Below are 71,719 nucleotides of genomic sequence, written 5' to 3'. Positions count from 1 at the left end.
TAGCATGGCCCCAAACAATAGTGGGCAATTTTATTTTCATAAGTAGTGGTCTTGCTATCAATTGCAGCCGTTTAATAAATGACTCTGCAAGGCCATTTTGAGTATGAACATAAGCTACAGGATGTTCAATTTTTATTCCAACTGATAGACAGTAATTATCAAAAGCTTGAAATGAGAATTCTCCAGCATTATCAAGGCGAATAGCCTTTATAGGATAATCTGAGAATTGTGTCCTTAATCGAATTATTTGGGCTAATAACTTTGCAAACGCCAGGTTGCGAGATGATAGTATGCAAACATGAGACCATCTTGAAGATGCATCTATTAGGACCATAAAATATCTAAACAGCCCACTTGGTGGGTGAATAGGTCCACATATATCCCCATGTATAAGTTCTAAAAAGGTACGGGACTCAATGCCAACCTTCATTGGTGATGGTGTAGTGATCATTTTGCCTTGATAACAAGCATCAAAAGAAAATTCACCATTTGTAAGAATCTTCAGGTTCTTTAATGGATGCCCACTCGAATTTTCAGTAATTCGTCTCATCATTATTGATCCAGGATGGCCCAAATGGCTATGCCAAAGCACAAAAGTATTTAAATCAGTAAACTTCTGGTTTACGATAGAGTGTGCTTCAACTGTACTAATCTTTGAATAGTATAAGGTAGAAGATAAAGTTAGTAACTTTTCTACAATGCATTTCTGGCCAGAAATATTCTTTGTAATACAAAGATATTCCACGTTCATTTCATCTATTATCTCAACATGATACCCATTTCGGCGGATATCTATAAAACTCAACAAGTTTCTTCGGGACTTGGAGGAGAATAATGCATTGTCTATAATAAGTTTTGTTCCCTTAGACAGAAATACAATAGCTCTTCCGGAGCCTTCAATCAAACTTATATTACCAGAAATTGTAGAAACATTTGCTTTTTTCTTATGCAAATAAGAAAAGTATTTCTGATCTTTGAATATGGCATGAGTTATTCCACTATCAATTACACAAATATCTTCATGATTGGTCTTTGATCCAAACATAATTTGAGAATTATCCATATTCTTCAAAATGACATAAACAAAATAAATATGATAATAAACAGTATTATGAAAGCATAACTTTTATTTATATACAACAATTACATAACCATACTATCTACTACAAACAACAAAAATTAAAATATTTTTATTTTTACAGATTCGCTACCGATCACATGGCTTGTTTCTCCTTCTGGGAGTGCAAAATAATCAGCTACATCCAAATGCATGAAGTTTAAATTATCTTCAGAAATAAAATTTTCTTCAGCATTTTTCTCTGTCTTCTTCAGGGAGGCTTGATACAGCTCAACCAGGTGCTTTGGCGTACGACATGTACGTGACCAGTGCCCTTTTCTTCCACATCTATAGCATGCATTTTCTGGCTTTACTTCTTGCACCGCTTCATGCTTTTGTTCCTTCCTTTTCCACTGCTGGTGGTGAGGAGGGTTCTTTGGTGCATTATTATTACCACGATTAGAGTTTTCTCCCCGACCACGATCATGACCATGACTGGGGCCACGTCTTCTTCCACGTTTAGCTTGGTGGAAGTTCGTCTCATTCACTTCAGGAAATGGACAAGAACCAGTAGGTCGGCTTTCATGGTTTTTCATTAATAGCCCATTATGTTGCTCGGCTACAAGAAGATATGAGATAAGTTCAGAATACTTTTTGAATCCCATCTCTCGATATTGCTGCTGCAGGAGCATATTCGAGGCATGAAAAGTGGTGAAAGTTTTCTCCAACATATCATGATCAGTAATATTATCACCACATAGTTTCAATTGGGAAATAATTCTGAACATAGCAGAATTATACTCACTGATAGATTTAAAATCTTGTAGCCTTATATGAGTCCAATCATATCGTGCCTGTGGAAGAACGACCATCTTCAGGTGGTCATACCTATCTTTCAAATTATTCCACAGTATGACTGGATCTTTAACAGTAAGATATTCCATTTTCAGGCCCTCATCAAGGTGATTTCGTAGGAATATCATTGCTTTGGAACGGTCTTGGTTTGATGCCTGATTTTTATCTTTGATGGTGTCTGCCAGACCCATCGCATCAAGATGAATTTTGGCATCAAGCACCCAAGACATGTAACTTTTTCCCGTTATATCCAGGGCTACAAACTCAAGTTTAGAAAGATTTGACATTATTTAGAAAAAGAAATTTGTACCTGTGATACTTTCAAAGTATTTGCTCTAGATGGCAGAGTCTCGTGCTGATAACGTGTTATAAAATAAAGACTGTAAAGTAAAGACAAGTATAGAGAGAAACTGATATATTATTCAAACTTCAAATTTCTGTACATAATGAACTGAAGACTCCTCTATTTATAGAAGAAAGGAAGCAGCTGCGAGGTTTTTCAGGAAGCAGCTGCAAGGCTTTTCTTTAGCTGCTTGTAAGCTGTCTGCATGAGCTGCTTGTAACCTGCCTGTTTAATAAGAAGCTGCTGCAAATCATTTCATTGAGCTGCTTGCAACCTGCCTGCATCAGCTGCTTGTAGATAAACTTCAACAAAGTACTAAATGAATAATCTTCTTCAGGAAGATTATCTATAGCGGAGTAATAAATTGACATCCACAATATAATTATTTTCATAACAGACACCTTTTTTTTAATCATGATTTATCTGATACCAACAACGGATATTTCTGCATTCCTTCACAATACTGATTAATTGAGTAATTCCTTAGTATAAAAAAAAGAAAATAAATAATTAAAGAAAACTAAGAGAGATAGTTTTGACAGTATATGCAAGTACGTCACAATAATAAATGTTAATTCACAATCTAAAAAGGTACAATAATATAATTTGTAAAAATGTTCAATAGTGACGCTTTAAGTTTAACTAAACATGATGTACACTGGTTACTCCATAAATTCATTTTTGTAGATTATGAATCTATGATTTTACTTTTCTCTTTAAAAAAATTTCATGCATTATGGAGTACTTTAAACCTTAGAAAAAGTTAATAAAAATTCTAATATAAATTTGAATTTAAATAACAAAAGAAAACTTTGAATTTAAATAAAAAGATAAATTATTTATAAGATATGTGAAAGTGTTTTGCTTTAATTTAAATAACTACTTCTAACAGATTGGATTAGACTGAAGTCTTCTTCTAATCTATATTTGATTGTATTAATTCTATTATGTATAACAAAACTTATCAATTCTAATTCATCCGAGGACATGTTTATATCTTTAAATTCAAATCCCTATCTATAATCTCTATCTTCTATAGCTAAATAATTATTTCATGGTTTGACCAGTTACTATAAGGCGTTTTGATACTAATTACACAAGTGTGAAAATACTGTCATTTTATACCATGTCTGGGTATGAGTCATGAAAATAGAATTCGGGTGCCAATTAAAGTAGTTGGTCCATTAAATACTACAAGGTTTTACACCAAACATTTTATAAAACCATCAAACTTGACTTTCTACTAATTAGTCTCTTTACTGCTTTGATAGGGGTTGGGAACAAGTACTTGAAAATAAGAAAATGAGTACTTTGAAGACCTTTAGAAAGAACTTGGTTTCAGAAGAAGATATAAGCAAAGAAGAATTGGCTTAGACAACTTGAGGTTGAGACCATTAATACTTTTATTTTAGTTTGATTAACATACATCAAAATTTTTATAATTTGACTCATACTTTTTTATTGTTTATACTTTGCACCCTGATACCCGTCTAGACCAGAAAGAAAAGTACATTTCATACACTAAATTTGTTAACCAAAAGCCTATTCTGTTTTCAGTGGCTGATATTCAAAGGTATATTGCATCAATGCTGGACTGGTTTGAAAGGATCAAAGGAAGATTTTGTTTTGTGCCTTTAAGAGGAACTTTGTTAATTTGTACCAACGTATTGTGTAGTAGAAATGGCCTTTTTCAAATGGTACTAATACATTTGTCTAAGAATCAGAATATGGCCAATCAACCAAGATTGCATTTCCTTACGCTATTTTTTAATGGATACATAGGTTTCCTTATGACTTGAATGTATTCCATGCTCATAAAATAATAGCATTTACATGCTCTTCTGTGTCTACCGTATTTTGTAAGTAATATTTTCTTATAAAAAATTATATTTAATATTCTATACAAGTGATCTTTAAAGAAGGAACTTACACATGAATTTGGAGTATAATCCAAACCGACGCAAACAAGGGCCTTCTCGAATGAGCCTTGTAAACCCAAAAATAATATAGTAATATTTTTGTTGAATATAGAAGCAGAGATTCATATACAGTTTCTGCTGAATAAATGCAGTTTCTCAAATACCTTTTTTGTATTACTTCCCTGGAAAGTTGCACATTCTCTGATCTTTCTTGTGAGCAAAAGAGATGGGTGCAAATGGCTAAACTACGATGGCAGTTCATCATAGAACAGTTCTGGGGCTTCCTCCACTTCATAGATTTTGTATGACAGCTTCACAGAAATGATACAACCAGATACAAAATAGATGCAGTTCTCTTCTAAACACATTTCTTACATATTGTACAGCTTAATATCTAACCTATTGATGTAGCTTCATGAATTAAAAGTGAAAAAGAATAATACTCATATCGGGGGGAGGCTTAAGTTTCTCCTAGGAGCTCAAAATCTTCGAAGTAGGCACAATTCAGTGTGTTGGCACTACCAATATAAACTTGGAACTGAGCCTCCCCAAGACAAACAAAGTATATAAAATGACGCAATTCACCTTTATTTTTGGCTGCCCATGGCGAACTGAGACTCAAGACTGTTTCCTTCTCTTTTGTTCACGCTCCCCTAACTGCAAAGAAACATACATCTCTTCATCCGACCCACCAATCACCGAGAGTCTCTTCAATTCCCCGTTGCCATGTTGAATCTTCTGGTATACTAGCGAAGTACCTGAGACACCTGGGATAAACTGATGCTCAACTCTAGGAGTTACTTTATTTCCAGCCCGGACGTGAAACTCTTGATGCCCAAGTAGTGGAGTTATTCCTTGGTCGGACTCATCATCAACAGGATCTTGTCGGATGTTTAAATTAATTGGCTCAAAGATCTCTTCAGTATTATCTTTCAATTGTATCCGCTCAGCTGGTGACGACTCTCCAACAGCAGAACCAAAAATACCCGCAGCTGATGCATTTCTTTGCTCTTGCAGTGCAGCTAATTTAGAGAAAGTGAATAGATAAGCAGAGACTATAGAGAAGAAATAATAAAAATGACACAGAAGGAAATTTGAAGGCAAAAATTTAGAAATCCAAGATTCTGAGAAATACCAACCTCGAAGACTCTCATTGGATGTAATGAGATCGAGTTCAAGAAGATCAAGGAGACGCCCCAAGTCAACCCCACTAGTCCAATTCTCTGGAGGTTGGCCAACTTTCAATTTTAAACGACCTCGATTAGCAGTCCCACCCCAAATTATTCCAATAGGTCGTGGCTTCTCCCCATTTGGACTAGTCAAGAGAATGAGGCTACCACTGTCACCTTCAAGATCAAAAGTCTGCTGGTTCTCACCAACAACTAGAAAATCTGTAAAGAAACAAATTCCTTTTTCATCATTATACTCCAGGGCATAGGCCATAATGTTCCCAGTAGTTAGACCGGAGCTCCTTCCAACTTTCACCACTTGCCTACCAATGACGCTACAAACAGGAGACTGTAGGTCTATTTTATTGACATCACCTATCTCTCCTATTCCTTTCACAGATGTCGTTACATTCAACATGTCGAAATCTTCTGCAAATGGAATAAATGCTCCATCAGCTCGAACAAATGTTTCTGCAATATTCACAATGAGAACACATGGGTGTCAGGACCCAATTCAAAACACTACTATTATTCTCAAAGTAAACAATACAACAAACTGACATTTTTCACATTACCTGGGTTTGTACCAGCAAATATGTCATACCAAAGATCATCAGTTATGAAGGATGTAGCCCTCTCCACAGCACCTAAATACACCCCAGGCCCCAGGCTAGGTGGCAGGGGATGAAACATTTTCTGACTTGGAAAATCCAAGTCAACTGCAACATGGCGATTTGTAAGGAAACCGACCTGCCTGTTTCCAGTCCGACTTTTAACAATTGCGCCCAAGGTTCCATATGTTTCCTGACTAGCAACCTAGGACAGATGAAAGAGAAAAGGTTGCTTTACTATACAATGTTATGTGAAGCCAAATCAATTAAGACAATAAATCTGCATGATCAAGAAAGGTAACTATTCCATCTATCTTAGTTTCCTTTTTGGGTTGTTCAACGAGGGCTTGGTATCAACATTCTTAAAGAGAATTTTTTTTCCTTAACGACGGGTTAACTTTTAAATATTATAACTAACTTCAGAAGTTACACTGGTCCCACTGTTAAGTTTATGAAATCTCTAAATCAATAAAAGTACCTCTGTTACCAGTTCGAGGGCCCATTCTCTTCAAATTACTTGCAATTTTAACTCACTTAATAAAATTTAGGTCCATTCTAAACAGGGAAAAAATAGGACAAAGAATGTACAAGATTTAGTGCTGTAATACTGAGTCTGACAAAAGAAAGCACAGGCATATTAGTATTTTTGAAGTTAAAAAGTTATTTAAGCGTAAGGGAGGAAATTGCAAACGTCAAGAATATTTTAAAGTCAAATTAATCACTTTCACAGTAGGCTGACATCAAATCCAATTTTTGTCTCTAAATCACAAAAATGACTAGGATTAGATATGCAAGGAAAAGAGGATTAGAAGTACATAAATAGCATACATTGGTGGGGCTAGAAAAGCAATCCATCTTAGATCAATCAACCGGTAAACCATTTAACCATTCGTCCACATTGCATAATTATCTTTTTATTATTATGTCTAAGACTAAAATATAAAAGAACAGATAGAGATCCTACTTTCAAATCCCCCTGCCACCATGAAGAAAATATTTCACATGATAGGTCCAAGAAATAGAAATAGGTTAGCAGCGAAGAGACATGTTATAGAAACAAGTGAATAAGGGGTTGGCCTGGTAGCAATTGACTTGAGCCTTGGGGTTTGCTCCCTTTCAAGGTCTCAAGTTCGAAACCCACTGGGTGCAAACAATTTCTGAGGGCCATCGGATTGGGTAAAACCTGAATTAACCGTGGTGCACTTGCGGGAAACTCCTTGCCGAGGGCCTGTGCACCCCCGGGATTAGTCGGGGCTCAAAGAGACTCGGACACCCGGTGCAAATCAAAAAAAAAAAAAGAAACAAGTGAATAAATAGAAGTGTCTCTTTTAAATATTTCAAACTTTTAAATTAGGTTGTAAACACAATTCACCAATTATGATTAAACCATATGATCCAACGGGCCAATAAATATTTTCAATGTTCCATTAGTTACCCAAAATGAACACAGAAAAGAATACATGCCTAAATGTTTTTTGACTGGGCAATTAAGTTTAAGAAATTTTTAAATTAAAAAAAACCTTTGGCGTGTAAGGCAAATATATGCAAAGTACCAAAATTACCATTTTAAATGAGTGGTGGTGAGAGCTCCACATGTCTTTTTATTTTTTCTTTCCTCGTAAAAGAATGAACTTTTATACTAAGTGGGTCCCAACAAGTCTATTTCATTAAGGGTAAAAAGGATGATAACATTAGATAATTTCCAAAAATAGAAAGATGTCATTCTTTTTGGGACATACTACAATGGAAAGCATGTCACATAAAATGGGACAGGGGAGTAATGAAGATTGAATCTGCAATGACAGTATGTAAGTCCTGAAAGCCTCTTGATAGTTAACAATCTTAATTTGAAGAGCAGTAACTCTTTGTCTCTTAGTCTTAGATGTCCATTATGAAAGCCATGCCAATGAGAAAATTGATTAAAGTCAGATTCAGAGGCGAGAAATGCGGAGTAGAGATGTTTGAATTCAAATATTTTTTTATTTTTTTTGAAATGTTACCATTTTCAAAAAAAAAATATAATTTTTGTCTGGGCTGCACTATTTCTTCCCTACTTCAGCGGAATGGGCTGGCTCATATTCTTTCAAATTTTTCCCCTTTTTCTCCTGGTGTTTGACCATATTTTTTGTTATTAACCCGTTGGAAGGTGGAAAAAAGTCCTCGGAATTGACCCAATTATAGGCCAGCTTGATATATGTGAAAGGTAAGTCAAATTGGTCTTCATCTTTACCACCCTAGGTGAATGAACAGTTGAAGTCAACGTTATCATCGGTGCTATTGTTCTTCATCTATTGCATCGGCCATGGTTTATGTCTCCCACCTTTTTGTTTATTTCTGTGCTCCATCTCTAGGATTTGTTATGAGTTCAATTCCTTTCTGCAGTAAAGTCCCAGTAAGGAATAAGAATAATGCCCAGCTTCAATCAGAAAAGCAGATCAATATCCAAGTAGCCTCTAAAGCATTGCCTATTTGTCAAAACATAGTAAGACACCATGGATGAATTGGCGATCCCACCAGACTCACCACCAATATATTGTATTTCTTCTCATAGTGCAGCAACCAGCTTTAAATGACAATCAGTTAAGCATTGAATAGGTGTTAACTATATAAAACTGACATTCTTGAGCACACGACTAGCTTCCTTTTGACCAAAAAAAAACAGCGCAGAGCATTGCCAAATTAGGCCACCTTCCACCATTACCCTCAAAGCTCTCATAACCAAGTTGGTGATTACTCCCATCGACCTTGTTTGGCAGTTGAAATGTCGCACCAAACAAGTGTTGAGGAACTCCTTCCTCTTTTCCGCTCCTCCACTACCCAGATTGAACATCCTTTAGTTCTCTACTATGCTACTCCAGAAAATCACATATGGCGTGAAGGAGAGCCAAGGTGCTATGTCCTTATACGATTTAAAGCTCTTCATCTTCTAGTCATTTGAAGAGATTTGATTTCTTGAAATCTAGTTGGCATTCTAGAAAGGAGGAGATTCTCACTCTAGAATAGTTCTACGCCTTTAATTCATGTTGCGTCGGGAATTTAAATACACATAATTCTTGATTCAACCACCTTATCAAAAAAAAATCTTGATTCGACAAAGATAACTCTTCTTAATGAAGATAGAATGAAATTATCTCAAAACATTTAGATAATAACCAAATACACATGAATGTCTGAATTCATGAATTAAAAGATCTTCTATCTTGTATCAATGCTGTCCCTTAGAAACAAGGTAACCAGAAGAGTCTTCTAAATATGCTTCCAATTGTATAAGAAAAGGACAAAAAACAAACAAACAAACAAACAAAGAGGTGGAAAAAACAGGGTTCTCGTTCTGATTGACATGGAAAACTCGAAAAAATAGTTCCTCAAAGGTCGAGCATAGAATAAATAATATTTGCCTACTTTACTTAATATCTCAATTTGATAAAACTCATTTGGACAATCTCTCTATTATGTAAATATTTGTATATTGCTCATTAGGAAACCACTTTTTAACGTTTTGAAATTTGATGATTACAGGATAGTCGAGTCCTATACAGATTATAAGTCTGTTAAACCACCGGATGAGGAGATTGTCCCCACCTAAAGAAGGGGGAGATGATGTTGCAGGGGCACTTGACGTTTAAAAAAATTGAGGTGTCAGAGCAGTCTTAAGATAGTGCTGTAAGGTCATGGATACTGGATAGACTATAGAGAAATCTAGAAATTTATGGTAGCTGGTGCTCTCCTATGTAGGTAATGCCCGAAGAAAGAGACGAAAATACGGATCAGATAGCAGTGCTATCAAAGGCGAAAAGCGCAAAAAAGCTCTAAGGTCTGTTAGGGCTTTAAGCGCAAATAAAGCACGGGCTTTAATGAAGAAAGGCACAAATGGAGAAAAACTACAAATATGCATGTGTAGTCCAAGACTAATATCTATAAGCATGAAACCTAAATATATGGACAAAGCAATTGAAGAATATTTACAATAAAGTGAAATATCAATTGTTTAGTGTCTGCTTCTTCAGGATTATGCTCGTTGGCAAGGAAAAGTACGCCTTAGGGCCGTGATAACAACACTGAAGCGCGCGCCAAGCGAGGCGAAGCGCTCAACATGTTTTGAGCCTCGCTTCAGGGCTTAAGTGCGCCTTTGATAACATTGTCATATAGATTGACTCAAAAGTCCAACCGTTGGTGTTGCAGCCATTGATACTCACAGTTCATGAAGGTTTTGGAAGATTCATATTGTATGTGTTATATTGGTAGAGTAATTGTATCGAGCACCAGTTTGTCGATACAAATAGTATATTCCTGAACTATAGACACAAGGATATCCTGTGATTGATGCCCTTGATACGATACTTACACTTTCAGAGATGTGATTTCACTTAGTTATATGTCATTGACGGATTTCACGTTAACAGAATAGATCAATCCCCTCCATTACTTAGTTTCTTCATGTTGATAAATATAGGATCTATTGGAGCTATTACTTGTAACGACATTTTGTGCTACAACACTCCCCATGTGATAGAAAAGGATCCAATGATCCTGAGCCGATCATAAATCCCGAGTTTGTCTAAGATTAGCAAGAAAATTTCCCATGGCTAATGCACAAGTTCACCTTATATTTATAAAACCATGATTGGTTTTTGAGACCAATCATTTACATAAATCATTAAATCAATAAGTTTATTTTCTTTTTGCATCAAAAATATCCAAATGAAAGCCTAGCTTTTCTGAGTTATGCATATACCAACTCTCATAATTTACTTTCTCGTTTTTTTTTCTTCGTCCTTTTTTTGAGAATGAAAAAAAAAAAGACCAATAAGGAATTCTCACTAGATTAGTCATTAGTGATACGACAATATGTCTACCACGTTCTCATTATCAGACTAGCACACCTAGCAATATCATTTTACTCTAATGGGTGTAGCAGGAATCAAGTCCACCACAATGGGACAAAAGACTTAGATAAAAGAAAAAATGCATCATAACCAACAATGAAGGGATGCACAAGGATAGACCACGGACATATCCTTGGAAAAATATCCAAACTCGGGAATGGGAAAAGGTGGAGACCTTCAGAAGGTTTACAATGTTGACATTGTAAAGGGCAGTGACAGGACGTTGTGGAGAGGACCGGCAGTGGAATGTTTTTCCATGAGATCATATTACAAATGTCTGGATACAAGTAAGATAGGAAACTTTATAGGAGTGTATTTGTGGAATAAGGCTCCCAAAAGCAGCTTTCTTGGTAAGGTGTGTCGCACGGGATGTTACCATGCGGCACACGTTACCAAAAAAAAAAAAAAAGGGATGCTACTCTAACAGCACATAACTTGAAGAGAAATGGCTGTCTAAAGGTGAATTGGTGTTGTATGTGCAAAAGGAACAGGAGGGACATGAATCATCTGCTCCTTTGTTGCACATTTGCAGTAGCTATAGAGTTCAGTGTATTCCTTGAGTTCTTACTTCTCGCCAAAATCAGCGGAGGAGACCATAGTAACATGGAGATTGGAAAAAATAGGGAAACAGATGAGGAAGTTCTGGCGACTAGTCTGCTTATGCATTCTTTGGACGAACTAGGCGAATAGGAAACATATGAATATTTGATGAAGTTGAGAAATCAACATAGAGGTTTTTTTTTTTGGATGAAGTAATGGGACTATTCAAAAGCATCAAAAAGATGCATTGTGAAAATTGCATCTGCTCATTTACAACAGTTTACACTACAACAACAACAACAAACAAACCCAGTTTGATCCCAACAGGTGGGGTCTGGGACATCAGTTTACACTACAACTAAGGGAAATCAATATAGAGGATTAAGAGTCTAATATTTCACCTTCACACTTTTAGTGTAAAGAAAACGTCCTCAAGGTAGTTGGGTAGATTTTCTGGAAGCTCAGTGCTTTCTTTTTTTGAAAAAATGAAAACTGGTTTTACATAAGGTATACTCGTACATATAAACAGTTACCTGCTGAACCTGTAGTTGCTAGATTTTTTTCCCTTTTTACTTCCTTAATGAAAGAAAAACCAAAATAAGGATGTATATGAAATCTTATTTAATTAGAAGTTGTCGACAACTTGAATTGTAAGGCTGAATTGCATTTCCCAGGAGTTCAAGACCCTCGGCCCGGCAACTCATAATTTTCCCTTTGTGGGAGATCAGTGCTAGGTTCTGATTGATGAGACGCGAGGCGACATTAACGAGAGGCTGAAGGTTTGGGGACAGGCCTTTGAGTCTAAGGGTTTCAAGTTGAGCACGACTAAGACAGAATACCTGGAGTGCAAGTTTAGCGCCGAGTCGAGGGAAGCAGGCATGGACGTGAGGCTTGAATCACAGGTCATCCCCAAGAGAAGCAGTTCCAAGTACCTTGGGGTCGGTTATCCAGGGGAGATGGGAAAACAACGAGGATGTCGCGCACCGTATAGGGGTGGGGTGGATGAAATGGAGGTTAACATCTAGAGTCCTGTGTGACAAGAAAGTGCCACTGATGCTCAAAGGTAAGTTCTACAGAGTGGTGGTTAGACCAACCATGTTGTTTGGGACTCTTGGCCGGTTAAGAACTCATATATCCAGAAGATGAAAGTAGCAGAAATGAGGATATTGAAGTTGATGTGCGGGCACACTAGGATGGATGAGATTAGGAATGAAGATATTCAGGAGAAGGTGGGCGTGGCTCCGATGGATGACAAGATGCGGCTCAGATGGTTCGAGCACGTGCGAAGGAGAAGCCTGAATGCCCCAGTAAGGAGATGTGAGCGGTTGGCTTTGGCGAACATGAGAAGAGGTAGAGGGCGGCCCAAGAAGTATTGGGGAGAGGTGATCAGGTAGGACATGGGGTGGCTTCAGATTTCCTAGGACATGGCCCTTGATAGGAAGGTGTGGAGGTCGAGCATTAGGGTTGTAGGTTAGGAGGTAATGGAGCACCTTTCTAATTCGTACCGGGTGAGAGGCTAGTCTGATAGGGTTGGGTCCTAGACTGCTAGTGGTTATTGTTGTGTCCATACTATTCTTCCACTTTTCATAGTACCGAGCCTTACTTACGTGTTATTGTTATTGCTTTTCATCTATTTTCTGCTACTTATGATGTTATTATTTCTATGGTTTCTGTTGATGATACTGATATATTGTCTTTTTCGTCTCCTTGAGCCGAGGGTCTATCGGAAACAGCTTTTGCGTACACTATACCCTCCCCAGACCCCACTTGTGGAATTTTACTGGGTTGTTATTGTTGTTATTGTTGGGAGATCAGTGCTAAGCACTTGTAATTTTTTGACACCATCTTGATGCATAGTAATGTAAGGACATTCTCATTTATCAATATATATATATAGTTTTTCATAACCAAGAATAGTCAATTACCTGGGAACCAGAACCAATGCATGGATCACTTCCTCGCAAACCATCAACAAGTTCAGTATATAGCTGTTCCTTTGGAGTTGCTGCCGGTGCACCAAAGTATGAGAACTCCACAACATCAACATCACACCAAACACCACCAGGTCCCTGCCCAATTACAAAAGATTCATCAAGCCCAAAAGTATTGGCAGGACAGTTAGACATCTGAAAAGGTCAATGAATCAAAGTTGGCCCTGACACCATCATTATCAAAAGAACAAAAAAAGTTAATGAATCTGCAGATCTTCTCCACATTGAGGCGCAGGAATTTTAACTGTTAGGTGAAATTCTTTTACTATTTAACCATGTTCTTAATGAAGAACAAGGACAGATAATGAGAAAAAATGATAGGAAACCTTAATTCATGAGTACCACCTAAGCAATATAATTATTACATTAAAACTACCAAATGCAAGTACAGGGGTTCCAACAAGATTAAACCTCGAGAAAAGCTGGCAGACATTGGACAAGGCTGAGCCATTGCCTGTGAACTTTTCTGGCAACAAAGACAAGAATAGCTGGTATGTCAGTCAAAGCACCTCGCCGGATACGAAATCCGATTGCTGTACCAAGACTAAAGCGGCGCAAGTTTTTGCTATGGAATGCCCTAATGGTCATAACTTCAAGCAATGTCGTGGCTTGCTGTCCCGTGGGAAGCCGCCCTAGGGTTTCAGGTAGAACCCCCTTCTGAAGGTTACCAAAGTAATTGGCCCGGTTCTCAGCTGCATCCAAGTGGCTAGGCCATGAGAAGTAGGCAGCATTGCTCTCAGAGAGCTGACAACCTGATGGAAAGGCTTGCAGTGGTGGTGGACTTGACAAAGGCAGGTTTATATGGTTACAACAGTTCCTCTCCAAATCCAGGGCTGACTCCTCTGATTTCTCGGATCCAGAGTGATTGAATCTCAAATCCAGTCTATCCATCTTTTTAACTTTCCTGTCTGATAATTCATTAAAACATCTGCTTAGCTGCAAAAGCTCCCCCTAAGATTCAACCTTGAAAGGAAAAGTTCTATATGAAGTACTAGTTCCATTGATTCGACTAAGCAAAAAACACGATAAAAATAGTAGCATAATAACATAATTAACCTTACCAAATCCATACCGAGGCACCTTATAACATTGTACAAATCAAAGCAATCAATATACTGCACCTGGAATTTACATTAACATGAACAAACATTAGCAAGAACAGAAAGAGAAAAAATGATAAGAATATTCTAAAACCAACTAAAAGAAAAACAACTTGTGCATTTCAAGATAAAAAAATCAGAAACCAAGAAGCAACTTTGCAAGCAATGGGTCAAAATGCACCCTTTATTTGTTCTCACCTCAGTATGTAACACAATAACTAAAGCTAGCACAGAATAATAAATACAGAAAAGAGCATCTCTTGCACACATAAAAGATAAAACAAGTCCACACAGTTCAAGAAAGTCAATATTGAGCAAAGAGGGGTCAAGTTAATTTTAAGTGATAGAATTAAGCAAAATCCATATCAAGAAAACCTATAAAGATTGAAACTTTACAATCAAATTGAAAAGAAACCTAACCTGTCAGCAACAATGGAGTGAGTTCACTGAAAAATCCCCAGAAAAAAAAGATATTTTGATGCCCTAAAGACTTGTAAAACAAGTCCACCCCTCCACCTCCAAACTCAACCAAGAAAATAGTTTGCTCAATTGAATAAGCCCATTATATGCTAAGTCATCTGCAGTAGAATCACAATCCAAATGCTCTATTTGTCCTTGCCTTGTGCTTGTGCGCGCGTGCCTATCAGTCTCTCTCTGACTCTGTGTGTGTGTGTGAGAGAGAGAGAGAAAGAGAGGTGTCAGAAAACGAAAAAGAAAAAGAAGAAACAGTCCAGAAACGAAGAGATTTTATTTTGAGAAGAAACAGTCCAACACCGTGCATAAAAAACTTATATTTGTACTATCAGATCAAAAAAAGATATTTATAGACAATCTTTCATAAAAGAAGTGAGATTTATAATACTATAAATAAAATAGAATACTTGCTAAAAATTGTTAAAAGTCACCTGAAAGTGAAATGTTAGTTAACCTTAACGAAAAAAATATTACCAAGTGTGTCTTAGCATACATTAGTGATGTAAAAAAAAAACTACTAGTATTTGCTAATGTGTTAAAAGGAAAAAGAAAATCGAAAAAAGGAAAACAAAAATAAAAAATGTCCAAAAGCAAAGAGAGGTTATTTTCAAAAAATGAAGGAATATAGATTATCAATCGTATTTATTTCTTTTTTTAGCAAGTGTATCTAGTAATAGTATGTATTGATGCAAAAAGTACTTATTGTTTATGTTTTTTTTAAAAAACTTTTTTTCCTATTTTCTTCTTCCTTTTTGCTGTCACTGTCATTCTTTCTTTTCCTTTTCGTTCTACCCTTTTGATTTTTTGTTGCCACTCATCATTTGAATGATCACTACGCTACATTACACTACACTACATTACATTACACTACACTACACTGCATTCACTGGAAAAGGGCAGAAAATAGTGAAAAATAATTATTATCAAAAGTTAAAATTTTATTCTTCTTCATAGTAGAATGATTCTACTTTTTTTATTACAGGTTAAGCTTCTCTCTTTATGCAGATGATTTTGTTATTAATGTTAGATTTAAGTTCTATTTCCAACGAAAAACTTAATTTTCCAAGCAGTGGATTACCTTGTCGAAAGATTCATATCTATTGTCAGGGGCGGGGCTAGAAGCCGACGCATGCGTTCGTACCAATCCAATAGCTTTAGTCCAAATTCTGTAATAGTATTAACAAATTCAGAATCAGTTATATATATATATATATATAAATTAAATTCAGAATCAGTTACTAAAACTTAATGTCATTGTCCTAAAATTTAGAACTCATAACGCTTAAATCCTGACTCCGCCTGTTTTTCTTGTGAGAGGTTATTACCTATTATAAGCATGTCAACACAAAAAAAAGACAGCTCGGTGCACTAAGCTCTCGTTATGTGCGAAGTTCGGGAAAGGATCGAACCAAAAAAATTTATTGTATGCAACTTACTTTACATTTCAGCAAAAGACTATTTTCATGGGTTAAACACAAAGACTTCCTACAAAATTGCGTGTGGTAGTGAGAAAAGAAGTAAAAGAAAGAATGAAAGAGAATATGATTTCTTGGATACCATAGTATTAATTTTTTCGTGGGGTGAAATTAGGGTCCCATCCTTATTTGCTCCCCAAAAGTTGCACACTCACTCATCTACTAATTCAATTCCCACTTATTAATAAGGGAAGGAATGGGTAGGGGCCTGGTTTTGTACTCTTCCTTGTATTCTAAATTGCTAAAATTAATTTTCTTAAGTATATTGATATGATTCTTTTTTGCTTCTATTTAGTGATAAGGTATTCATCATTAAATATTGCAATTTCTTGGTCTTTTCATGAAAAAGGCCAAAAGATCATGACATTTTGTTTGAGGATCCAAAAGTGTCGTGGCTCACTAATCCTTAAAAAGTAATTATTTTATTTCGCACTACCTTTTTTTGTACTAAATGTAACATATTATAACAAAAAAATACAAACTATTATAAAAATTAATTTATTAAACTGTTACTTCTTCATCTCAAGAATAAGAATCCAGTTTTGGTCCTACTAAATATTTGGATGATCTCAGATATGAATAAATTTGGTCATTTGAAAATTATATTCAAGAATTGAATTTAATTTTTTTGGATTGAGAAAATTAGATGATTTTAATTTCCTTTAATGCTAATTCTCCAAGAATAGTTTTTTTACTATAAGTATGATGGCAATGTAGAAATGCCAAAGCATTTAACAACAAAGATTGTAGTGATTGGTAAGTACTTCATCTCTTAATTTTTACGGGTTAGTATGTAATCTCCTTTGTTAGGGAACATTTTATTTTCTAATATGAAATATTTCGGTACAGAATCGAATTTAGCTAAACCTTAATACGAATATTCAACGCGGAGAATAAAAATGGTAAAACACTATTTTTTTTTTCACCCTCTTCTCCTTCTCTCTAGCACACATGTCCATGATATGATACATCCATTATACCCCTTTACGAAGCCTATTCCCAATTGCTGCTGGTAGACCTACCTTTTTTGAAAAAATATTTCAATTTCTAGAAGTTAATAATAAAATCTCTCTCCCTGTCAAGCAGCTGTCACTATCTTTTCATTATCTGCTCATCTTTTAATCACTTTCACTTCTTTATGTATCTTTCAATTATCAAATCATTATCACTCTACTCCTCCAAAATTAAAATAGTTGTATATAATGCCCCATAAAGTTTTCCAATTTTTTTATGGTTGATTCACCTTTCATCATGATCTCGCAATAGTTGCCCAAGAAAGATCAAAAGCAATGTTTCCACAAATTGAATTGTTTCCATTTATTATAAGCTATCTTTTGGTTTTATAGTCTAAGAATTTTAATTTTTAATTCCATAAAAGGGTCCATCAAATTGTGATATGGTGAGGTAATCCAACGACCATATTATTATATTTGATTTTCTTTCTTTCTTTATCTTTTGTCTGGCGAAAATTCAATGACGACTTTGATCAAAAGGTATAGAAGAAGTCTTTCCCCTAATAATCAATGAGTTATACAAAGAAAATAATATTGCCTTGACCACGCAACCTAGGGCGTGTTTTTTCTTAGATCTTTTTACCTGGGATTCAATTGTTATTAATTAGAAGATAATAAGTAAAATAAAATAAGTCTATTGGTGAAGTCTATAAGATATTTCTTTTCTATTCAATAATATTTATTTCATTGACGAAGGTTGGTTTGGGGTGGAAAATATCCGTTTATACTTAATCAGAAGTCTTGAATTTGGATCATGTAAATGAAGTTATTTTTACTGGACAACACTTTACTCTGAAATTGAAATTTTCTAGTGCAAATCCTAATCAATCGGACCAATTAATATTGCGCACTGGATGGAAAACCAAAGAAAAACTATTACTCCTTTATATCTTAGTGGAACGAGCAAAGTGAATTCTTGCTTGTTAAACTTGAGTTGCAATTGGTGAAGTCGAATTCCTAGCATCATTTGTTATAGAAATTAACTTTAACTATAGCTCTTTTCTAATTTAGTTATGCAACTTCTTCTTCTTCTACTACTTCTACTTCTACTTCATTCACTTCACTGGCCATCTGAAAAAATAAATAAAACAAGCTTTGTACTAATTGCTTGTGAATAGTCGTGAGATTGACACTTGATTTAACATTTTTATTTGTACAACCAATATGCTTGGCTGCTTTCTAGTGTCTCCTAGCTAATCATATTCGGTCCAGTTTGCATATCTCAACTAATTTCACAGATATCTGTTATCTCTCACCAATATAGGTATCGAGTAGCTTTGTCCAGAAATTACCTAATATTTTTACCTCTGTTAAAATTTCAATGCGAGACCTCACGATTTTCAACTCACTAATTAGCCAAAAATTTTGAGTTAGGGGAATTTCTCTAAGCATGGGAATGAGAAAAAATATTAGTGTCTACACTTTCAAAAGTTCTATGACTTCAATCTGGCCTTGCTGGACTATGCCTCGTGATTTTTCTTTATCTTATCATTCTTTTATTGCCATTCCCATATGTAAAACTGTCTTTACCTAAACTTATTAGTTATTACCTTCTCTGTCTATTTTCATTTTTTTTTTTGGTAAGCATTTTGGTTTAGAACATATATCATAAGTATACCACCATATTGAGAGCTTAGGAGATACAAAAACGAAACGATTTAGATGCTAGCAATACAGTAAATTAATAAGGTTTCGGTGATAATGTTCTGTGATGATCTTTTTAGTTACGATCAAAAGTAAGCATCGAGTCGCCATTAAGTCATAGTTTCAGGATCAGATTATATGTGTTGTTTTGAGTAGCGACCTCTATTAAATTTATTTTGTGGCGTATTTATTTACTGCTTGTGCCAAGCTTAGTTCCATAGAAGCTTTATTAGCATTTGTGGCGACTACCAAAACGGGGACCTTCGCAGAATATATTTTGTGGCACATTAATTTACTTTTTGTGGCGATCTTAGTCGCCACAAAAGTTAAAAATAGATTCTGTGGCGACTAAGCTCGTCACAAAAAGTAGTCGCTACTCAAAATAGTCACGAGAAACGGGGTATTATCACTTTTAGCCCGCGCCAGAAACTATTTACGTCTGGTAGCCGAAAAAGTATATAAAATTTATATAATTTTTGTATATAACATACATAATGTATATATATACAAAAAATATACAAAGTTTATATATTTTTTCGGTTATTATTTTTACATCGGCTATACAATGTCATTTTCTCGAGACTTGCTTCTATTGCAACTAGAGAGGTCGCCACAAAATATCGACAAAAATAAGTACTAGTTCGTGATTTTAATGATTTCTAAACAAGTCAAGATTCCTTCGAACCACTCATTTACATTTTAAATTGTTGTATATAAATAGTAAGTAGGAGAAAGTTCAATTTGCTACAGAAGACATCACATCAAATTAACTTTGAATCTAGTCATCATTAAATGAGTTTGAACTAATCAAACTTGAGATATAAAATAGTATTGTTAGTAAATGACATAAAACATTTTCAATATCTAAACATCAAAGGGGATCGTATAAATTGATTTGGAAAGAATATCCTTTTCTCATTTAAAATAGATTCACATACGAAATTTCTTATAATATTGTTCCTTTGTTACCCAATTTGCAAGTTATTGGTCTCTCTTTCAAGGTTTCGACGAGATTTCTCATGAAGCTTCAACGTCATTTTAGCCTTCTTGATATAACAAGTCAGCAACAGGACCGACTATTCTTATGACATAGGATAAAATTTATCATTTTGAAGAAAATAAAACAACTTCGTTTCAAAGCTGTTACAGAATGATCATCTTATAACATGTTTTTTTTCAAGACCTGCGTAGTTGTCAATTTCCTCATGATCTTTAAATTTCAAGATTGATTTCCTTAATTTGGGTGCTTGTGAATGTGTAGAAATTGCAAGTATTTAAATGATTCATCGTTTTGTTTGCCAGGTTAGCTATTTATATCGACTCTAAAGTGAAGGCACAAGACTATCTTATCAACTAGAGAGATCTTCTTGATGCAACGAAGCAAAAACATTGCTACTCTGGAATCTGACAAATTGGAACCAATTGCGCTGGATTATAAAAAAAAACAAGAAATGCAAAAGACTATTATCAGTAAAGGGGATGAATAGCAGTAAATGTAGCAGCAACTGCTGTTTACTCCTCTCTTTTCAGAAAACTAGCACAACTTACATCTCCTGTTATTAGATAATTTACACTGCAGACACATGAGTCATGAGGCAGTATATGTAGTAACTCCACAGAAACACTTCTAGGATGAAGAAACAGTGTAGCAGCAGCTATTGTTTAGCTCCTCGCTTACGAAAAACCAGCACAACTTACATCTCTTATAATTACATAACTTTACACTGTAAAAAACTGAAGATTTATGAGGCACCATCAGTTGTAGACTCCGCAGGAATACTTCTTAACAGGTGAACAAGATGAGCGAACTTTGAAAATGCATGCCAAGACTGTGTACCTTTCCTACTTAGTGAACTTCTTTCGATCATGTGGAGAAGAATAGTCGATATTTGGACCCTGGGGAATGATTCCATAAGGATTGCTGGTCGGATGGCTCCCATAGTAATGCTTTTTGATGTGTTCCATGTTGACGGTACTGCTCATGCCTGGTATTTGGAAAATGTCTTTGGTGTAATTGAACAAATGTGGAAATTCACGTAGTAGCTTCTTGTTGCACTTGAAGTGGACAGCATACACCTGCAATTATCCAAAACCACTTGGATCAACTCCCTGATCTGGAAGGAAAGGGATTGGACACAGCAAAATATCTGTCAAATGCTCATGCAATCATAAAGTTTGATATTCACCAACAAGCTTCTCAACCATATATCGAATATCTTGTTTTCTTTTTTCCAAAATTTGGAAAGGGGTCTGTTTTATTATTCTTTCTTTCGGTGGAAAAGTCATTGATCATACATCAAGATGAGTGAGATGAAAGTCGATAAAAGAAATTCAAGAAAGAGTAAAAAAATAAAAATTGAAGAGAAATTTACTCCATATAATATTGCTAGTCTTCTAATCTCACTTCACTTTCATCATTATTATGAGGTCTTTTATTGCAGTGTATACATTCTATCTTATAGTTACTTATCCTAAAACCTTACTCTCTGGGGTTTTTTTTCTCCTTAGTGAGTTAGTTCTAACTTCTAATTGACTCACATGCTAATATTATCAATTTAACACTATCATCAATAGCATATACCATGGAGCTTTATCCTATATATTATTGATGAGCTTATCCATAATTTGGGTGAACACATACTAGCTTGTAAACTTAGGGCTATGACAAACCTACAGTTATCTCCATATCAAAGATGGAATAATCTGACAGAACCTAATCTAAGGGTTTAAATGTTTTAGTCTAAAGATTAAACCTTTAATTGCAGCTCTCATTTTTTCTTAGTTTATGAGTCGCCCTTTGACTTAGCTAGGTCATTTAAGGTAGTAATTGAGTTATGCTTGGAAATCTTGGGTCCTCTCCCAGTGAATGCTACACGCAATTCCTAGGAAATGGGAGGTCCATTTTTTGACAAATGTGAAGGCCTATTTGTGAATCACCCTAGCAGGGTCGCAGTGTGAGAAGATCCACTGGTTTTAATGATATCAATGCATGAGCGGTTCAGACTGATTGGAGGGCAAGTACTGATGAGACCTGCTCATCATGGAGGGGTTGATTGCCACGCTAGTAAGGTTTTGATGTTGCAGTACATAGGAGGAATTTGAAGCTTTAGCATTCAAAATGAACCCAAGGTTAACTTTGGAATATAAACAAGTCTGGGAGTGTTTCATGAGTGTAAACTCAAAGGACTAATTCCCAATCTCTTAGGGTTTAAATCTTTTATTCTATGTTTTTTTGGTGGAAAGAAATGTCCCATTCGAAGATTAATACTTCAATTGCAGCTACCAATTCTTTTTCTTACTACGAGTCGCCCTGCTACTTAGCTAGGTGAGTCATGCTTGTAAATCTTGGGTACTTTCGCAGTAAATTGTAGAGACAAATCTTAGAAAATGGGAGGTCTATTTTAGACCTATAATACAAGGGCAAGACTATTGAAGGCCTATTTTTCAAACACCTTCCAAGAGTTCAGCACGACTACATGACAAACATAGGCCTAGGCTTTCATAGATAGGTAGCAGTAATGAGAAGATCAACTGGTTCTATTGATATCAATGGACTTCTATGCACAACGGCTCAGACTTTAGGGAGGGTAAGTATTGATGTGATATAGCACCTGAAGGGGAAGATTGCCGCATCAATAAATTTTGAAGTTGCTGTACAAAGAAGTATCCGAAGCTTTAGCATTCAAAACAAACTCAAGGTAAACTTTGTAATGAACCAATAACACTGAGGATAAGAGAGTACAAAAAGCAATCTCCTTTCTAAATATTCACTAGTTCCTTTTATTTTATTTTTTTCCTTTTAGTGATGTTTCTAAGACCAAATAATTCACTTTGGAAGGAACAGTGGTCCATAAGAAAACAGTCACTAACCTCGTCAAACCTAAACAGGGTGACAAACAAGCGAATATCTGCTTCAGTCACTTGATCTCCACATAAGTACCTCTGCTTGCTCAGTATCATCTCACATTTATCCAAAGTTTCGTACAGTTTTTGCACTGCCTGCAAGGACACAAAGATAATAACTTTTTCTCAGATAGAACTGATCGAGGACCTATTAATTTCAAGATGTTTAGCAAATGACTCCTTTGAGTTTTGTAGTCTACTTCAAAAGGTGGTAAAAGGTTACCTCATCGTAAGGCTCTTGCTTCGTTGCAAAACCACATCGATATACTCCGTTGTTTATTCCATCATATATCCACTCATTTATTTCATTGATTTAGGATTGCAAATGAGGAGGATAAAGGTCCAAAGCTGCATTCCCAGCTATGTCATTAAATTCACTATTAAGCATGCGTATTATTTCTGCACTCTCATTGTTCACAATTGTCTTCAGATTCTTATCCCAAAGAACCTATTAGAAAAACCAGACCATCAATCAACAAAAATATGAACAGATTAAGCAAATAAATGTTAATAAAAATTCTATTTATTGATAAAACATACCGGAACTGTGTACTTTCCAGAATAGTTTGTACTTGCAAGCTCATATAGCTCCCTTATGCTTTTCGCTCCATTAAGAGGATCAGGATCGGCTCCTGAATCCTCGGTGCTTGATGAAGCAAAAACCCATCCCATGTGCTCATCGCTATCCTTCGTCCTCTCCCACTTAGGTTTAACAGACTGCAAGCCAAAAACAATGGAATGAGACTGCTAGGAGTCCAAACTTGAGTCCAGGACATAAGTTCATTCAACTGCTTACTGTGAAACTAATGGCTTGGTCAAGTCCTTTGATGTTCAAGTAGGCAAGGCACCTTGATGCCCATGGGCAAGCATATGATATGTAGAGGTGGTACCTTCCAGATTCTGCTGGAAAACGGGAATTGGGGTCCCTTGAGATGATATTACGGAAGGTTGAAGCAGTTCTCTCAAAAGCACCAGTTGCTGACATTTCTTCCAGAGTGGAACGAGCCATTTGTACACTGTGCTGGAATTGACCAGTAATATCAGATATTAGTATAACCTTTCATCCTTTCGAACGAGAAGCATAATTGAGCATGATCCCGAATCTAAAGAAGATGTCATTTGTTCAACAAAGCACACGACACCTTAACTTATAATTTTAGAGAAGTTATAAATGATGCAGTCATTATATCCAATTCAATAACACTAACATATGATCCATGCCCCTGTTAGGACAGAAAATACCAAATACAATCACCGCTTTGTTATATTAATTAAACCACTGCTTATTGTATTTATCTTTTCTGTTTATTCTTCCAACAAATTGGGTAGGGTAACAAAATTCCTTCTCATTCTTGCTCAGAAACGATTCATAGGTCATATCAAGAACTTATAATCTGGAAAAACACTACCAATACCCTTTTCCTACCCTTTTCTCTTTGTGGACCCCTGCCCAATTTGCTGAAAAGTGAACCAAGAAATTCAACAAACTAAACCCTTTCAGACTCCATGACAAAATAAACCATCAGCTAAAACCCTGAATTAGAATCGCAATTTACACAAAAGAATAAAACACAAAAATCTTTTCTTTTTCATTTTTTGTGATCACATTCACCATGCAAACCCACCTGAGACTAGATAATCACAGAGTCCATAATTCCTTTAAGATCATGAATTAACCATCTTGTATAAAGGGTTTCATAATCATAAAACCCTCAACACATAAAAATGATATAAAACTCATCCACCCACTGTGCTGCTCCAAAAAGATTAAGAACTGAAATTAAGTTGATTACGTTGAAGCAGGGGCGGATTCACGCCACCCGCTAGTTTTGCTAAAATGATTACTATGCATATAATATCTCCGATTATATATGGATAGAGTGACACAGGCTAGGCCTCACATTTTTTTTTCTTTTTTCGGTTCTTTCCCTCCTTTTCTTTCTTTTATTGATTGCTAAGTCTCTTTTATTCATTTTTTTTACTTTCAATCTTTATTTTGTTTCTATCATTATACTTTACTTTATGAATAATTATTTTTTATAGGTAATTTAAATTTTTTTTTAATTATCATATAATTTTTTTATTTTTAATAAAACAATATTAATTTATATATTAGAATATAATTTGAGCAATATCTTCTATTGAGTTTTGAAAAAAAAAATTAAATGGCTTGATTGATAGTCGTTTTGAATAAAATATCATAGGTTGAATGTTGAAGGTTTTTCTTTGAAAATAATTGTCATATAACTCAACAATTAAGATGAAAAAATAAACAAAGAACAACACAAGTAAATTAATCTAGTCAAACAAAGAATATATAGTGTAGTTAAGCTACTCTTTAAGCAAATATATATATTGGAAGCGCTCTTTCATGAAATGTTATTTTTCTTTTGCATTTTTATTTAGAATATTTTTAAATTAAGCGTTTAAAATTCGAACTAAAATCGAACTTATTTGCTTGTGAATGAAAGACATATTCAAATTAACCAAAAACTAACTGAACCGATCCATTATTCCTAATCTGTCTTTGTAGCTACTGACATGTATACTGTATGCATAACATGGTAACACCGCAACCTTCGAATCCTGGATTATTTTTATTGCTATTATTGTTGATACTTTGAATCTTGAGAATGGCACCTATAGTCATCTTGTCTCTGTACATAGAGTAAGTGGGCAAAATTTCGGTTGTTTTTCTTCTTTTTCTTTTTGATGGGGGACATAATTCCTTTTTTTTTCTTTTTGGACACAGGATTGGAAATATTAATCTAATCATCTTTCGACCAATTTTGAAGAATTAGTAGACTTTGAATTGAAAATTTTTATTAGGAAATTTTAATATTCGAATGAATTAATTTTCTAGCAAACTCGATATTATAAACTAAATTTCTTAATTTATTGGCTTTGGTCAAATTCGATGGCAAATTGGAATTTAGTTGGTGATAATGATGGTTCGCAAATGTATGATGACAAACCGAGTATTGTGTTAAATTTCTTATCTTTATTATTTAAAAGGAAATAAAAATGTATTATGTTTAACGTTAGACCAAGATTAAGTTATGGCAAAATATATGGGGTACCCAACTGGTGCAGTTGCTTATTGATATTTGGCTTAAAGTGTGTATTATATATATATTGTCTCATATTTTACTCGTATTTTGTGGAACTGAGATGTGGAATGTAATGATTTATTCTAATGTGGGATGAAAGTACACGAGTTGAAGCAAAAAGAGAATAAAAGGAGAAAAGTGGACAGTGTAGTGCCTAGGCTAGCGTGGGGCGCTACCTGTGGCGCAAGTTCCAGATGTAACAAAATTCCCAGCGCCAGGGCTAGCGCCCCACGCTACCCTAGGGGCTGGGTGACGGGAAATTGTCCTACTTCACCCGGGACAAGGTTATTTCGACCCAAGACGCTCCCAACTTGTATAAAAGCAAGTCTAAACCTATTATGGAGGGGGAGACACCACTTTGAGAGAAAATACACAAGCACAAAATAGTCGGGAGCACGAAATTCATTGATTCTTCCATCCTTCATCTGGTATTCATTGCTTTTATGTTTAAAAATAATATTTTGATTATTGTCATGAACATGAGTGGCTAAGAACCCCATTATTCTGGGGTTATGGGTCGTTTTTGACTATTGTAATTTGATGGTTGATTGTGTCGCTTGATTCTATCATATTAATTTATTTATTCAATCTTGCACTTAATTATTCTATTGCGTAGCTAACAATAGAATACTATCTACGAATTTATAGTTGAACTCAAAAGTGGGAACTATAGATTGCATATAAGATTGAGTAGAGTAAGTTCTTGAATCTGGGCATCAGAGAATAGATTCACGATTAGGATAGACATATTCTAGTTGCCTTACTTGGTTATTTTTGCAGGAAATATACATGCGTTCTTGTCACTTTTAATTCTATAGACATATATTCTTAGGTTGATTTGAACAGGCAAGCGAAGCATCAAAAGAAATTCGCGAGCATAATAAACTCTGCTAATCAACATATTAGATAAATCAAGTGATTACATCAATCGGACAAACGCAATAGGAGAGACGTTAATCCCATAACCCTTGAATATCTCCATCTCATTGAATTCTTTCTAAGTGTTTGTTTGCTCTATTTGTGATCGTATTTTCTTGTTTGCTTATTAGTTTCATAGTAATTTAGTTACAAAAATCACAATCATTTTCTTCACACTTATTTGAGCAATAAATTTATAAATAATTTAGATTGGACAATAGTTGATCATAAATCCTCGTGGTAATGATACTTTCTCATCACTTTATGACTTGTCGATCGCGTGTGCGTTTGGACCCAACAAGTTTTTGGTGCCGTTGCCGGGGATTTAGAAATTAGCTAATTGTCTGAAATAAGCTTTTATGTGTTTTTGTTCAGGATTTAAGTTGTCTTGTTGTTTCTGACTCTACAGGTGTTCACACTGAATGCTAAAAAGAAGGAATAGTTTGATCGATCTTCCGCCTTTTGATCCTAAACCCGAAAGATTCTTCCACAGGTTAAGGAGGGAGGCAGAAACAAGAACAAGAATTGCAAAGTTGGCATTGTAGTCCAAACCATATCCAATCGAGATGGAAGAGAATGAAGAGAGACCAGTGATTGAAGCCGCAAGGCCTAGTCTCGTGAACATGATTCATGCTATTGTGAAGCCTGATATAACTGGACACTTCGAGCTGAAGCAGTACATGGTGCAACTAATTCAATCCACAGGGCTATTTGTGAGTTTGTCGAGTGAAGATCCCCAAAGGCATATATATAATTTTTTAGAGATTACGGATACATACAACTATCCGAACGTCTCCAAGGACTATGTCAGACTGACTTTATTTCTTTTTTCTCTAATGAGGCAAGCAAAGGAATGGTTAAACAAAGAGCCCGCAAACTCGATCCACAGTTGGGATGATCTAGCACGAAAATTCTTAGTCAAGTTTTTTCCACAAAGAAAACAAAGTCGCTGAGGAGCCAGATTCTTGGGTTTCAACAATGAGATGGTGAGACTCTTTGTCAAGCTTGGGAAAGATACAAGAAACTACTCAGAGACTGCCCACATCATTGTTAGACTAATAAGGTGTTGGGACATACTTTTGTGGATGGATTGGACGAGACCTCCAAATTAAATCTAGACTCAGCTTGTGGAGGAAGTTGCATGCAAAAGACATACAGTGAGATTCAGACTCTACTGAACAATTTCACTGCAAACGATCATAACTGGCAAAGTGGGGGTGAACCAAGAAGAATGATCAAACAGAACGCAGCAGGTACACTCGAGCTAGATGAGATGTTAGCTATGTGGGCTGAAATTTCTAAACTTACCAACCAAGTAGCTAAGATGGCAATGAGTCATGGGCATTAGATGCAACAAGTTGAAAGTTGTGAAATTATGTGAGCCACCATCAGACTATTTATTATGTGAGCCAGCAGAGTAGAGGTCCAATGAACCAAAGTACACAATATGGGAATACTTACAATCCCAACTGAAGGAACCACCCAAATTTCTCATGGGGTAGAAATCATGCTACTCAAAATCAATACAAACTCAAAGAAAACTACAATCAGCCCCAAAGGCCACCACAACAGGTAGAAGAAAGCACCAATGATATATTGAAAAGGTTGTTAATTGACAACCAACAACTTCGAACAGACAACCAACTACTGAGGATTGATTTTCGAAATTTAGAAAGACAGATTAGGAAACACAATAAAATACCCAACCTATTGGAGCACTCCCAAGTGATACTGAGAAAAATCATATTGAACAGGTACAAGCAATTAATCTAAGAAGTGACAAAGTATTAGAGGAGGTGCCACCTAAAAAGTATGTCCCTATAGAAGTTTTTGAAGGATTAGTACCTCAACCAGAGGTAGAGGCTGAAAAGAAAGATGATGAATAAATGCAGGAGATAGAGTTAAGGCCACCACCGCTTTTTTTCAAAGGTCGCAAAAATCAAAAGATGATTCAAGTACAAAAAGTTCTTAGATATCTTGAGCCAGGTGCGTGTAAATCTACCTCTCGTAGAAGTGCTACAAGAAGTTCCTAAATATGCCAAGTAACCGAGAGACATTTTGGCCAATAAAAGAAGATTGACAGAGTTTGAAACGGTTGCACTTACCGAGGAGTGAAGTGCTAGAGTACAGAGTAAGATCCCGCCTAAGTTGAAGGATTCAGGTTGTTTTACAATTCCCTTGGTGATTGGAAAACACGAGGTTAGTAGATCCTTGTACAATCTGGGAGCGAGCATTAATTTGATGCCACTATCAGTGTTCAAGCATCTCAATCTAGGAGCACCTAGGCCTACTACTATAACTCTACAGCTAGCAGATCGGTCATTAGCAGTGCCAGAAGGAATTATTGAAGATGTGCTGGTATGAGTGGGGAAGTTCATCTTTCCCCACTGATTTCATCATTCTTGACTACCTAGCAGATGAATAAGTGCCTATTATTTTGGGGCGACCACTCCTGGATACTGATGGAGCACTTATTGATGTGAGGGAGGGCAAGCTAAAGATGAGAGTGCATGATGAAGAAATTACATTTAATGTGTACAATGTTCTTAATCTTCCTAAGCATTATGAGGATTTGTGCATAATCTCTATGGTAGAATCGAAGTTAATAGAGTGAGGTCTTTATATGGAGTATACTGGCATGGAAAGACTCTTCAAGTTAGAAGAAGTGGTGTTGAGAGATGAATGTGTAAAGGTAAAAGAGAAAAGGGTCAGAGAGGAAAGAGGAGATCCTCCTAGAGCGCGCAAAAAGGCAAAACTCCATGGAAAGAGAAGGAAGCGAAAGTTCCCAGCCTAAGCAGAGTAGCAGAGTCGTGCCACGACTATTAAAAAGGCACTTGTTGGGAGGCAACCCAACATGTATTTTATTTTTTTTATTTTAAAGATTTTTAGTGTTATGTTTTATTTGTTTTTATTTTGCAGATTAGGGAAAGTCTGAGTACTCGAAGTTGAAGCTGAGGGACAGGTTTGAGCTTAAGTGTGGGGTCGTCATGGCCCTTAATATTGAGGATCATCTTGATAGCTAGGCTCTAGAGGGTCTCAAGGAGTATTTCTCATCCTTGTTTTAATATATTTCTCTGTGATGCATGCATCGAGGACGATGCGTAATATAAGTATGGGGTGGAAAAAAATACTTTCTGAGTGTAATTGTATAAAATTTTTCTTTCTGATTTTTATTGTAGACCCTGTAGTTAGTAGTAGTCTAGTTTAGAGTAGTAAACTTATTCAAAAAAATAGACTTTTCCCGACGATGGATCTCTTGGACATCTTTCTTGAGGGATTAAGGTCTGATTAAAAATACCAAAAAGACTTTTTTTTAGGATAGTTAGGTAGTATCCCTTGGTTTTCTTTGGACGCCGATTCTTTTTCAAGGGTGTAGCATGAACCAAGTATTTTGCTTTTAACTTTTTAGGAGTAGGATAGGAAAAAAATTGAGCTGCTCTAGATACCTATGACATGTTTGGTGCTGGCACATTAGGCTATGGCATACGCTTTGTCTTTCTGTTATATTTGATTTGAAATGTGATGCCTAAGTGAAATAAATAATCTACTTTGTGACGCCTTTTCTCAGTTGTTTGAATTGTATGTCACTTAATACATTATTGCTTAAAATTTCTCAACTATATGTGCTTGCTTGACTTGAGAGTTGAACAAAACCGTCTTCATTGAGTCATGTGCAATATGTGTGTAAGGATTCGTGATATTCTGTGCTATCCCATGAAGTCTAGATTTTGCCCTATGTGTTATTCGAAGCGAAATCATTAAGTTGTGCTAGTCTAGGAGATGCCGTAGGCAATTCTTTGCTTGATCATAGATGTACTTGTCATTTACAAATAAAACTTTTCTGTTGCTATCCCCTTTGATGAGCTTAATGACCTTTTCCTTGGCATTCACATTACAAGTCATATCATGATTTTGTTCTTAACTTGAGCTTGTTGAACCTTTACCTCCGAAGGCACTTAGGCGCTAAAAGAAGTAAGGTGAAAGATTGGGAAGTAACTTTCGAGTGGAACTATGGAAGGGCCTATAGGTGCACTAAAATTGTGAAAAATTCCACTAGTCGATGAACCATAATGTATGGAGTGTGTGTAGAAAAGAAGAAGAAAAAATGCAAGAAAAAAAAACTACATATAATGTTGATAGTCAACAAGAAAAAGAAAAAAAACAAACACACCTCCTAATCTTCCTACTTCGTGCTAGTGGGAATGTAGAAATGCTTAATTGAACGAAAAAGGCTATATGTATATGGCTTGTGGCGAGTGAATTGGTTGAGAAGAATATTTGCTTGATTCTTGAGTGTAGTGTATTAAAGTGCTTAGGCGGGTTAGTCATTATTCCTAAATATAACTTACCCATTCCTTAGCCTATATTACAACCCGTAAAGTCTTAATTGATCCTAGACTTGGCTAGCTTAGATTTGTAGAGATGTACACTACGGACAAGCTTATGGTACGACCACGGGATATACATGAATTTATTTGTGAGAGTTGGCAAATTTTATTCAATTGTATGATGCCCTTAATTTATGTTCAAAGTGATATTTGAATGTGTGGACTATTTCTATATTCACTCTCTCATTTGTTGGTGAGGGCATTGGATCTCATAACAGATTGGTAATATTGTTAATTTCTCTTGATGGGTGAGCGCGCGAGTTGAGGGTGCTTAGTGGTAACGAGTCAGCTCTTGAGGTAGAGTGGTTATGGGTAGGTTGTTTGAATTGGTTGAATTGAAATACTTATACTTGGGCATGTGTAAAACGGCAAAAATATGAATTTTGTATGTTCATTCTTGATTGCCGGTATCGATCTAGCCAAAGGTAGAGTGTATGGTTGAAAAATTAAATTGTTCTTCCCTAGTTGAGATGTACATTGTTGGGGTGTAGTTATAGTTCCATTGCTCGAGGGCGAGCAAGAGTCTAAATATAGGGTATTGATATTCGGCTCAAAGTGTGTATATTTATATGCATATTGCCTCACATTTTACTCGTATTTTGTGGAATTTGAATGTGGAATATAATGATTTATTCTTATTCGTGATATTTTTATGTGTAAGAGTCACTTGGAGGAATGTGGGACGAAAGTGCACGACTTAAAGCAAAAAGAGAACAAAAGGAGAAAAGTGGACAGTGCAGTGCCCAGGCTAGCGTGGGGTGCTACCTGGGGCACAAATTCCAGATGCAACAAAATTCCTAGCTCCAGGGCTAGCGCCCCACGCCACCTTGGGCACTGGGTGACGGGAAGTTGTCCTATTTCGCCCGGGACAAGGTTATTTCGACCTAAGACGCTCTCAAATCATATAAAAGCAAGTCTAAACCTAATTTGGAGGGGGAGACGCTACTTTGAGAGAACAACACAAGCACAGAACAGTCAGGAGCACATAATTCATCGATTCTTCCATCCTTCATCTAGTATTCATTGCTTGTACGTTTAATATTTTGATTATTGTCATGAACATGAGTGGCTAAGAACCTTATTATTCTAGGGTTCTGGGTCGTTTTTGACTATTGTAATTTGATGGTTGATTGTGTTGCTTGATTCTATCATATTAATTTATTTATTCAACCTTGCATTTAGTTATTCTATTACGTAGCTAACAATAGAGTACTATCTATGAATTTATAATTGAACTCGGAAGTGGGAACTATAGAGTATATATAAGATTGTGTAGAGTAAGTTCTTGAATTCGGGCATCAGAGAATAGATTCACGATTAGGATATACATATTCTAGTTGCTTTACTTGGTTATTTTTGCAGGAATATACATGCGTTCTTGTCAATTTTGATTTTATAGACATATACTTGAATAGGCGAGCGAAGCGTCGAAAGAACTTTGCGAGCATAATAAACCCTGCTAATCAACGGATTAGATAAGTCAAGTGATTACATCAATTGAAAAAATGCAATAGGAGAGACGTTAATCTCATAACCTTAGAATATCCCTTATCTCATTGGATTCTTTCTAAGTGTTTGTTTGCTCTACTTGCGATCATATTTTCTTGTTTGCTTATTAGTTTCGTAGTAATTTAGTTACAAAAATCACAATTATTTTCTTCACACTCACTTGAGCAATAAATTTATAAATAGTTTAGATTGGACAATAGTTGATCATAAATCCCCCAGTCTTCAGATCCTATGTGTGGCACATCTCGTGGGAACGATACTTTCTCATCACTTTATTACTTGTCGGTCGCGTATACTTGCGTTTGCGTTTGATCCAAATAAATTTGAAGTAGGTCGTCGATCAAAATGGCAACCTACTAAAGTATATTTTGTGGCACATTTGCTTACTTATTGTAGCAAGTTTAGTCGCCATAAAAACTATAATAGCTTATTTGGCGACTAAGCTCCTTATTTCTTGTTAGTGCAGGACAAAAATAAATAGTTCATGAATTTATTATGACTACTCTTTGGGTTGGGGGGGTGGGTTGTTTGATATATAAACTAGGAGGGAATTTGATTTTACATTAACGAACTATATGATTTCATTAGAGGAAAGTACGAGATAATGTATTTCCTTTTAGAATTCAATATTTTAAGGGAATAAGAAGTTTTAGGATTTCGATTTGTACTTTAGGTGTCAAATGTGTTACTCCAAATGATTATTGATTGTAAGGTTTTATTTTTCCTTCTAAAAGGTTTTGGTTTCTAAACAAGTCAAGATTCCTTCAAACCACTCATTTATATTTTATATTGTTGTACATAAATAGTAAGTAGGAGATACTATTGAAATAATAATTGAAAGTTCAATTTGTTACAGAAGACGTCATATCAAACTTTGAATCTAGTCATCATTAAATGAATTTGAACTTATCAAACTTGAGAAAGTTATATCAAACAGTATTGTTAGTAAATGATATCAAACATTTTCAATAACTCAACATCAAGGGGATGTATAAATTGATTTGGAAAGAGTATTCTTTTCTCATTAAAACAGAAAAATATTTTCCTTCCTTTGTTAGCCCACTTTGCAAGTTGTTGATTTCTGTTCAAAACAGGTAAAAACCAATCTCAGAAGTTGAGTGAATTAAGCAACACGTGTCAAGGATGACCAGTCAGTAGTGATTCAACCATGTTAACACTAGATACAAATATGTGACCGGATAAGAAGTAATTCAAAATATGACCGTTACGGAAGACCTCAAGATTCTTCCGGCCTTTATTAGGCTTTATTACCTTTTATTGTAGCATTAATATAATAATTAAGAGAGCGTAATTTGTAATCATGCACCATAGCTCTAGTATACATAGAAGCTTTCATTCTATTGTAAGTAAGGGTGGCAAGTGGGCCGGGCCCGGTCCTAAGTGAGTTTCGCGGGCCCGGTCCTAAGTGGGCCGGTCCTATGCGGTCCGGTCCTAAACGATCCCGGGCTTCGCGGGCTTATTGCTGGAACCGGCTCGGGACCGGGACCACGAACTAACGGTCCCGGGTTAAGTGGGCCGGTTCCGGGCCTAAACGGGCCCAACAGAAACTTTGTATTTTTAATTTTTTTTATATAGAAGTTAGAGAAAAAAAATAGTAATAAAGATATATAAGCTATATTCGATTTATATACTATATATACATCTTAAAATATATATATACTATATTATATATACATAGTATACATCTTAAAATATACTATATATATATCTTAAAATATACTATATATATATATAGTATAGTATAGTAGATCTTAAGATATATATATATCTTAAGATATATAAGCTATATATATATATAGTAAGATGTATATATAGTATATCTTAAGATGTATACTATCAAATATGACTTATAAACTATGTATATATATTATAGTATATATATAGTATATTATAGTATATATATATATATACAAACACTATACTATAAAAACAGTAAATGTAGCAGCAGCTAATGTTTAGTTCTTCACTTTACAAAGAGCTAGCACAACTTACATATCTTATTATTACAAAATTTTACACTGTAAAAAGCTGAAGATTCACGAGGCAGCATCAGTTGTAGCAACTCTACAGGAATACTTCTTAACAGGTGAACAAGATGAGCGAACTTTGAAACTGCATGCCAAGGTTACGTACACTTCCTACTTAGAGAACTTCTCTCGATCGTGTGGAGAAGAATAGTTGATATTTGGACCCTGGGGAATGATTCCAAAAGGATTGATGGTTGGATGGCTCCCATAGTAATGCATTTTGATGTGTTCCATGTTGACGGTACTGCTCATGCCTGGTATTTGGAAAATGTCTTTGGTGTAATTGAACAGATGTGGATATTCACGTAGTAGCTTCTTGTTGCACTTGAAGTGGACAGCATACACCTGCAATTATCCAAAACCACTTGGATCAACTCCCTAATCTGGAAGAGCAAAGGGATTGGACGCAGCAAAATATCTGTCAAATGCTCATGCAATCATAAAATTTGATATTCACCAATAATCTTCTCAACCATATATCGAAAATCCTGTTTTCCTTTTTCTAAAGTTTGGAAAGGGATCTGGTTTATTATTCTTTCTCTCAGTGGCAAAGTCATTAATCATACATGAATATGAGCGAGGTCTTTTTGGCCTCTCTCTCAGTGGCAATGACGGACAAATGTTAGACCTTGTAGAAAAAAAGTAAACCAAATTTCTCTTCCCCCTCCTCTCCCACGCAAAATTAAGAAGAATTGGACGACTTAAAAAGGCATTGCATGACACAACATATCAAGGAATCATCTTGAGCAAGTCAATTTTCTAAGCCATTCTCTCTATAATAGGATAGACAAGAGTGGGTTGCTCTAGTGGTAAGCACCCTCCACTTCCAACCAAGAGGTTGTGAGTTCGAGTCACCCCAAGAGCAAGGTGGGGAGTTCTTGGAGGGAGGGAGCCGAGGATCTATCGGAAACAGCCTCTCTACCCTAGGGTAGGGGTAAGGTCTGCGTACAAACTAACCTCCCCAGACTCCACTAGTGGGATTATACTGGGTTGTTGTTGTTGTTGTTGTTGTTTCTCTCTATAATAGGATGAAATCCACGAATGTAATTGGTGTTTCCTCATTTTATTCTCTCATCTTCATCTTATTAAGATTGAACTGGTTTCTAAACGACTTACAGCCATAACATGGTCAGCACGAGTCAAAGTGCAATACATGAAGCAGAAATTGAGTCTTTTTGAAAAGGTAAGCGAGTTGATGTGCTGAAAGCGAGTTGAACATGTACTTCTGGAAAGATATAACTCTAAACAGTTTTAAATGGTTAATAACGCAGGATATCAATTGATCAGGTTAAGATATTGATGCATTAAAATTATGTTTAGGTAATTATCTCCATATGAATCAACAATCAATCAATATTAATCCTTCTTTCTTTTCCAAAGAAAGAAAATAGACTGCACCAAAATGCTGATATGAACTTTCAGTACAGCCTAAGCTAGAGAATTTTTAAATTCACACTTATCCTAGATTGACATACAATTCTCTAACCAAACAAAAAAGACTATTGATAACTATCAACATTAAGTGTAACAACAATAGTTAAACCTTGTTACCAACAATATGGATCCTTTGCTTCCATTATGTTTTGTCCTTAGTTAAGTCCGTATTGATTCCCAAGTTTTGTAGGTCATTTGAGACAACTTCTCTACATGTGATTTTAGATTTACCTTTTTCTCTTTGAGCACCTTTAATTGTCATGCCATTGCATGTGAACTAGTGGATTTGGAGGATAGAACTTGGCTAAGCCATCTCAGGCGAGGATGTGATAATTTCTATTCTTATTCAATAGTGTATGTCATATATCTATCTTTTTTATAAGGATGGCATGCCTATAGCTATGTTAACATTCGCATCTTCATGCCGCTTATCATCTGAGGTAACATTCATTCCCATATAACTTATCAACAAAGAGTAAAAAAAATAAAAATAAAAATTAAAAAGAAATTTATTCCATATAATATTCCTAGTCTTCCGTCTCTCACTTCACTTTCATCATTATTATGGGGCCTTTTCTTGCAGTGTATCCATTCTATCTTACAGCTACTTATCCTAATACCTTACTCTCTATGGTATTTCTCCTTAGCGAGTTAGTTCCAACTTCTAATTGACTCACATGCTAATATTGTCAATTTAACACTACAACAACAATAACAACACAGTAAAATCTCACCAAGTGGGGTCTGGGGAGGGTAGAGTGTACACAGACCTTACCCCTACCCCAAAGGAGTTAGAGAGGTTGTTTCCGGGAGACCCCCAGCTGTCAATTTAACACTAACATCAGCAAATAGCATATACCATGGAACTTTATCCTATATATTATTGGTTAGCTTATCCATAATTTGGGTGAACAAGTGCTAGCTCAACACATATCGCCAGCATAAACTTAGGGCTATGACAAACCTACAATTATCTCCAATTCTCCATAACCTAATCTAAGGGTTTAATATTTTAGTCTATAGATTAAACCTATAATTGCGGCTCTCCATTTTTTCTTAGTTTATGAGTCGACCTTCGACTTAGCCAGGTCATTTAAGGTAGTAATGGAGTTATGCTAGGAAATCTTGGGTCCTCTCCAAGTGAATGCTAGATGCAATTCTTAGGAAATGGGAGGTCCATTTTTTGACATATGCGAAGGTCTATTTGTAAATCAACCTAGTAGGGTCGCAGTGCGAGAAGATCCACTGGTTTTAATGAGATCAATGTACTTCTGAGCGGTTCAGATTGTTTGGAGGGCAAGTACTGACGTGACCTGCTCATCATGAAGGGGTTGATTGCCACACTAGTAACGTTTTAATATTGCAGTACATAGGAGGAATTTGAAGCTTTAGCAATTAAAACGAATTCAGGGTTAACTTTGGAATATAAAAAAGTCTGGGACTGTTTCATGAGTGTAAATTCAAAGGACTAATTCCCAATCTCTTAGGGTTTAAATCTTTTATTCTATGTTTCTTTGATGGAAAGAAATGTTCTATTCGAAGATTAATACTTTAATTGCAGCTACCAATTCTTTTCCTTACAATGAGTTGCCCTGCTACAGCTAGATGAGTCATGTCTGTGAATCTTGGGTACTTTCGCAGTAAATGGTAGAGACAATTCTTAGGAAATGGGAGGTCTATTTTAGACCAATATAATGGGGCAAGACTATTGAAGGCCTATTTTTCAAACACCTTCCAAGAATGCAGCACGACTACTTGACAAACATAGGCTGAGTCTTTCATAGATAGCTAGCAGTGATGAGAAGATCAACTGGTTTTATTGATGTCAATGTACTTCTGTGAATAACGGCTCAGACGTTAGGGAGGGTAAGTACACCTGAAGGGGAAGATTGCCACATCAATAAATTTTGAAGTTGCAGTATAAATAAGTATCCGAAGCTTTAGCATTCAAAACAAACTGAAGGTTAACTTTGTAATGAACCAGTGGCACTGCGGATAAGAGAATACAAAAAGCAACAGTATAAAAGCAATCTCCTTTTTATATATTTTACTAGTTTCTTTTTTTTTTTTGGTGATGTTTCTAAGACCAAATAATTCACTTTGGCAGGAACAGGGTCCATAAGAAAACAGTTACTAACCTCGTCAAACCTAATCAGGGTGACAAACAAGCGAATATCTGCTTCAGTCACTTGATCTCCACATAAGTATCTCTGCTTGCTCAGTATCAGCTCACATTTATCCAAAGTTTCGTACAGTTTTTGCACTGCCTGCAAGGACATAAAGGTAATAACTTTTTCTCAGATAGAACTGATTGACAACCTATTAATTTCAAGATGTTTAGCAAATGACTCCTTTGAGTTTTGTAGTCTACTTCAAAAGGTGGTAAAAATTTACCTCATCGTAAGGTTCTTGCTTCGTTGCAAAACCACATCGATATACTCCGTTGTTTATTCCATCATATATCCACTCATTTATTTCATTGATTTGGGATTGCAAATGAGGAGGATAAAGGTCTAAAGCTGAATTCCCAGCTATGTCATTGAATTCACTATTAAACATGCGTATTATGTCTGAACTCTCATTGTTCACAATTGTCTTCAGTTTCTTATCCCAAAGAACCTATTAGAAAAACCAGACCATCAATCAACAAAAATATGAACAGACTAAGCAAATAAATGTTAATAAAAATTCTATTTATTGATAAAACATACCGGAACTGTGTACTTTCCAGAATAGTTTGTACTCGCAAGCTCATATAGCTCCCTTATGCTTTTCGCTCCATTAAGAGGATCAGGATCGGCTCCTGAATCCTCGGTGCTTGATGAAGCAAAAACCCATCCCATGTGCTCATCGCTGTCCTTCGTCCTCTCCCACTTAGGTTTAACAGACTGCAAGCCAAAAACAATGGAATGAGACTGCTAGGAGTCCAAACTTGAGTCCAGGACATAAGTTCATTCAACTGCTTACTGTGAAACTAATGGCTTGGTCAAGTCCTTTGATGTTCAAGTAGGCAAGGCACCTTGATGCCCATGGGCAAGCATATGATATGTAGAGGTGGTACCTCCCAGATTCTGCTGGAAAACGGGAATTGGGGTCCCTTGAGATGATATTACGGAAGGTTGAAGCAGTTCTCTCAAAAGCACCAGTTGCTGACATTTCATCCAGAGCGGAACGAGCCATTTGTAGACTGTGCTGGAATTGACCGGTAAGATCAGATATTAGTATAACCTTTCATCCTTTTGAACCAGAAGCATAATTGAGCATGATACCGTGTCTTAAAGAAGGTGTCATTTGTTTAACAAAACATGTGCCACCTTCACTTATAATTTTAGAGAAGTTATAAATGATGCAGTCATTATATCCAATTGAATAACACTAACATATGATCCATGTTCCTGTTAGTGGAGAGAAATATAACTACTATGCAGAAAATAGAAAATCCTATCACTGTTTCGTTATATTAATTACAGCGCTGCTTGTTGTATTACTCTATCTTTTGTGTTGGTTCTTGCAACAAATTGGGTAGGGTAGCAAAATTGGCTCTTATTCTTTCTCAAACAGGATTCATAGTTCATATCAAGAACTTATAATCTGGAGAAACACTACAATTTCAGAATCAAAATTACGCATAAGCTAATTCCATACCCTTTTCCTCCCCTTCTCTTTGTGGGACCCAGCTCAATTTGCGGAAAAGTGAACCAAGAAATTCAATTAACTAAACCCTTTCAGACTCCATGACAAATTAAACTATCAGCTAAAACCCTGAATTAGAATCGCAATTTACACAAAAGAATAAAGCACAAAAATCTTTTCTTCATTTTTTGTGATCACGATGCAAACCCACCTGAGACTAGATAATTACAGAGTCTATAATTCCTTTAAGAAGATGAATTAGCCATCTTGTATAAAGTGTTTCAAAATCATAAAACCCTCAACACATATAAAAATGATACAAAACACATCACCCATTGTGCTGCTGCAAAAAGATTAAGAACTGAAATTAAGTTGATTACCTTGAAGGAGAGCTGTTGGAATCCAGAAGTGTATTTCAGTGTTGTTTGTACTTGGATTACTCTGTTTATAAAAGGAACGTTCATACTTGTATATATGAAAAATATGATCAAATAAAAAATGCAAAGTACTACCTGTGTTAGTTTATTTTTATTGCTATTATTGTTGACACTCTGAGTCTTGATAATTGCACCTATAGTCACGATACACAGAGTAAGTGGGAAAATTTTCTGTTGTTTTTCCTTTTTTGTCTTTTTGGACAAAAGATTGGAAATATTAATCTAATCATCTTTCGACTAATTTTGAAGAATTAGTAGACTTGAATTGAAAATTTTTATTAGAAAGTTTTAATATTCGAATGAATTAATTTTCTAGCAAACTCGATATTATAAAATAATTCTTTATTTATTGACTTTAGTCAAATTCAATGGCAAATTGGAATTTAGTTGGTGATAATGATGTTTGGCAAATGTATGATAGACATAAAGAGTATTGTGTTGAATTTCTTATCTTTATTATTTAAAAGGAAATATAAAAAGGAATTATGTTTTAGGTTATACCAAGAATAATAGTCTGTTTGACCAGGTTTTTTTTGACCAAAAGTGCTTTTGACCAAAAATTGAGGTGTTTGGTCAATCTTTTAGAAGAAAAAAAAGTATTTTTTAGGAGAAGTATAAACAGTTTTTGAGAAGTAGAAAAATGTAGCTTCTCTCCGAAAGCACTTTTCTGATAAACACTTTTGATAAAAATACACTTAGAAACAGTTTTCAAAAATTTGGTCAAATACTAATTACTGCTCAAAATGCTTTTTCTTTTTTGCTACATGAGGCTCACATCATTAATGAATACATGCTTTGTTCATCCAAAAGTTGTTTCTTTCTCGATTTCTCATTTTGCGTATCTCATTTTGTTTGATACCATTATTATTATTTTTTTGCTAAAACATTGAAGTATTACCATAGACAGCCAAATGTTTACGCCTAATGAGCACTTCAGAGAGATCTCCAAAGCCTCGAGCAAAGAAAACATCACTCAACTAATTACATAGCTATTGCCTCAAATAACTACTTCTACTTGCTTTCCTTTCCTAGAGTATTTCAGGTGATTTACCCTCTCTACAATATCTTTCTTTATCTGCATAAACACAACCTCAATATTTACATTTATCCCTCTAAAAAGTTTTCAATTTCGAGCCTTCCATGTGTGGTAAAGCTTTGCACCCCATATTGCTGCTGCTAATTCCTTCTTGAACTGCTTCCAATGTATGTTTTTGATCCATTTCATACATTGAGTTGTCTCCTTCCTCTGTATTCTGATACCCGACCACGTTTCCAGTTCATCCTGTAATTTCAATGTCCAACTACACTAAAAAAAAGAGGTGTAGCTGGTTTTCAGCCTTGCTCTCATCATATAAGGAGCACATTCCATCATCTACTGGTATATAAAGTCTGATCAACCTCTCTTTTGTTAATAACTTCTCTTGCTTAGCCAATCATACTATAAACCTATGCCTAGGTAGCATAACATTGTTCCATACCAAATAAGCTTCTAACATTTTCTCCATGCTTCGCAGTAAGCTAATATAGCTTCTACTGACAGAATATGCACCATTTGTTGTTAAGTAGTTGCCATTATTGTACCAATTTGTCATAGCTACTTTAATGGAATTAAGCTTCCTCCAGTACCAACTGTCAACAGGTGGGGTGTGATACCATTATTATTATTAGTGCTATTTGTACATATTAAGAGAAGAGTCGAGATTTCGTGAAATTTAAATCAAATGAATCTACATATGTCTTGAAATTTAATTTTTTGAAAATGACAATCTTTTTCGGTCTAAAAATGGGTCCTAGTGCACTATTTTGATAAATAGTGTTAAAAGGTGCGCAATTTGATTTTTGATAAAAGTTTTATCCTTAATTGATTATCTTCAAAAAATAGATATCTAGACATTCTTTAAAATAAAATGTAGAAGAGTTGTATCGTTTTGACCGATTCCTAAATATATTAGCTTTATAAAGAACAATTTAAAGCATAAACAAAATTAGTTAACAACCCCCCCCCCCCCCCCCAAACCAACAAAAAAAAAAAAAAAAAAACTGATCTTCACAATGGATTAAACTAAAGGATTAACTCAGATGAAAGATCCGCAAACCTGAATTGTTGCAGTTGGGAAAATGATAAGCAAAACAAATTGCCAAGTGCAAAGAACCCACATGGGATGAAAGTAAGACACATAAATTGTAAAGAAGGGAGTACATGATATGTTCTTAACAATGCCAAAAAGAAAGAAAGACGAAACACTACAGCCACTTCGCACTTCTACTACGTATCATCTCCTCACCTCAACAGTAGCATTTCAACAACAGCAACATCCATACAGCAATGCTACCTTTTATCTTGGTATGGTTAGCATTCTTTCTCGTACCATGACTGAGAGGCTCCTCGAGTCAGTAACTTTTTTCCATTTATGACATCCAATTGATAATCACCACTCTTGTAAAATGTTTCATCCTTCACAAACTCACTACGAACGAAAGAACTTAAGATTGGTCTGTCAGTCGGAAATGGATGCAAAGATTAAAAATGATGACGCTTAAATACCTTGAACACGCTAAGAATCGTCGGGCTGGTGACATTTCATGTGAAACATAAATAGTTTGAACATGCAAAGAACTGTTGGTCTGGAGACGTTTCATGTGACACATATGTGCAATGGTGGTTTGATGCAGCCAGCAATGTATACCACCTCTGTCAATAAACATGTGTGAATCCTCTGTCATGTATCCTTTTCTTCTGATCTCAAAAATTTGCAATAATGATATGAGAAGACTCTATCTTACCATGATGTTTAAGCATCAAAATCCAAAAATGAAACACCTTCCATACAAGCAGCTACTTAGCGATGACTTGTGCTATGGATCTCCTTCATTACATACGACTTGACAGCTGCATAGTGTGCTAGCCAACTTCTGACATTTAAAAAGAAGGGAAGCAAAAGGCTTATTGGTATTTGTTGTCAAATAACTGTCCTTCATCACCTCTCTCCTGCTGTATAATACTTTCTGTCTACTTTTGTTCTCCTTTTCCAATATTGGATAATTACGTGAATATCAAGGAAAAGAAAGTTACCTGATTTTCTGACAATAACAATTTTGCAACTGTTAACTTCCTTCAAATATCAACAGGGCGTTTGTGGAGCTTCTCTTACGAGCACATCATCACAGTAAATTAATTGAAAGAGTTACATTCAACAACTTTCCCTGGAAAGAATCTTCCTCAGCTTGGTCATCTGCCCCAACACAAGATCTACAAGATCAAATAAAAACACTGCAAATAAAAGAATGCTACCTGTATCTTATCTATCACAAATGCTTAGGAGAACCATTATTCATGAAACACTCGATTTTAAAAATATAAATGCATCGAAGAACCAAAAATCAAGTCATTCAAGGAACTAAAATGGTACCAGATGAGAGATGATGGAGGATCTTTCCATTTTAGACCTGGCAAATTCTTGCCGTTTTGTTGATCCTCATTATGGGAATTATCAAGAGATTCTAACCTTAATAGGGCAAAGCAATCTTTTTTAACCTGCTACTTGCACGGCCACCAAATAGCCTTTCGGTTGTTGTTCAGCAAGTCACAAGATCACTCTGCCATAGATTCTCCTGTTTAAGCGAAATCATACTTATTAGAATGAACCTAAACAAACTCAATTCGAACTGAAATGCTTTGGCAGTAAACGGGGCACAAATAGTTGCAATACTAAAGGAAAAAAGTGTAGTTAATTGGGCACCCACATAAAGCAAGACACATATTTATAGCAAAACAAGCAAAATTAACACGCATACAAATCTTACCAAAGTCTTTTGTTATCCTCTCATTCATAATGGACACAAGGTCATAGTTATTGCTTTCATAGCACACAGACATAAAGGCTGCAAGAGTTACTCGATCCACACTCTGTTGTTTGTCCAACAGTTTATGGAAAAATAGAGCAGCTACATCCACATTTTTTTCACTGCAAAGCTTCCTGACGAGGGTACATACAGTTCGAATCCAAAGTTTTTTGTCTAATCTATCTAAAAGGTCCATGGCAATGGTTGGTTCATTGTTCTTGCAATACTCATAAGCTAAAGTCAGCCGTGTTACTTCACATGGGGGAATCCCTTTATCAGTCATTGAATTGTAAAGTTCTCTAGCTTCATCCAACTTTGATTCCTTACAAAGCCCACTAATCAGAGCACCATAAGTGAGGCTATCAGGTGCACAACCATATTTTCCCATCCTCTGGAAGTACTTCTTCGCCATGGCCACATTTTTATCTCTACAATATCCGCATATCATTGAAGTACAAGTCTCTTTGGTAGGTATCAAACCTAAACTTACAGCATCATCAAAGAGCTTTTCACTGTCTTTCATTTTCTTTTGCCTACACAAGGCAGCAATTAATGTGGTGTATGTATGCATATCCGGACTGATACCAGCTTTGACCATCTTACTGAAAAGGGCAAAAGCTTGTCTGTTATCTGCTAGCTTGCAGCTCTGAGATATGAGAATGGTGTAAGTCACTAAATCTGGAGAGATTCCACTTTGCAAACCTTTCTTCAGCATCTTATAAGCTTCTTCAACCCTTCCCTTTTTACATAGACCATCAATGACTGCGTTATATGTAAAAATGCCTGGTGTCAAACCCTTTTCATCCATCACACGCAAGAATTCATAAGCAGCATCAAAGTTACCCACTTTACAGTACCCATCGATGAGAGCAGTGTAGGTGTTGGCGTTAGGGACCAAACCTTGTTCTTGCATTCTGCTCAGAAGCATCTCTGCTCGATTCAATTTTTCCTGTTTGCAATATCCAGCTATAATGGCTGTATAAGTATGCACATTAGGCTTGTAATTGTCACTCTTCACAAGCTTTAGGAATAGTCTAAATGCCTTATCCATCCAGCCCTTCTTGCAAAGACCGTCAATCAATGCAGTATGAGTGAAAACATTTGGTTTTAAACCTTTTCTAACCATTTCCTCTAACAACTCAAATGCATGCTTAATTATCCCTTTCTTACACAATCCATTTATCAAACACGTATAATTGACAACATTTGGAGCCAACCCCAATTCAACCAATTGATTGAAAATCTTCAATGCTCTATTAACAGACCCCTTTTCACAAAACACACTCGTGATCAAAGTGCATGTCGCATTATCAACAAGAAATCCCCTTTCTAGCATTGCACTCAGCCACCTATCAGCCTCTGCAACTCTACCCATCCTACAATAAGCAACAACCATTGACTCAAAACAAAAAGAATCAGGACACACTCCTCTGTCACACATTTCACCGAACACCTTCTCTGCCATCTCAACATAGCCCATCTCAGTAGCAACACTAACAACAGAATTCAAACTCTGAGCATTCAAAACCAACCCTTGATTTTGCATCTCAAACACCATATCTATAGCCTCTTTCAACATACCAATTTCACCAAAATTCCTCAACATAAAATGCATTACTTCATGGGCTCTCTCAAAGTTTCCATTTTCAATCAAATACATAGCTAAAACTATATAAAGCCTCATAAAATGCCTGAATTTCACATACCCGATTGCCCAGTAAAAGAAACTCAATGCCAGCATTGAGCCTCCCTCATCAGCAAGAGAGGCAACAACTGTTATAGCCTGTTCTTGAGTCAAATACTCAGAATCTATAGGCAGTTTCAACTTGGGAGCTGTGGATTTGAAATGGCTAATTTCTTGAATTTTGCAATATGATTCACACACTAAAGAACAGACCCTTTTGACAACTGAATCAAAATCTGAAGAAGATGAAGGCAATGGGTTTGTTGTAAAATAGTCAATTTTGATATGGCGCCAAGAGGGATTAAAAGTGAAGATGGGGTGAGGTTGGGTGAAAAGGAGGCCATTGAGGAGTGTGTTAGAAGCTGTAAAGTGGTAAAATCTGTAGAGACGATGAGATGTAAAGGAAATCATGAAAATGCTGTACTTTGAGAGATTGTTGGGACAACGGATTCAATAGCCCTCACAGACACAGAGGATCTAATATAAACAAGTGGTACTTCAAATATTCAGGCTACACTTTATAGGAAACTAGGTGGGCGTTTGGACATAAGAATTGTAAAATTCCGGGGAAAAGAAGTGATTTTTTTTTATATATAGGGAAAATGGTATTTGAAAACTAGAGTTGTGTTTGAACATAAATATAATTTCGGATTATTTTTGAAGTTTTGTGAGTAATCTAACTGAAAATTTTAAAAAACAGTTTTTTGGAGTTTTTCAAATTTTCGAAAAAAATTCTATAATCCATCTTCAAGTGAAAATTTAAAAATTTATGGCCAAACACTAATTTCGAAAAAAAAAAAATGAAATTTTTGGTATGTCCAGACAGGCTCTAGATATTGAAAGGTTCGTGCTGAGCATGCGCCCAAAATGTAAAAATGGCGTGTGGTAGCCACTAAATAAGGTGGTGTTTATTTTTTATCCACCAATTCTAATGTTGAGCAAAAATAGCCACTACTCTATTAAAATTAATATGAAAAGATATTTTTACCCTTTCTTCTATTTCTTTTATTCCCAAACCCTTCCTTTATACGCTTCTCTCATTTAAGTTCAGAGCCAAAATTTCATAGGTAAAATTTCGCTCCCTTAATATCGTTCCTGCATGCAACTCTCTTCTCTCAATTGAAGTTCAGAGCCAAAATTTCATAAGATCCTGCATGCAACTCTCTTCTCTCAATTGAAGTTCAGAGCCAAAATTTCATAAGCAAAATTTCGCTCCCTCAATATCATTCCTGCCCAGCCCATGCCCAGCCCACAATAATTCTCTGCGTATACTTTGTCCAACTTAATCTCTTCTCCTTTCTCATCTTCTCTACAGCGAACCGGCGTACTGGTATGTTTTCGATTTTGCTTTTATGCATTTTTCTTTTTGTATATCTCTAATCGTGATCAATGCTGTATTTGTCATCAACTATGTATGAAATGTCCAAAATAATGATTATAACTTGATTCGCTGAGGAATAAGGTGCAGATTTTTGTGAGAAAGTTATTGAGAACCTTCTGGTATTGAAATGTGTTTGTGGTTCAATCAATATATTGATTATGTAAGGACATTTCAGAAAAATAGTCCTAAGAATTTGTAAGCTAACTGTGTTTAGGAATTTTAGTTAACTGTGCTTCTATTAAAGATGCATCTAATTAGGTCCTGGATTTTAGTTTTTTAGTTTAAATATTAAGGACATTTCAGAAAAATAGTCCTACGAATTTGTAAGCTAATTTTAGTTAATTGTGCTTCTATTAAAGATATATCTAATTAGGTCCTGGATTTTAGTTTTTTAGTTGAAATATTAAGAACATTTTAGAAAAATAGTCCTAAGAATTTGTAAGCTAATTTTAGTTAATTGTGCTTCTATTAAAGATGCATCTAATTAGGTCCTAGATTTTAGTTTTTAAGTTTAAATATTAAAAATATTTCAAAAAAATAGTCCTAAGAATTTGTAAGCTAAGTTTAGTTAATTATGCTTCTATTAAAGATGCATCTAATTAGGTCCTGAATTTTAGTTTTTTAGTTTAAATATTAAGGACATTTTAGAAAAATAGTCCTAAGAATTTGTAAACTAATTTTAGTTTATTGTTCTTCTATTAAAGATGCATCTAATTAGGTCATGGATTTTAGTTTTTTAGTTTAAATATTAAGGACATTTCAGAAAAATAGTCCTAAGAATTTGTAAGCTAATTTTAGTTTATTGTTCTTCTATTAAAGATGCATCTACTTAGGTCCTGAATTTTAGTTTTGTAGTTTAATTATTAAGGACATTTCAGAAAAATAGTCCTAAGAATTTATAAGCTAATTTTAGTTTACTGTTCTTCTATTAAAGATGGATCTACTTAGGTCCTGGATTTTAGTTTTGTAGTTTAAATATTAAGGACATTTCAGAAAAATAGTCCTAATATTTACGTTCTATTTCCTTCTTTGTAGTGTGCTAATGGAAGAAGATCGTGTTTTCGAGTTTGATGATTGGCGTAATTCGATGAGCTACTGGAAAGGAGATTTTCAGTATAAGGAAAAAATAAAAAGTTTCTTGTCGAACACGCAATGGAAGAAGTTGAGGGATGGTGTTTTCAGAAACTTTTTTCGATTACAAGGTGTGAAGTTCTGTGGTAGACTTATTCATTATGTGTTGCTTTCAGAAATTATAAGCAATGACTCGCATTCAATGACATTCAAGGTTTTTGATCATGAAGTGAAGTTTACACGTGAAGCGTTCCAGATAATTACTCGGTTGAAATGTTCTTCTTTAGTGGACTTCAAAGTTTTACGTGAAAGAGAGAATAGGCTTTCGAAAGTCTACTTCCCTTGAAAGGATAGAATCGAGTTAGGTGATTTGTGGCATTTTATTACTAGTTACCCATATGGTACAACTGCATCATTTTTAGGCAGCCATGATGATGCGGTGAAGTTGGCAACAATTTATTTTGTTGAATCTGTGTTGATGGGGAAGCGCAAGAATCGGAATGTGTCTGAGCGGGTAATGAAAATCGTAGATGACGATGAACTCTGCTCTTCTTTCAATTGGGGCTCCTTTGTTATGAAAAGTTACTAAAATCATTGAAGAGCTGCTTGAAGCCCAAACAAAATACTTCACACAATGAGAATGAGAATGAGAAAGAGAAAGAGAAAGATAAAGAGAAGGACAGTTATACTGTACTTGGCTTCCCTTTCGCCTTCTGTGTTTGGATTATGGAAGTATCCCCAATTTTTCAGGAAAAACAATTTGTGAACTTCAGAGAATGTGGGTTTCCCCGTATGCTATGTTATTCAGATATGAAATCTCCACATTATGACACCCTATGTAAAAAGTACTTCCATAATGAAAAAGTAAGTTAACGAGATTACTAGCTATTTTTTTGTTTATGTGTTTTAATTCTAAATACTTATATTTTTTTTCTTATATAATAGTTGTATCAGTTGCTCGAGATGGTACCATTTCTTTCTTCTGAAGTAGATGCAGAGCCCACTAGTGTGCATGTGCCATTGTCTCAAGATCAAAGTTCAATGCCTTCAACACAATTTGATGAAGTCTTGCTTAAGGAAATTGTTAACGTAGGTTTTCTGTCTTTGAATACCATTAGTTTTTTATTTGCTTATTTTTGCTTAAGAGATTTTTTGTTTTTATGGTTTTTGATTCAGAGATTATCGGAGAAGTTCAAAAAGGATATGGAGGTAGAATGTACTAGAATACATCAAAAAATAGCTTTATCAGAAAAAAGGATTCAAAATGACATCAAGGTAATATTCTTAATTTGTGTGCTTGCAACTCTAAGTTAAGGGCACCATGTCCTTAATTTTTGAGCTTGTAACTCTCAGTTTAGGACTTCCTATTGTTAACTTTTAAACTTGTAACTCTAAGTTCAGGACTACATGTCCTTAACTTTTTAACTTGTAACTCTAAGTTCAGAACTACATGTCCTTATTTTTTGAACTTGGAACTCTAAGTTAAGGACTACATGTCCTTAATTTCTGTGCTTGTAACTCTAAGTTAAGGACCAAGTGTCCTTAATTTATGAGCTTGTAACTTGAAGTTTAGGACTACCTGTCTTTAACTTTTTAACTTGTAACTCTAAGTTCAGGACTACATGTCCTTAATTTCTGTGCTTGTAACTCTAAGTTAAGGACCAAGTGTCCTTAATTTGTGAGCTTGTAACTTGAAGTTTAGGACTACCTGTCCTTTACTTCTTAACTTGTAACTCTAAGTTCAGGACTACATGTTCTTAACTTTTTAACTTGTAGCTCTAAGTTCAGGACTACATGTCCTTAACTTTTTAGCTTGTAACTCTAAGTTCAGGACTACCTGTCCTTAACTTTATAACTTGTAACTCTAAGTTCAGGACTACATGTCCTTATTTTTTTAACTTGGAACTCTAAGTTCATGACTACCTATCCTTAATTTTTGTGCTTGTAACTTGAAGTTTAGGACTATTTGTCCTTAATGTTTTAACTTGTAACTCTAAGTTCAGGACTACATGTCCTTAATTTCTGTACTTGTAACTCTAAGTTAAGGACCAAGTATCCTTAATTTGTGAGCTTGTAACTTGAAGTTTAGGACTACCTGTCCTTAACTTTTTAACTTGTAACTCTAAGTTCAGGACTACATGTCCTTAACTTTTTAACTTGTAGCTCTAAGTTCAGGACTACATGTCCTTAACTTTTTAACTTGTAACTCTAAGTTCAGGACTACCTGTCCTTAACTTTTTAACTTGTAGCTCTAAGTTCAGGACTACATGTCCTTAACTTTTTAACTTGTAACTCTAAGTTCAGGAGTACCTGTCCTTAACTTTTTAACTTGTAACTCTAAATTCAGGACTACATGTCCTTGACTTTATAACTTATAACTCTAAGTTCAGGACTACACGTACTTATTTTTTTAAGTTGGAACTCTAAGTTTAGGACTACCTATCCTTAATTTCTGTGCTTGTAACTTAAAGTTTAGGACTATTTGTCATTAGCTTTTTAACTTGTAACTCTAAGTTCAGGACTACATGTCCTTAATTTCTGTTCTTGTAACTCTAAGTTAAGGAACACTTGTCCTTAATTTGTGAGCTTGTACCTCTATGTTAAGGACCAATATCCGTAACTTATAAGCAGCTAACATTCTGATTTTTATTTTAAATACTATCTCACAGGCTTTAAAGAAAAACCTAGGATCAAAGATTGATACTTTATTGAAGCTTCTTGACAAACCTCATGAAAGGACCATACTGAGAGAACCTAGTGTTCCAATTAGCAAAGATGCAGTTGATGATCAATGTGATGATATAGATGTGCATGTAGAAGATTATTATGAAAGCGATTATAGAGATGCTCATCTAGAAGATGAAACTGATATTGGCATCGAAATTGGAAAATGTTAGATACAGTTTTTGAATTTGTTATCATTGAAATTTATATTCAATAGCATAATACATATAAACTTTTTTGTGATTACAAATGTGTGTAGAATCTTTTGATGGAGTGCAAGTTCAAGATGGAATGTCAAAACCAAGAAAATCCAAAAGAGACAAGTGTAATAGACATAATTTGTAAATCTAGAGTGCAATCTCAGGATTTAGAAAATCCATTGGGAACAAGTATAAGTGAGATTGTATGCAAATGTATTGAAAAAATATATGATCTATCTACACTTCTCTCACTTAAAGAGAAATTTGGAAATCAAAATGATGCCAATCAAGGTTAGATGGAATTTTCATAACATGTTGAATGTTAGTTTTAGTAAACTATTAGTAACAAGTATTAATTGTAAATGTTACATAATCTTTTGAAACTGCAAGGAAAGAAGATGGAGTGGACTATCAAGATGATGAAATTTCAAAAGAGAGAAGTGGAGGACAATCTCAAGACATAGAAAATACCCAAGGAACAAGCATAAGTGAAATTGTTTGCAAATGTATAGAAGGAACATATGATATCTCTATATCTCTCTCTCTCTCTCTCTCTCTCTCTCTCTCTCTCTCTCTCTCTCTATCTCTACACCTCTCTCTCTTACAGACAATATTGGAAGCCAAACAAATGCTAGTCAAGATAATGATTTAACTGGCATGATCTTGACAGTTGCAAAAGTTTAGACGGAGTTTTTTTCATCTTATACATGTTTGTTTTAATCAAAGATTAGTAACAAGTACTAATTATGTTAGCTCTTGTAAATATTTTGCAGAATCTTGTGAACTTGCAATCGAAGAACATGGAGAACAGTTGCAAGATAAAGAAAATGCAATCAATATGTCAGCTCCATTGTCTGTTAAAGAAATACAAGAAGGCAACATGGCCAACACAGGTATTAATTGTGTCCTTAATATTGTATTCATAATTCAAATTGTCAAGACATTTCAAAAATTATGTCCTTAGTTTTTGTCTCTTCATTTGACAATTTGTCATAGAATTGACGATTTGCAGCAAACTAATGTATATGTAGTGTTGCTTGCAGAGCAAAACAAAAATGAAGCTGTTAACCAATATACTAGGAAAAGGAAGAGAGATAGTATTGGTTTTGATGGTCCATCATTTGTTATTCTTACTCCTACTCCTCCGACTACACAAGATGGAGTGGACTATCAAGATGATGAAATTTCAAAAGAGAGAAGTGGAGGACAATCTCAAGACATAGAAAGTACCCAAGGAACAAGCATAAGTGAAATTGTTTGCAAATGTATAGAAGGAACATATGATATCTCTATACCTCTCTCTCTCTTACAGACAATATTGGAAGCCAAAATAATGCTAGTCAAGATAATGATTTAACTGGCATGATCTTGACAGTTGCAAAAGGTTAGACGGAGTTTTTTTTTCATCTTATACATGTTTGTTTTAATCAAAGATTAGTAACAAGTACTAATTGTGTTAGCTCCTGTATATATTTTACAGAATCTTGTGAACTTGCAATCGAAGAACATGGAGAACAGTTGCAAGATAAAGAAAATGCAAGCAATATGTCAACACCATTGTCTGTTAAAGAAATACAAGAAGGCAGCATGGCCAACACCGGTATTGATTGTGTTCTTAATATTGTATTCATAATTCAAATTGTCAGGACATTTCAAAAATTATATCCTTAGTTTTTGTCTCTTCATTTGACAATTCATAGAATTGATGACTTGCAGCAAACTAATGTATATGTAGTGTTGCTTGTAGAAAAAAACAAAAATGAAGCCGTTAACCAATATACTAGGAAAAGGAAGAGAGATAGTATTGGTTTTGTTGGTTCATCATTTGCTATTCTTACTCCTACTCCTCCGACTACACAAGTGAGCATTGATGAGGGTTTGTCTATGGAGGTTGAAGGAAATGTTGAAGAAGAGCTTGGTCGAGGGAAAAGGAATAAAAAGCTTAGTTGGCAATTGAAATCTCCTTTTGAACAGAAAAGAAAAAGAGGAACATCGATGGCGCACAATGAAAATACTCCTAAGTATACAGGCTGGATAAAATCAAAATATACTCGTATGTATTTTTCATTATGCCAAAGATGATGAAAACTTATTGAAGAAATTCATTAGGTGGTTGGGCAAGGAGAAAAGGAAAGGTCGCAAAAAAGTGTAAGTCCCTAAATGTATTCATTATTTCTTAATTGCTTACATTTGTGTCTTGAACTTGTAATTTTAAATTCAGGACTAAGTGTATTGAGCTTCCAACTCTAACTTCATGACTAAATGTCCTAAATTTTTGAGCTTGTAACTCTAAGTTAATGATTACGTGTCCTTAACTTTTGAGATTATAAGTCTAAGTTCAGGACTAAGTGTCCTTAACTTTTTAACTTGTAACTGTAAGTTAAGGACTACCTGTCCTTAATTTTTGAATTTGCAACTCTAACTTCAGGACCAAGTGTCCTTAATTTTTGAACTTCCACTCTAAGTTCAAGACCAATTGTCCTTAACTTATGAGCTTTTTACTCTAAGTTCAGGACTTTAATTTATGAGCTTGTAAGTCTAAGTTCAGGACCAAGTGTCCTTAATTTTTGAACTTGTAACTGTAAGTTAAGGACTACCTGTCCTTAATTTTTGAATTTGCAACTCTAACTTCAGGACCAAGTGTCCTTAATTTTTGAACTTCCACTCTAAGTTCAAGACCAATTGTCCTTAACTTATGAGCTTGTTACTCTAAGTTCAGGACCGATTGTCCTTAACTTACGAGCTTGTTACTCTAAGTTCATGACTAATTGTCCTTTAATTTATGAGCTAGTAAGTCTAAGTTCAGGACTAAGTGTCCTTAACTTTTGAACTTGTAACTATAAGTTAAGGACATTCTGTCCTTAATTTTTGAATTTGCAACTCTAACTTCAGGACTAAGTGTCCTTAATTTTTTCACTTCCACTCTAAGTTTAGGATCAATTGTCCTTAACTTATGAGCTTGTTACTCTAAGTTCAGGACTTTAATTTATGAGCTTGTAAGTCCAAGTTCAGGACCAAGTGTCCTTAACTTTTGAACTTGTAACTGTAAGTTAAGGACTACCTGTCCTTAAATTTTGAATTTGCAACTCTAACTTCATGACCAAGTGTCCTAAACTTATGACCTTGTTACTGTAAGTTCAGGACCAAGTGTCCTTAATTAGGAATTGAGGACTAACTTATAAACTTTCTAACTTTGATATTTTCAAAATTTTCAGGGGACAAACTGATATATATGCTGAGGATAATGGTATGAGAAAGAATCCATATAAATTGTACCATCAAAAAATCAGTAGAAAAATGTTCTTCCTTGAGCTTGCAGATAGTAGCTTTGTACTTGATGATAAGGTTTGATAATTCACAAGGCATTTGTTTTCTTTCTTCTTAATTTATTATTTTTTAATTATTTATGACTGATGGATTTTTTTTCTTTTTTTGCCTTTTTATGAAGCATATTGATATTGCCCTGTATTATTTGAGAAAGAAGGAATGCTACCACCCTTGCGACCATCCTTTTCGTTGCACAACTACAAATATACTTTTTGATAACTATATGCTAATTATGTATAAGGATTTCAATGAAGATGCTTCAGATTTATTTTGGTGTGATGATAATCAGTTGGTTCTCACACCATATGTGTGGGGTGACAATCGTAGATGTGGAATTGCTTGGACAGAGGTTGACAAAATCTTTTTTCCATGTCGGCTTCCTTCAGAAGATAATGATGTTGTGACACATTTTCTTTTGGGGGTATTGGACTTGAATGAGAGAAAGATTGATGTGTACGATTCCATATATAGTGAGCCATATGAGCAAGGAATGAAACACATTGAAATGTATGCACGCATGATCCCCCACTTGCTAAAGTTCTCACAGTTTGAGAAAAATCACAAGTCTTTTGGAAATGCATTCAACAAATTTGATATTCAGTGGCAAAGATCACCACACCAAACTGGATCGTACGTGTTGTCATTTGCTATATAATTTATATGTACTTTAGATTTATTTTATTAAAGATATTATTTAATTGACTCCATATTTTTCTTAGGACTGATTATGGTGCATTCCTAATCAAGTATGTGGAGTTGTTAATGATGGAAAATGATGTGGAGAAATTCCAACCTGAGGACATATCAAACTTCAGAAAAGAACTTGCAGCAAATCTTTGGGCACATGGAGAGTGAAAAAGAAATTCTGGTTATGATACACCACCAGAAAATGTCGGCGACGACTATGATAGTGAAAATGAAACTTCCTGCCCAAAGGAGCTGTAGTGTAGTTGTAAAGAAAGTCAGCTGTAGTGAAATTGGTATAAAATTGCTGTAAAGAATCCATATGAATTCTGAAATATCCTGTAAATTGTCACAAGGCACTTTATTTTGTTTCCATAGCATAATTTTTTGGTCACAGCTATGCTAAATTACAGTTTCAGCAGTAATATGAAGGCATCATGTTATTAATTTCTTTCTTACTGTTAACTATTGATTTGTCCATTTTTTTTACAGTTTTAAATGGCCAATCTTTGATTAAATTGTCTTGAAGTTTTTAGAAATTCAAAGCAACACACATTGATTGTTGTAGAACTTCAGAATCTGTTAACTATATCCTTATTTGTTGAAGGATGAAAATAATATTCAAGACATATTTTTTTAAATGTGCTAAACTTATGGAATATAGACAATAAACTGAGATTTCCAGAAGTTAAGGACATTTTAGAAATTTATATCCTATATATTAGATTCATACTTCAAATGTTCAAGACGTTTCAAAAAATTATGTCCTGAAGTCTACTTGTACCAATCTCATTTTTAAAATAAGATGTAGCAAGCTGTGTTTAGCAAGCTGCAGATGTCAAGTTTTATAACTACTGATTTGTCCATTTTAAATTGCTAGTTTTTTATTAAATCTGTAGAGATATAGCAAAAGATACATTGATTATTGTAGAACTTCAGGACATTATGTTCATAAACATCCTGATTTATTGAAGGATGAAAATAATATTCAGGACATATTTTTCTAAAATGTCCTGAACTTCTGAAAATCTAGATAATAATCTGAGATTTCCAGAAGTTAAGGACATTTTAGAAATTTATGTCCTTAATATTAGATTCATACTTGAAATTTTCAGGACTTGTAAAAGATTATGTCCTTAAGTTTTACTTGTACCAATCTCATTTTAAAAATAAAGATGTAGCAAGTTGCATGCGTCAAATTATATAAAGAAAATGACTTTCTTGTTTACTTACGGAAAGAATAAAATCCTATAAACAATAATTGGTTCGACAAAGGTAAATTGAACTCCCAGAAAAAGAAAAAGAAACAAAGAGCACGTAAGTGTAAAGAAACTTTGAAAATTCAGGACATCTTTTATATAACCATCTGCTAATGTTTACTTGCTTAAATAAAACAATCTAAATGAATCCAATTTATAGCAAAAACTTAAAAGAGTAGATAAACATAAGTGGATATATCTATTATTCTCTATGCTTCCTTGAAAATGGATGGACTGCCGAAGAATATATACAAGATGTTCTATTATGACCAATTCTTCTGCAACGACCACATTTGAATGTTATTTTTGATGATTCGGTAGCTGGAATATGCCTTTTCTTCTGCCTTCTACCTGGCGGGACTTTGAAATCTGGAGGTTTAATAATTTATGACTTAACACTCTCTGGTACAATCCAAGAATCCGTATGTCCTACAGGATGTATTTGTCTTTCATATGTTTTCAGCCAAGATTCCTTTAAGTACTAGTCCGAGCAGAAATTGGACTTCTTGATGTTTCTCTTCTCGATAGTTTCAATTGCATGTATACATGGTAATTCATCAAATTAAAACTGAAAACAATCACATGTTCTTTTGTTTAAGTCCACCAAGAAAGTAATTCCTTCTTCCTCAACTCTAGAACGCCATGAATCAACAGGGAAGACCTTTAAAGTTGAAAAACTATAAGTTAGTACATTATGTTAAATTATCATTAAAATAATAAGCTAAAGTAAGAACATAATACTTACATTTAAAGTAAAAGCTAAATCTATCTTTTTCTTCAATTCCTCTTCTACCCAACAAGAAACGTCATAAAAAGTTCCTTCTGCTTCATTTCTTCTTTCGTAAAACCAACGTTGTAGCTTCACTTGGATGAAATCCATCATTCTTAATATAGGCAACTCCCTTGCTTCTAATAGCACAGAATTCATTGACTCAACTATGTTTGTTGTGAGCATGTCATATCTTTGTCGTGGACTACAAGAACGTGCCCACCTTTCCAGTGGTTCTTCCATTAAGTAGTCAAAAATCTTCTTATCAACTTTTGCTATATCTGATATGTATAGATCAAATTCTTTGCGCCTGTATACTCTTGCAGCACTTTGGAAAAGTTTTATGACCTCACTTTTCACTTTCTTTCGCTTTAGGTCCTGCTCTAAATGATAGATACAAATCCCATGGTGGCTTTCAGGATATACCTTTGCAATTCCATGTGCAATAGATTGATGCTTGCCCGATAAAAAAATTAAATTGTCATGGCTCCCAATTGCATTGCGAAGGTCACTAAAGTACCACTCAGAGGAATTGTTATTTTCAGATTCTGTAATTCCAAAGGCTAGTGAGAATATTTGGTTATTTGCATCCTTTCAAACTGAAATCATTAAAACACCACGATATTTTGACTTCAAAAAAGTTGCATCAACAACAATCACTGGTCTACAATGATTCCAACCAGCTATTGATGATCCATATGCATAAAACATATAAAAAAACCTGAAAATACAGTTTAACAGAAGGTTAAAAATACAGGACACTAAATCCTTAACATTTACACTGCACACATCAAAGTTAAGGACATCTTGTCCTTAATATTTTGACTGCACATATCAAAGTTAAGGACACAATGTCCTTAACATTTTCAGTGCACACATCAAGATTAAGGAGAAGTTGTCCTTAACTTTTAGAATGCACACATCAAAGTTAAGGACACCATGTCCTTAACTTTTACAATGCACACATCAAAGTTAAGGACACCATGTCCTTAACATTTTCACTCCACGCATCAAAGTTAAGGACACCACGTCCTTAACATTTTCACTGCACACATCAAAGTTAAGGACACCATCTCGTTAATTTTTTCACTGCACACATCAAAGTTAAGGACAACATGTCCTTAATATTTTCACTGCACACAGCAAAGTTAAGGACACAATGTCCTTAACTTTTTCACTGCACACATCAAAGTTAAGGACACCATGTCCTTAACTTTTACAATGCACACATCAAAGTTAAGGACACCATGTCCTTAGGTTTATCACTACACATATCCAAGTTAAGGACGCCATGTCCTTAATATTTTCACTGCACACATCAAAGTTAAGTACTCCATGTCCTTAAATATTTTCACTACACACATCAAAGTTAAGGACACCATGTCCTTAACTTTTATAATGCACACATCAAAGTTAAGGACACTATGTCCTTAACATTTTCACTGCACACATCAAAGTTAAGGACACCATGTCCTTAACATTTTTACTGCACACATCAAAGTTAAGGACACCATGTCCTTAACTTTTTCATTGCACACATCCAAGTTAAAGACACCATGTCCTTAGCTTTTTCACTGCACATATCAGAGTTAAGGACACCATGTCCTTAACATTTTCATTGCACATATCCAAGTTAAGGACACCATGTGCTAAAGTTTATAAAATAGACTAATAAACTCTTTTTGATTGTTTACCTGTTGTTGTCATCTATCTTTATGTTAGTGTATGTTCCCGGATTTTTACTTTTTATCATATACAAGTATGAAGACAATAATTCATAATTCTCTTCAGGAGTTCCTCTTATTAAAGCTGAAGCACGTTGAATAGCACGCCATGCCTTGTGATAACCAATGTCTAGTCCATGCAATTTTTGCATTTCTGCCATGACAAAGGCTGGTGTAACTTCAAACCTTGGGTCTCGAAGATTGTCGATAATGTAACCACTAATCAACTTTGAAGTTGCATGCCTTTGATCAGCTTTCATAGTGTTAACTGAGCAGTCATGATTTTTCTCAATCTTTACTATCTTGAATAGTGTTGAATATTTAATTCTGAAAGCACGCACGCACACACACACCACCCACACCTATCATCATTGCATTTCAAAAAATATCTTGTTGAGCTTGATCTAACAACCTTTAATTCAAAATGTCCTTTAATTGCTATATTGGAAAAACAATTAATTATACTCTTCTTTTTGTCAAATATTGATCCCATTTTTATTTTATCCAACGAAGCATTTTCTCTTAATATCGTAGTTGGGGATTCTTTTTGTTTCGAATTTGAGCTTTGTCTAGTTAGTTGAGTAAATATTTTTTTCAACAACTTCTTCTATTAGCGGTGCACTCTCTAAGACTTGAATACCCAAAGCTTGTTCGTTGTCAATCTCTATAATGCTTTGTCCTTCTACTTGAATAAAATCAAATGTTTGAAGCACCTCTTTAGTTATTGGTTGAGCTTCAACCACATCTATTTCCATTATCTGTTGGCATTTGTCTTGATTGTCTTGTTGAGTTTCTGTATTGACATGTTCAAAGGTGCTTGTAGAATCAAAAACTCTTTCCGAAATATCAACAATAAAACAACAACCCTTGAAGAGTGAATGACTTTTTAGTAACTCTATACATGTGTGAAGATCTAAATCTTTGGATTCAAGCATTCCCTTGCTTGTTCCCAGATTGATATCAAACCATATCATTGCTTCAAACTTGTCTCTATCCAATTCAATAACTTCAAAGACCTGGTTAATGAAATCTTCAAATCGAATTGCCTCAGGTACTAGAACAAGCTTTGTTTGATGATCAAGATACTTATAGTCTGCAGTCCATCTACCATTAAAAGCAACTATAATACATATTGTATCCATCCTGCAAGTCAAGAAAATGGGAAATTCAGGACATATTTATACAACAATCGTGAAGTTAAGGACAAGATGTCCTAAACTTTATCAATACAAGTTGCAAAACACAAGACACTATGTCCTTAATATTTAGAACAACAGTCATGAAGTTAAGGATATCATGTCCTAAACTTTATCAATACAAGTTGCAAATACAAGATACTATGTCCTTAATATTTACACAGTAGTCATGAAGTTAAGGACATCATGTCCTAAACTTTATTAGTATAAGTTGCAAAAACAGGACACTATGTCCTTAATTTTTACACAGTAGTCATGAAGTTAAGGACATCATGTCCTAAACTTTATCAGTACAAGTTGCAAAAATAGGACACTATGTCCTTAACTTTGATGTGTGCAGTCAAAATGTTAAGGACATTGTGTCCTTAACTTGGATGTGTGCATTGTAAAAGTTAAGGACATGATGTCCTTAACTTTGATGTGTGCATTGTAAAAGTTAAGGATAAGTTGTCCTTAACTTTGATGTGTGCAGTGTAAATTTTAAGGACAAGTTGTCCTTAACTTTGATGTGTGTAGTGTAAATGTTAAGGACAAGCTATCCTTAACTTTGATGTGTGCAGTGAAAATGTTAAGTACATGGTGTCCTTCACTTTGATGTGTGCAGTGAAAATGTTAAGGACATAATGTTCTTAATATTTAGAACAACAGTCATGAAGTTAAGGACATTGTGTCCTTAACTTTATTAATACAATTTGCAAATACAGGACACTATGTCCTTAATATTTAGAACAACAGTCATGAAGTTAAGGACATCGTGTCCTTAACTTTATTAATACAAGTTGCAAAATACAGGACACTTTATCTTTAATATTTTTTAGAACAACAGTCATGTTAAGGACACCAAATCCTTAACATTATGTCCTCAATATTTACAGAACAATCACAGAGTTAAGGACGCGATGTCCTTAATGTTATCAATACAGAAAAGAAAAAAAAATCAAATTCCTAGCATCTTATTCTTCAGTAACGAAATAAAAATCCACACAAACACACAAAAGCATATAGAGATATATGAAACTTTAGAACTTACTGTAATTTTATGGTGAATTTTGAACGAGAAAGTTGAATTCTGAACTTAGACAAAAAGTTTGAAATCAGAAGAGAAGCTTCTATAATTTTGGACGATCACAACAATTCTCTGCACGTAAGTTTGCACGTAAGTTTGAGCTGCTGCTGATCGTGAATAAGGAGCGTATGTATCAGTGAAATCCTATATAGCAGAAGGGTATTTTCGTTCGGGCGGGTAAAAATTTATTAAAGAAGTAGCTAAAGACTGAATACATTTAAAACAATGGCTTAAAAGTAAATACATGTGTTATTACTGGCTATCTGTGCACATCCCCCCCAAAATCGAGATTACAAGAAGGTGCGATACTTTTTATCTACACTTTTTTCTGACATCCTAAGGGCTTGTTCTAGTTATGTACCACTCAATTCCCTTCAATTTGTTGGCATAAATAAAGTTTAATAGAAAGGCAAAGACGGTTGAAACTTAGGGGTCGTTGAATAAGGTATATTAATAATATTGAGATTAGTATTGTTGGGATTAGTTACGTTAGAATTAGTTATTTTGAGATTATTTCTTATCGACTATTTGGTTTGGTGTATTAAAGGTTTTGAAAGGATAGTTCTATCTTTATACATTCTTATTCATGTATTAAATATCATGGTATTGCTAATGTCATGGTTTGCTATGTATGAGAATAATATCGAATAAAATGTATAACTAATACTTGTCTTAGTTAATACATAGGTTAAAAAACACTACCAATAAGAGATTAATAATACCAAAATTAATATATATATTATTTTTCCTAATATATCCTACCAAACGATCCCTTATGGTGTTAAATATGTCATAATATTTGTGTGACTATAAAACTTTTGAAACTTGTAGCATTAAATAAGCTAACATTTGTGTGAGTATAAAAGCTTCAATTTAAGGAAATATAAGAATGCGTCAATATTTTTGAGACGGACTAATAAGAAAATAGTGCCAATATTCTTAAAACGGAGGGAGTACCATAAAGGATGGTGATGCCGTAGTAAATATTACCCAAAATGAGACTTCTCATCAAGAATTTAGATTAGTCGGACACCAAAGCATATACTTGACACCGAGTGCAAACTAAAAAAAATTGTTGAGTTATGTGGACCATAATAGTAAATTCTTCATTATTAATATTAGCTAATGTTATTTTACGTGGGATCAAATTTGAATAAAAATATGTGTACTTGTTATAAATAATATTGAGAGGGAATGTTCATGTATTATGAAATTACTTGGGAGTAAATTATGGTCAAGTGGCATGACCTTCAACAAGTGGCAAGGCTTTTCAACAAATGTCTGACTTTCAACAAGTGGCAAAGCTTTTTCAACAAATGTCAAAGACTTTCAACAAGTGTCAAGACTTTGAACAAGTGACCAAATCCTTTCATGCAAAAGTGCCTATAAATAGGCCCAAACACTTGAAGAATATAATCAAGAAAAGTTTATTAATTATCTCCCTCTAAATTCATCTTGTTTTACTTTATTTTCTATTATTTCATAACACGTTATCGGTACGAGTCTCTAATTTCCAGGTGCATGATGATAATAAGACGTTGGGTTCAAGTCCTAATGTATTATGACTTCACACACCTTTATATGGGCAAGACATTGAGTTTGTGTCACAATACATCATATTGATAATATTGTAATAATGATTGAGGCAAAATAATGTGCTTTTGATGAAAAGCCTTCAAGCTCGTTACTTTGAATATGCTCTATTTCATGAAGCTCATCCCACTTGATTTGCTCCATTCTATGAAAAGAATGTGGTATCGGTGCATTATAAGTCTAAATGAAGATAAGTGATTGACGAATGAACGTGGGCGTGCCAACGACCAAAATAATAATATTCATCATTATCGTAATTGTAAAAAGGAGAATAATAAGGGTTCTCAAAATAATCCTTCAAAGGTGAAGGAAATATGTATCAATGTGGTATGTTAATACGAGACACGTCCACATGATTATAGTTCATCCCTTGAAAATGTGACTTGTGATACGCATTGTAAATGCAGACTCATTCCTGAAAGTGAATGTGAAAATATATATGTGATACAAATTATACAGAAAAATGTGCTTGGGCATGGTTGAATAAATACTACAATTCACCTCTAAAGGGGTCTGAGAGAAAGAAAGATAATGAATATACTATGTAATTACATGAATATATCAGTGGTCGCGTACATGTGGTACGCCAAAATATTTTGTCATGCCTTATAAAAAAATTATTAAATGCAAAATTAAAGCAAAATAATTTTACTTATGATGATTTTGACTATGACAATTATTATGACAAGATTTTCTTTGTAAAGGAGATATTCACAATATGGATGGTGTGATAAAAGATCATGCAGTACAAAATAATTAAGAACTTCGAAAGAGCGAATTTATTACTACCCAGATGAATAAAATTATTCATGGCATTGGTATTGTAGTAAGTCTCAAAAGAACCTTTTGAGTTTCAATTATATTAGCTAAAGTAGTTGGCATATTGAGACTATAAATAAAAGGAAGATTAAATATCTTCATATTACTATAATCATACCAGGTAAATATGAAAGGTTACCCGATTTTTCTTCTATTTGTACTACACAAGTATAAGCATGATAATGGAATCGCATGCCACAAGTAAACTAGAGGTTTATTGAAATAAATATTAGTTGGCATGACTGGCGGGCCATCCTAATTTAATTATGATGCGCAAATGATTGAGAATTCACATTGTCATATATTGAAGAAATAGAAGATTCTTCAAGAATTCTCTTGTGCTTCTTATTCTCATGATATACTAGCTAAGGTTGGGACTGAATCCCTTGATTTCTGGAACGAATAAAAGGTGATATGTATGGGTCTAGTCACTTGCCATATGGACCGTTTACTATTATATGATTTTAATAGATGCGTCTATTATGGTCACATATGCGTTTGTTATAAACTTGCAGTTTGGCTTTTGCAAGATTGCTTGCTCAAATTATTAGAGCAGAGTTCCAGAATGTAAATTATGATAATTTATCTTGATAATGCTGGTTTAAATCCAAATTGGTTTAGCAGAAGTTGTATGCCTCCAATTATAGCTAAAAAATTGGTCATGAGAACAAAACTTTCACGACCCAAAACCCACTATAGGTCGTGATAACACCCAATGTTGCTGTTAGGCAAGCCAACAGTGAGCTAACAACTTAGTTATTCATTTTATTATTTTTGAAATCATGAATCTTGATAGGTGGAGACATAAATGCGTTAAAGTCGTAGATTAATACAATTTAAATATTATACGAGTAAAAGTGTATCGAGGTTAAACAAACCATAAACAAATTCTAGAATCATCCCAAACCCGGTGTCACAAGTGCATGAGCATTTACTAAGGAGTACAATAAGAATACAATATCTGTCCGGAATGTAAATAAGACATGATAAGGTAAATAGTACGATGGAGACTCTGTGGGCTGCGGTACGTAGCCTGGAATGAAGCTCACCATAATGTCTCCTCAGCAGCTGCGCCTACGTGCTAAGATGACCACCAATTGAGCCTGCCAGATTCTGCATATTTAGTGCAGAAGCGCAGTATTAGTACGTAGATCAACGCGTACCCAGTAAGTATCTAGCCTAACCCTGGAGAAGTAGTGACGAGGGGTGGACATAGACACTTACTAGAGGTCCAATAAAGCAATATGATAAATCATAAGTAGATATGAAGCACAACATCAATAATGGGGTAAAACTGTAAGTTACATAACCTTCCAAAAAATTCTTTTAAAGATATAAATTTCTGAGTCTCATATTCTATCTCAATAGCTCAGATGTATCAAGTGCAAGTATCAAACATATAAGGAATACCATATAAAATGCCAAGCATCAGTGGAAGGATAATCTCATGAATATTTGGATGGCTAGCGATATAACGCACGATTATGACGAGGTCGTACGACCCGATCCAGAATAATATGCACACTGCCGAAGGCCGAGTGGCATGAACCATAGATGCATCTATTATACTGCCGAGGCGTTCATCCTGCTCCACAAGGAAGGAAGAAACTTATCAAATTACGAGTCACATGCTTACAACACAGATACAAGTGCATAGTAGTGAATACATCCCTTTACGTTTATCACATATCTTGGCAACAACTCAAGGTGATAAAGCTTGGCCTAATATAAATATGTTTCTAAATCAATTTCAATTAATTCCAATTAATTAAGCTAGAAAAATAAGTCCAAACAATTAAAATATTACATGATAAAGTCCTAAGTCTACCCGGACATAAACATGCTTCAAACGCCCCCTGCTAGAGCCGCTAGAGGCCGGGGTCGGGGTAGAGGAAGACTACGCGGTACAGCCAGAGCACCCGCGCGAGCTGCGACAGAGGAGCCCCCAGCAGCTCCAGCTGGAGGGCAGGCACGGGAGGTTCCTATTGCTGCACTAGCCCTCTAAGAGACTCTAGCCCAGTTCAAGAGCATGTTCACCACCTTAGCTCAGGCTGGATTGATTCCATTAGCTCCCGCCACATCTCAGGCCGGGGGAAGGGCACAGACTCCCACATCCCGTACTCCTGAGCAGAGGGTCCAGGTTAATCAGGCCCCAGAGTTCATTCCTATGCTGCCGGTAACTCCGGTTCAGCATGAGACTAGGACAGCCGCTTTTGAGGCGGGGTAGCTCAGACTTGAGAGGTACAAGAAGTACCACCCACCTACTTTCAATGGATTGGCTACAGACGATGCTCGAGGTTTTCTGAAAGAGTGTTATCGTATTCTCCGTACTATGGGCAGCGGAGACGAGTGGGGTTTCTTTTACCACTTTCTAGCTTAGAGGTGCAGCCTATCATTGGTGGCGTGCTTATGGGTTGAGTAGTTTGTATGAGGCAGTTTCACTTACATGGACTCAGTTCTCGGACATGGTTTTGAGAGAGTAGGTCCCTCAGAGCCTCAGGGACTCATGGCACGCAGAGTTTGAGGAGCTACGCCAGGGTGCTATGACTATGTTAGAGTATGCAGTCCGCTTCAGTGATTTGGCCCGCCATGCACTGGCCTTGGTTGCCACAATTCGAGAGAGGGTTTGATGGTTTATTGAGGAACTCCACCCCAGTATCTGAATTAGTATGGCCAGAGAGTTAGAGATGTATATCCCTTATCAGCAGGTTGTGAGTATTGCTTGGAGATTGGAGGGAATGCTTGCCCGGGACCGAGAGGAGAGAGAGGACAAGAGGTCTCGAGAGACTGGTTCTTATTCTGGAGAGAGAGGCCAAGAGGCCAAGAGGCCAAGAGGTCTTTGAGCGACCAGTCCAGCAGACCTGGCCTGAGTCAGTCGCAGTAGCCACACAAACTCTTCATCACCTCGTGCGTACGTAGAACCCACAACTAGTAACACACAATAATTACATCACCTAGAGGGTAGTTTCCCTCTCACAAGGTTAGACAGGAGACTTACCTCGCTCCAAAGTTTCATAACCGGCTCCAACGCCTCTCTAACACTTCAAACCAATGCCCATCGACCGAACCTAGTCAAACAAGGTGCAAATCAATCAACATATACTCCAATGCATATAATTTAATAATTTATAATAATTCTCAATTTTGCTCGAAAAGTCAACAAAGTCATCCCTCGGGCCCACGTGCTCGGATTCCAAAAATTCTTGAAGATAATCACTACCCATAGCACCATGAACTCAAATATATAGTTTATTCCTAATTCCATGTTCAATTTCGTGGTCAAAATCCAAAAAATACTAAATTCTAAGTTTTCCTCCGAATCCCATAATTTTTCACAAATTTCATGTTTAAATTCATATATATAAACCATGTATTAAACTCACAATTTGTAGGAATATCTTACCTCGAGATTGATGATGAAAATAGCTCATCCAAATCCCCCCAAAAATCATCCAAGCAAGAGAGGAATGAGTGAAATGAGCAAAAATCCCGATTTAAAACAATTTTGCCTAGGCTCGTCCTTCATCGCGTTCGTGTTCAAGCCCACGAGTTCGCGATGGCAACTTGCCCCCAGCCTAGAAATCCTCCTTCGCGTTCGCGGTTGTCCTTTCACGTTCGCGAAGGGAACACTACAAGCCCAACAACTCACCGCGTTCGCGACTACCTTGTCGCATTCACGTAGGTAAAGTCCTGGATAAGTAGGGATTCTGACTGCTTATTAGCACCTTTTAGCTTTTGTCTTAGTCCGAAAGTATTGAATTATGTCCTCGAAACTAATGAAATTGTACAAATTGCAGGAATGCTGGAAGGTTGGTCTCCCGAGATGAAATCCGACTCAAAAAAGAGTGTTCCGAAGCACAAGGCAATAAAAGATGCAGAAGCACAAATGTGCGGTCCGCAGAAGAAATTGCGGACCGCCGAATTCCATCTACGACCACAAACCAAGAAGAAATACCCAATAGGACTATCAGCAATGTGCGGACCGTGCATGAATTGTGCGGCCGCCGAACTGGGCTTAAGAGTCAAAGATTAGAGAGTATGCAAAAAGACCAAGTCCAAGAGCCTCTATGAAGTGCGTACGACACAATAATTGTGTGGCTGCAGAAGATTGCCTCGCGGCCGCAATCCTGAAATGTGCGGCCATAGAAGATTACGTCGCAGCCGTAGTCCAGAAATATGTGGCCGCAGAACTCACCTTCCTACCAACTGAAGAAATCTGCGGACCACACATGGAATTGTGCGGTTGCAGAACCTCTTGTGGGGTATTTTTGTCCGCAATTTCTAGCCCTGTATAAATAGACGAGTTTTACAAAATTAGGTCAAGTTTGATCATACACAGCTGCTGTAGCCCTTTTTCTTTTCTGTTTTAGGAAGTTTTAGCTTATTTGAGTATTTTAATGTCAGATTTCATCATTTTAATCTTCCATTATGAGTTTAATTAGCTCTTTATCATTATTTTCTTCAAATTCCATTATGATTAGCTAGATTTTTACTAGGGTAGTGACCCAACCCTAGTGTGTAAACCTTTTGGGTGATTAAATTTATGCTTGTTTATGATTGAGTGTTGATTATTTAGCTTAGTTCATGCTTCAATTTTAGAATTAATGGTTGCAAACATTGATTCATGTCTATTTGACTTAGTCTCTACTTAAGAAAGATGGACCTAGTCTAGGCTAACTTAGCTAACAAGGAATCGGGTTAATTGAGAGATTGATTAACCTAATTAAAGTGTTCAAACTAGAGATAGTGAGAACCCGACTTGAGCTCTTATCAACTGTTTTGGTTGATACCCATTTGGACTTGAGAATGCCAAATTGGGCAAAATCTCTCTCTGACTGAGAGGTATTGAGTGGGTAACGTGGAGTTGAGAGCTATAATACACCCCAAATCAACAAAATAAGTATAAACATCTTTATCCCATTAGGCAAACACCTAGGTTATGGTCACAATCCTTGGCATTTAATCCAATTGGAAAAACCTCAAAAATATTTAACTATAATCTATTTTCTTTAGCTTGCATTCATTAGAGTAACAATAGAAGTTATAAAAAAAAACCTTGTTGTGGAAGTGCAATCTTAGATAACCCATTTGCTTGCTTCAAATATATACTCCTAACACCCCTCATAACTCCCTGTGAAAATCGACCACCACTCTTGTTGGGTACTATTATTGCATACGATCGTATCGTATCTCCTATAGAGGTGTGTTGTGGACGTCATCAATTTTTGGCGTGGTTGCCGGAGATTTAAAATGGTGTTAGCTATATATTTGGAATATCTTCTTTTCCTTCCGTGTTACTAACTTGTTTGAGAAATCGTAGGTACAACCATGGCGAATAATAAGCTCGGAAATTTACCTTTGGGGGATGTGGACGTCGAGGATGACCAAGTTGATGAGGTTCCTCTTAAACCTCAAGCCAATAGAAGAGGCCGAGTGCCTCATGACAATGTCCCCGCTCCACCCCCACCTCCACCATGAGCGGCTCCACACTGGATATTACCCAATGAAGGATATGCAAGTGCAATAGTCCCTCCCCGTATTAGGGCGAGCAACTTTCAAGTCACCAATGTGATGCTCACTTTTCTTGAGCAACGGGGTTTCTTCACCGATGCTCCAACTCAAAATGCGTACAAATATTTGAAGGGTTTTGTGGACACTAGTTGGGGGAGTAAACAAACAAATGTCTCAGAGGATGCATTGAGGCTAAGGCTTTTTCCCTTCTCTTTATGAGGGAAAGCTTTAGATTGGTTGGAACGATTGTCAAACCATTCCATTCACACTTGGGATGAGTTGGCGGAAAAGTTTATTTCTAAGTTCTTCTCTCCGGGAGCACATGGATATACTTCGGGATGAGATTTTGGCATTCAAGCAAGAGCCAAATGAACCACTACACGAGATATGAGAATGCTATAGAAAACTGGTTAAGGAATGTCCCAACAACGATATGACGGAGAATATGATTCAACAAACTTTCTATTGTGGGATTAACACAACCAACCAATGTGTAGTGAATCAACTTTCCGGTGGGAATTTCATGACTACACCTTATGCGGAGGCGTGTGAGATTTTGGATGAGATGGCAAAAACGTCATCGGCTTGGCAATCCCGGGCCAATGTTCCACAAGGTGACCCAAACATGATTCACCTTCACAAAGAATTGCAAGAACATGGGCAAGCCATTGCCGATTTGACAACCACCATGACGCAATCACGCAACTAGCAAAGGCCCAACTAAATCAAGTGCAAAATCCCAAGAAAGTCAATTCCATGGAGGGAGTGAACATGATGGTGAACAAGAGGAGGACTAAAGGTCCACAAGTGCAAATTGAGTGGAGAATTATATGCAAGAATATAATGGTTTTGATCAAGATGATTCTTATAATGAACAAAAAGAGGAAGTGCAATATGTGAACAACTTTCATGGGCAAAGAAATAACTTCGCAATATGTGAACAACTTTCAAGAGCAAAGAAATAACTTCCAAGTCCCAAACCAACAACAATGGCGACCTCAAAACAATCAAGGCATTGGAATTCTAACAACCAAGGAAATTGAAGTGGTGGCAACAATAAAGGAAATTTGCATAACAACAACACTCAAGGAAATTGGAGTGGAAATAGTCAAAGAATTTGTGTGTGTGTGTGGGGGGGGGGGGAGGGTAATGTAAAGCCCCGTAAATTTTCGTAGTTGATTCGGGATATTTATATAAGATTAAGAGGGTAATACCATCAATCTCGGAGTTCGTGCGGACCCACACTAGGGGATAGTGGTGATCGTAACATGGTAATGTATGTATAGTTCAAGTTGAGGTGGTTGGGAGTGTCAAAATATCAAAAGAAAGTAAAAATATTAGGCTTGAAAAGTTGGTTGAAATTGGCAAAAACAGTGCATTTAGGCCCTAACGCGCGCTCAACGCACGAAAGGAAAACAGGGTTACAAAGAACAAACCAGCACATTTAGTTTGTAACGCGCGCTCAATGTGAGGTCCTCTACAATATAAATAAACATGATCGGGGAGAGAGAAAAACAAAAGGATTTCAAGGCTAGGGCATTTCTCTCCATCTCCCATCCAACCAAGGCTTTCAATACACATTTAAGATGAGTTTTTAAGAGTGTTTTTATGATGATTCCACTTCTCAGTCACTAGTTACAACAAGGTTTTGTATTGGTTTCCATAGGAGTTTTTCAAAATCTCAAGAACACCCCAAACGTTGACTTTCAAGATTTGACCTTCAACAGGTAATCTTTCACGCTTAAACTTACATGCTTGGATTGTTAGAGAATATATGAGTAAGAAATAAGTATTAACACTTATTGGATGGTGCTTGGAAGCCATAAATACTTAAACTAGATTATTGGGTGTTGCAGATATTTTGTAATGTGTTAATTAGTAAAATTTGATAGATGTTAGTTCATTGGTGATTTTGATGGTGCTAAGAAGGTAGTAAGTGGTCAAATGATGTTGTAGTATCTCTTGTTGGTGGGAAGGAGAGATTGTTGGATGAAGAAACACCATTACTGGAGGTAGTTGAATGCTATGCACTCTAGGTGCTTGATGAAATGCCAAAATGACCAAAACCCTGGAAATTTTACTAATATTGGTCCAATTGAATTATATTGATGTATATTGAAGTTGTAAGAGTAGTGGAAGGTTTTAGTATCACTAAAGAGCTCCATCAAGGTATGTTGGCTAAACTACTCTCTTAGAATTGAATTCCATGATGTTCCCGTAAGTTTCAAGTATGGTTGGCTCAAGTTCCTTATTCTCATGTTTCGAGTCGTTCCCAATCAATTCGATTGTCCCGAGTAAGCAAAGTGTCGAGAATTATGTATTGAAAATGTGTTCCTATCACATTATATTATCCTTCGGGAATGTGTTCAAGAATGATATGTGCATTAAAATGTTATGGCTTTGAGTCGTGT

General features: G+C 35.5%; 4 protein-coding genes, 1 long non-coding RNA gene, 1 other non-coding gene and 1 pseudogene across 18 annotated transcripts; 1 reads left to right on the top strand and 6 right to left on the bottom strand.

The window, feature by feature from the left end:
• Positions 1-4,228: 4,228 nt before the first annotated feature.
• LOC104104850 (protein NARROW LEAF 1) lies at positions 4,229-15,244 on the bottom strand. Of its 2 annotated transcripts, none has more exons than XM_009613046.4 (7): positions 14,892-15,244; positions 14,433-14,492; positions 13,783-14,279; positions 13,306-13,449; positions 5,919-6,159; positions 5,314-5,814; positions 4,229-5,196 (listed from the first exon to the last, which is right to left on the bottom strand). In XM_009613046.4, exons 3-7 carry the CDS (start codon positions 14,260-14,262, stop codon positions 4,793-4,795), a joined length of 1,770 nt encoding a protein of 589 aa, XP_009611341.1. In that variant the 5' UTR covers positions 14,263-14,279; positions 14,433-14,492; positions 14,892-15,244; the 3' UTR covers positions 4,229-4,792. The 2 variants fall into 2 exon arrangements, with proteins under 2 accessions (XP_009611341.1, XP_009611333.1); XM_009613038.4 differs by having other exon boundaries at positions 13,783-14,334; positions 14,892-15,243.
• Positions 15,245-20,567: 5,323 nt separating this feature from the next.
• Positions 20,568-24,869, bottom strand: LOC104104841 (uncharacterized; annotated as a pseudogene).
• A 3,085-nt stretch (positions 24,870-27,954) lies between these two features.
• On the bottom strand, positions 27,955-28,061 carry LOC117278942 (small nucleolar RNA R71). The gene has a single exon (XR_004509315.1). It is a non-coding gene; the product is annotated as a small nucleolar RNA R71 (small nucleolar RNA).
• A 6,771-nt stretch (positions 28,062-34,832) lies between these two features.
• On the bottom strand, positions 34,833-40,623 carry LOC104104808 (uncharacterized). Of its 4 annotated transcripts, XM_009613015.4 has the most exons (7): positions 40,533-40,623; positions 40,401-40,461; positions 39,355-39,574; positions 39,099-39,275; positions 38,782-39,006; positions 38,526-38,654; positions 34,833-35,298 (listed from the first exon to the last, which is right to left on the bottom strand). In XM_009613015.4, the coding sequence occupies exons 3-7, from the start codon at positions 39,565-39,567 to the stop codon at positions 35,065-35,067; spliced, it is 978 nt and encodes a 325-aa protein (XP_009611310.1). In that variant the 5' UTR covers positions 39,568-39,574; positions 40,401-40,461; positions 40,533-40,623; the 3' UTR covers positions 34,833-35,064. The 4 variants fall into 4 exon arrangements, with proteins under 4 accessions (XP_009611310.1, XP_009611291.1, XP_009611316.1 ...); XM_009612996.4 differs by having other exon boundaries at positions 39,355-39,579; positions 40,401-40,560; XM_009613021.4 differs by having other exon boundaries at positions 40,401-40,538.
• Positions 40,624-42,510: 1,887 nt separating this feature from the next.
• On the bottom strand, positions 42,511-46,489 carry LOC104104762 (pentatricopeptide repeat-containing protein At4g19890). 9 transcript variants are annotated; one of them, XM_033658349.2, is made up of 5 exons: positions 44,262-46,489; positions 43,531-44,069; positions 43,242-43,370; positions 43,003-43,149; positions 42,511-42,940 (listed from the first exon to the last, which is right to left on the bottom strand). In XM_033658349.2, exons 1-2 carry the CDS (start codon positions 46,393-46,395, stop codon positions 44,050-44,052), a joined length of 2,154 nt encoding a protein of 717 aa, XP_033514240.1. In that variant the 5' UTR covers positions 46,396-46,489; the 3' UTR covers positions 42,511-42,940; positions 43,003-43,149; positions 43,242-43,370; positions 43,531-44,049. The 9 variants fall into 9 exon arrangements, with proteins under 9 accessions (XP_033514240.1, XP_009611220.1, XP_009611225.1 ...); XM_009612925.4 differs by having other exon boundaries at positions 42,511-42,925; XM_009612930.4 differs by having other exon boundaries at positions 42,511-43,149; positions 43,531-43,707; positions 43,868-44,069.
• A 2,701-nt stretch (positions 46,490-49,190) lies between these two features.
• On the top strand, positions 49,191-51,452 carry LOC138904650 (uncharacterized). The gene is made up of 3 exons (XR_011413458.1): positions 49,191-49,300; positions 49,382-49,711; positions 51,420-51,452. It is a non-coding gene; the product is annotated as an uncharacterized lncRNA (long non-coding RNA).
• Positions 51,453-57,993: 6,541 nt separating this feature from the next.
• LOC117277890 (uncharacterized) lies at positions 57,994-59,383 on the bottom strand. Its single transcript, XM_033657303.2, has 2 exons — positions 59,094-59,383; positions 57,994-58,120 (listed from the first exon to the last, which is right to left on the bottom strand). Exons 1-2 carry the CDS (start codon positions 59,381-59,383, stop codon positions 57,994-57,996), a joined length of 417 nt encoding a protein of 138 aa, XP_033513194.2.
• Between the last annotated feature and the right edge of the window lie 12,336 nt (positions 59,384-71,719).

Source organism: Nicotiana tomentosiformis, chromosome 2 (genome assembly GCF_000390325.3).
Source record: "Nicotiana tomentosiformis chromosome 2, ASM39032v3, whole genome shotgun sequence".
Lineage (NCBI taxonomy): Eukaryota > Viridiplantae > Streptophyta > Magnoliopsida > Solanales > Solanaceae > Nicotiana > Nicotiana tomentosiformis.
This window is presented reverse-complemented; position numbering and strand designations above follow the sequence as displayed.

Excerpts from the sequence above, each read along its gene's own strand:
- LOC104104808 (XM_070195354.1), bottom strand. The coding sequence starts at position 40,484 with ATGAACGTTCCTTTTATAAACAGAGTAATCCAAGTACAAACAACACTG. Across the intron at positions 39,276-39,354 it reads ACCAAGCCATTAGTTTCACA|TCTGTTAAACCTAAGTGGGA; the intron begins GTAAGCAGTTGA and ends TTTGGCTTGCAG. Across the intron at positions 39,007-39,098 it reads CTGGAAAGTACACAGTTCCG|GTTCTTTGGGATAAGAAACT; the intron begins GTATGTTTTATC and ends TTTTTCTAATAG.
- LOC117277890 (XM_033657303.2), bottom strand. The coding sequence starts at position 59,383 with ATGAAAGCTGATCAAAGGCATGCAACTTCAAAGTTGATTAGTGGTTAC. Across the intron at positions 58,121-59,093 it reads AAGATAGATGACAACAACAG|GTTTTTTTATATGTTTTATG; the intron begins GTAAACAATCAA and ends CTGTATTTTCAG.
- LOC104104850 (XM_009613046.4), bottom strand. The coding sequence starts at position 14,262 with ATGGATAGACTGGATTTGAGATTCAATCACTCTGGATCCGAGAAATCA. Across the intron at positions 13,450-13,782 it reads GTCTGCCAGCTTTTCTCGAG|GGACCTGGTGGTGTTTGGTG; the intron begins GTTTAATCTTGT and ends GTAATTGGGCAG. Across the intron at positions 6,160-13,305 it reads GCATTGGTTCTGGTTCCCAG|GTTGCTAGTCAGGAAACATA; the intron begins GTAATTGACTAT and ends CATCTGTCCTAG.
- LOC104104762 (XM_009612920.4), bottom strand. The coding sequence starts at position 46,395 with ATGATTTCCTTTACATCTCATCGTCTCTACAGATTTTACCACTTTACA. Across the intron at positions 44,070-44,261 it reads GAGGATAACAAAAGACTTTG|GAGAATCTATGGCAGAGTGA; the intron begins GTAAGATTTGTA and ends TCGCTTAAACAG.